This window comes from Anser brachyrhynchus, assembly GCF_964034855.1.
Source record: "Anser brachyrhynchus genome assembly, chromosome: 2".
Taxonomy (NCBI): domain Eukaryota; kingdom Metazoa; phylum Chordata; class Aves; order Anseriformes; family Anatidae; genus Anser; species Anser brachyrhynchus.
The window spans coordinates 15,571,087-15,643,175 of NC_137695.1; the positions used below are offsets into that span (position 1 = coordinate 15,571,087).

The 72,089-nt window shown below is 39.9% G+C and overlaps 1 long non-coding RNA gene across 4 annotated transcripts; it reads left to right on the forward strand.

The window, feature by feature from the left end:
* Positions 1–14,269: 14,269 nt before the first annotated feature.
* On the forward strand, positions 14,270–41,835 carry LOC308190183. Of its 4 annotated transcripts, XR_013946981.1 has the most exons (6): positions 14,270–15,843; positions 18,862–18,989; positions 19,832–19,991; positions 20,802–20,920; positions 36,214–36,342; positions 36,892–41,835. It is a non-coding gene; the product is annotated as an uncharacterized lncRNA (long non-coding RNA). The 4 variants fall into 4 exon arrangements; XR_013946979.1 differs by having other exon boundaries at positions 18,862–18,993; positions 19,832–20,920; XR_013946980.1 differs by having other exon boundaries at positions 19,832–20,920.
* Positions 41,836–72,089: the final 30,254 nt, after the last annotated feature.

Below are 72,089 nucleotides of genomic sequence, written 5' to 3' on the forward strand. Positions count from 1 at the left end.
TTTCTTAAGGGAAACTCCCATTGAGCTCAGGGGGAGTTTCCTCTGAATAAGACTTCAGTATTTGGCCTGTTTTTTTGGCCTTGTTTCTTTACCTTGCCCTTGAAAGGCCCCTTCAGCCTAAGTCTCTATAAAACTCAGTGCTGGAGTCATCAGATACTGAACACGCTTCTGTAACCAGAGGACAAACTCCCAGGCCCTTTGTCTGGTTCTCAGAAATAACATTTCCATTTCTATTCCATTTTCTTGCTTGCATTCCTCTGAGTGTACAAAGTTAATGGAGGAAGTTAAACTTCCTGGACACACTAGTCTGAAATAGCATCTGAGGACTGGAAGCATTGGTTGCATTATGGACTTAGTCCAAAGCCCTGAGAAGTCAAGGGAAAGATTTCTGTGATATCTCCAGCTAGGAGTAGCTTAGGAGTAGAGTCCACTTGCAATAGAGAACTCAAGAAAGACATTTGTCCTGGTCACCGTACACTGGCTGGATAGTCTTTGCCAAGAATGTCCTGCAGATCTTTGGTAGAAGAAAGAGGCTAAAATGAAAGCCATCAGAACACATGGTTAACTGCATTACATCTCATATGAAATATGCTTAGGAATCACCCACAGGAGATTACTATGGAGGCAAAATGCTGTTTGGAATTGAAGCCAAATGCTGATTAAAGGAAGCTGAATGTTTCATTCAGTGATCCCTCCCACAAACACATCCTGCATTTACATTCCCTTTGCGCTCCTGCAGTCCTCTATGTCTGCACCATTATCCCATTCAAAGTGCCCACCCCAAATGCTGAAGAATTAGGACTGGTCAATAGTCTCATTTTCTCCCCAGCATTCCCCAGAGCCCTTGTGAGCTGAGCTGGGATTCCAGCCTTCAGCTGCTGGCCCCCCAGAGCCCTCCCAGCCATGGCTCTGGACTTGTCTTGGAAAGTTAGTTCAGCAGCTGAACTTATAAAAATAATGTGAAGGGCCAAAATCAGTATGGCACCTAACATTTATAGGAAAGAAATTTAAGTATTGTATTACACCCTTTAGGGACAAATAATGTTTTTTTTATAAAACCCTTCAGAGGTGTCATGTTCTGTGAGGAACTTTAGAAAGGGAAGCCCATGGGTTTTGGATGACGTTCTTCAGTTACCAAAGCAACAAATCACAACCCTTACCAGAAGCATCTCAGAGCCCGTACAGAGGCTAAGTGCTAATTCCCTCTCCCCCCTCCCTGTGAGCAGTTGCATCAGACAGGCCACTGGGACAACTGACCTGAGGGGCTGGTAGGGGAGCTGAGGGGGCAAACCGCAGACCTTGTGTTCAGTGGCTGAGGACTTTCTTTGAAGGGCTGCCAGGCTAGGATCTTTCACTAGTAATAACATTTGTTTCCTTAAAATAAATAAATAAATAAATAAATCCAAAGGTAATAAATTACAGGGAGTACAAGGTATTTTATGCTTTGTGGTGTGATGATCAAAAGATGTTATCGTTCCCTTTCACATATTTGCAGACAGTTAGCTGTTACTCTGGGAAAGCGAAAGCTACAGGCAGCTTTTGTCTCCCTTGAAAACTGAAATTTTATCTTCTTGTTAACGGATGGACTGTGGGTGAGTGCACAAGGGAAAGAAGAAGCTCTTCTCCTTTCTAGCTCCCCTTACTTCCCTGTCCAGGATCCAGCCTCAGCTTCTTCTCCAAAAGGAAGACTGACACTGAGAGCAACAGTGAGAAATTGAGAGAACAGAGGCAAAGATGCCTTTCTGGTTAGTATTTCCAGCTCCCCCTTGAGAAATTCTGCTGAAATATCCCAAGGGCTTAGGATGAGACACAGTTCTAGAAAAGAACAAATATTGGTAAAGCATTTGCACAATGGCACTCTGGGCTCCATTACTGGACTATCAGGGCAGACCTCCTCCAAATGCTACATCCTGACAGACACTGTGGTTTAGCCATTACCAAGGGCTTTTTTCCTTAACCCGAAGTCATCAGAAATCTTTAATTTCAGGGTGTTTTGTTCTATTTTTTCTGTTGTTCTGTATTTCCAGGTTCCATCTGGTACCTGAAATTAAAATGTTGTGGGAAGCAGTTCTGGTGGTACAGCTGAGATGGCAAAGAGCAAAATTAAATCCCAATACAAAAGCCAGACACATCTTAGGCTGACATCTAGTCTTGATTAGGTTTTTAACAATTCTTTGAAAGTTTCTACTTTGCATCTCAGAAAATAATTCCTGCATTTAAGCCATTGGATAAACTGAATCTTAGGGGGGGAAAAAAGATACATTTGTAACGCAACATCAAACAATTGTTCTATTGGCACACCTTCATAATGGTTTCTTTATGCAAACTTTATAGCCTTCGCACCGTTTCCTGATTCTGTTGTTTCCAGTACATTTATTTCAATGAAAGCAGCTGTAAACCTTTTAAACAATTCTGAAGATTGGTCCTTATTCTTGTGCTTTAGGATGTGCAGTTATACTTAGAGCTTGTGTAAACTGCTAGTGGATAGCATAAATGGAGCATTCTCCTCTTCAAGCTACACTATTTGCAATCCCTGCGTAAATATGTACTGTTTATGGTACACTTCCATGCCTCTTTTTATTTTCTACAGAAATCTTTCTTTATGGTGTTAGATGAAGAACAAAACAAGAGCACAGGGTAAATTGCTTTGAATAAATAAAAACTGACTAGATCCTTTAGCTGGACCTTGAACAGAATAAAACCTAAACCTTTTTAGATGTTTACATAAAAGTGTTCACTGCCTTCTACTTTCTGGTTTGATCCAGCCCTCTGAAGATTAATCTGTCAGTATACTGATCCACTCACAACCCAACAATACTGCAACCTTTCAGGATACTCTATTATATCTGGTTTTCTAACCTGGTTTCCACTCCATATGTTCTAAATTTGCAGATATTTCTCTGGACCTCCAAACCTCAAGATATGAATAGATGTAACCTGAGCTTTGGGTAAAATCGTCTGCTGAATCTCACGCTATGGCTTGAGTCCCATCTCTAGGTTTAAGGTTTGTTTGTCATCAAACCAGAATAGTGATAATATCATACAAAATATCCTTCAACTTCTATCTCAGCAATTTCAGTACCATAATATTTGTATAATAGCAAAATTTACATTGCTTTCTTGTCTTTGCTACATCTTCAAAGCATGTGGGGGATTTATTATTATCATTATTCTTCTTTGGTATTTTATCTGTCTCCTCATCTTTGTTTGTTTTGCTGAGAATGAAAAAGTGAGGTAGACGCAATAAGTTTTGTTCCTGACTTTGAAAGTTATGAGATCTGCAATCACACTTACCTTTTTCAGAAGAGAACATTGTAATCTTTGGCCATATGTTAAGAGGATTCTGTGACTTGCTGAACTTTAACAGAAATGTCAGCTTCCCTAATCAAAGAATGTGTCAAGGTTGCTCTTTATAATACTGGAGATACCATCTCAAACACTTCATTTATGGTGTCAGACTGTTGAAAAGGATTTGCTTAAATTTGCTAAGGCCATTGAGAATCACATCCTTAATGTTGTGTGGTTGGTATTGTCCTATTTGTCTTAGTAACCTTATCTCTCAGCAAAGTAGCCAGATGACAAAGATCTTTTCTCTAAGGATCTTTAACCTCTTGTGTTGCATGTAGACTGTGTGCAGAGAGCTTGCAAGAAAGTAAATTAAAAGATATGGTTTCTCTTACCCTTTACACAGGCATTAGTCGAATATTGCTGAATTCTACCACTCTGAATGGGCTACTCTATGAATAGCTGCAAGAAAGATTGGAAAGATACCTGGGTGAAGACTTTGCAGCATTTTCCCCTGAAAGGTGACCAACTACTAGAGCTATCCCAGAGTCTCTTTTCATGATCTGGTTTAGCTCAACTAGCCAGCCCCTGGCAGTACAATGGTAGCAGCAGATATAGTCCCAAGTCTGCATCCCATATAAAATGTCCTGAGCTGTGCTCAGAATACAAGATGAAGCTTTAAAACAGTGTATTTCAGGGCATGATGGTGTTTTCCCTGAGTGTTTTCAATTTTTATTGAAATCAGTATGTGTGAAGGCTGCTCAGATCCTTAACAATTTCCTTTTGAATTGATGAGTTTGCATACTGAAAGCAGTTTTACATATGTCTTCCTTTAATTCACATGGGAAAGATATTCCCTAAACTATTTCACTTCTTTTTCTCATGGGAGAGAGAGCTGCTGCACCCACCTGTACTTCTGTTCTCATTAACTGTTTTCAAAAATCCAAGCTTAGATCTTGTGGCTTTCATTCAGGAAGGAATCCAAATGAAATATGGGTGAATTTAACCTGACCAGAAAACATAAGATTGGATTTTAAGATTTTAATGGAAATGCAACCCTGTCCTTTGAGAGAGATTTTTCCCACTCAGGACTAAAACAGGATTACAGTTTGTTGAGAACTTTATAACAGAAGCATTCATATCTTCACCTGTTGTGGAATTATGTCAGCTTCATTAAAACCACATTTTAAGAAATGTCAAATATTTAAATAGCTTATTTTGATGCTGCTTTTCCTTTTAAATGTTTGGATTGCGGATTATAACAGAACATTTATAGAAACAAAACAAAAATACATTTTTCTAATAGTAATTAATGTGAAGAATTTTGGACAAGCCATAAGAATTGTTCTTGTTTTGTAATATGCCAAGCCAAAAAAAAAAAAAAAAAAAAAAAAAAAGCTATTTTTGAGATATCTAAACAATTCTGGAAAGGTTTTTCATTCCTGGCTCCACTTTACCTGCAGCCTTGCCAGGTTCTTGATGGAGTCAATGGCACTACATGGCACCTGGGTGTTTCTACGCAGCAGTCACAGAGGCCCACATAGGCACGGACAAGCCAGCTCCTGGAAGGTTAACAGCCAGAATACTTACTCATCACTCTGCAGCACTAGCCAGCACAGCCAGCTCGAAGCCCCCTCAGATACTCCAGTGCATACTGCTGTGACAGCAGGCTATGTAAGAACCCGACTGAGCAACCTGCTCTTGATCTCCAGAGGCATCTTCATACCTCAACCAATTCCGTGATTCTGGAATATCTCATCTTTCCTCCCCTCTATACACATGTTCAAATGTTTAAGTACTTCACCTTATTTCATGAAGCAGATTAACCCAGTATCACCTTATAAAACTAACATCTTCCATTCTCGGGGCAATTCCTGCCCCTCTCCATCCTTTCCTGCCCATGGCTAGTAGCAAGGAGCCCCAGCAGATCTGTTTTTAGGGTGGCATCCATGTGTGCACCACCTCAGTGATGCAGAGCTCCAGAGCTGGATCCTGTCTGCAGTTCTGAGGGCACGAGAGGCATGGCCAGGCTGCTGCTGCTCCTCCAGTTCATCCTCTTGCAGATGGTGTAATGAGGAATAAATTGGGACCTGCATGAATGCTCAATAAAAGGATGCAAGAAACTGTCCCTCTGTCAGTGGAGCTTTTGCATGGCCCTTATTTTGATTGCTGAATCCATTTAAAGTTTATCTCTGCCCTGCGGTACTAGTAAGCAAGGCTGGCAATTCCCTCAGTCCAGCAGCCTCACTTTGCTGCCCTTTTCTTGGATGTGAGCATTTCCTTTTAAGAGGATTCAATTTAAAACCCTGCAAATTATCTAGGGTGGAGCAGAGCTATTTATTTTGTAAGCCTGATGCTGTGGATTGAAATTGCTTTTCTTTATCATGGCATGTGCCGGGGGGGAGAGCATCCCCCTGCTCCCACAGGCCCCCAGCACCCTGATGCAGCCTGCCTTCCCTAGCAGGTAAACCTATGCCTGGCTTCTTCTGGGGGGCAGGATGAAAAAAAAAAAAAAAAAAAAAGAACTGATGTGACACACACAAGCAGCTGTTTGAAGAGGCTCAAGTCTTGAAAGAAAATGAGGCTTCAGTCTGCTTAACACTACCTGAAGGAAAGTAAAGGTTTGAAAAGGCTCACCCTTCCCACCTGGGGTTTGTACCCAGATATATACCCAAGTCACAGTTCCATGTTCAAGGAAATTAATTAGGGGTCCTGGCATTGCCCCTCCCAAGCCAAATGAATGCAGAGGAAAATCACATAGGGAGATATTGGTGTCATTTGCTTCATCCAGATTGCTTTATAAACTGAAAAACATTAAATCTGGAGGAAGGAATCCCCAAACTTCCTGTTTTTCTGAAAGCAAAGCTGCCTTGGAGTCATCTCAAATTAGAAAGAGGATACAAAAGAGCAGACTCATTTGTTTGATATAGTTTAGCAAAGAACTCCACTGCAAAATGCATAACTCAACATTTTCGTTTGTGAAATACTTGCCAACATACAAAGGAAAGGAAGTTTACAGCTATATGAAGCACACATCTTTCCCCCCTCCTCCACATATTTGTTTCTCTACCACCATTTATCTTTATGGGAATAACTGAAAGCTCCAGCCAAATTATACCCCATAGCATAGATATAATTCAAACAGACATTAAGAATCATTCAACAGAATGCATTTCCACATTATTTAGCAGCATTTAGAAGGGGATTTGGTATGGATATGAATAACGATAACAGCTTGTAATAGCTAAAATAAATTTGTCCAGATAGAAAACTTCATGCTTCATGGTTTAGGTCAATCTCTAATTTCTAGGGATTAGAGTGAGTCTTTCATAAAGGTGGATTATGCTACTGTTCCTTTCCCTGGAGTATCTTGCACAGTCTTCTGAAGATCCTCTCTTAGTCACTGCCAGAGGGAAAGTATTGTGTTTGATGTGTTTGATTTCATAAGGCAGTTCCTACTTCTTCATGATTTATATTCAAAGTAGGCCAGAAAAGTAAAGAAAGGGAGAAATAAAGTAATATCATTCTTTCTTTAGCAATGGAAGATGAAGGCTCACACATACTTGTGGCATTTTTCAAGGGCATTTAAAGAATCTGTGGCAAAGTCAGACCTCTTGATTGTCTTATCCACAAGAACAATGTCATCCTCAAATGTTTTTACTTTGATGGAACAGCATCCTTGTTTTTACTCCTGTTCCAGAATGAAAATCACAAAGAAGATGCCTTGTCTTGAGACTCCTAGAGTTCAACAGAGTTTGATTTTCAAATGGGATGCAGTAAAGTTGGAGTTATTGACTCCAGTTCTAGAATGTGAATAGCCATGTGAACACTCATTTAAAATCATGAAAGTGATGGAATCTGAGATTCATGTCATGGGCACAAGAGATATGGACTGCTGAGGAATGAAAATATGTTTGTGGGTAATTCGTTAGAGAAACTACTCATAGAAGATGTAGTTGACCATGATTTCCCTGTAGTGTTGTGAAAATTAGTATCTGCCTGGCTTCTATCTGCCCTGTAAATGAAAAAACCTCAAGAGAAATGTCAACTTCAGCCATGTTTTAAGAATGTGTAAATCTGGGGGGTCTGAATAACCTAAGTTGCTTTGATCCCAGTTCTTTCTCTCTGTTTCTGTTCTTCAGGCAGAATTTGAACATAATTCAACATTGTCTGTAACACAGGTGTCTGCTGCCACAAGGAGGAAATAAATTCCACACTACCTGTTTTACTAGGATGAGCTCACTATCTCACTAACGGAAAAAAATAATTATATTTTATTTTCAAATAAAATTTACATTATTTTTTTTACTAGTTTTCATGTCATTTTAAATTATCTCTCGTCTCATCTTTCTCAGTCTGTAAAATACAGTTAATACAACTAACATGGGAAGTTCTGTGCCTAGAGCTCTTTCTTAACATGAAATGATAGTACAATACAAGTTGTGCCAGGTATCAAGAATGGGAAAATTTGTTCCAGTTTAAGACCCAAGAATAAAGGTGAGCCAAGAAGAGAGAAAAAAAGAGTATATATTTCTCTGTCTCTCTTAATTTAGAGAGGATTTAAAGCTAAACTCTCTACAATATTTTTGTAACTATGAGCTATCTTTGAGCTATGTAATGTATGTCTCATAGAAGACATACTTCAAGATAATTGATAAATTTATTGAAGTAAATACCTCAAGGTAATTGATGAATTTTAGTTTAGAATACTGATTCTAAATTTGTATTTGAAGTCAAGAAGAATCATGATTTTGCTACCTGGTTTTTCTTCCAAAATCTTTGGTTTCTACATCTTTCTTTACTCATATCTGCCTGGTTTGTGCATGGGAAATTAAAATTATCACATAAAACCAGATGGAGTTCGATGAATGAAAACCTCCATGTAGAGGAAGCCTCCAGCCTCTACACTGTGCGGGAGAGGGCAATCAGCGAGTGTGTGCCTTGCACAATCTGCAGATTTGACAGTGAAGCAAAGACAGGGAAGTACATTTCCTTTCCCTAAATATGCATTGCACCAGCCTTGATGCTTTGGAAGCAAATGAAGTTCCTTTCCTCTGGTCTTACTGTTGTGTGGAGTGGCTGAAGGCTGCTGCACAGCTTCCATTCACAGGGCTTTACATACTCAGAGGTTACTGAAGGGTCTGACTGGTCTGGTTCTTCAGCTAGTGTTTTTCCAGGGTTAAGAAATCCCTGGTATTTTCCCTATGATATACTGGATACCTATTCACAGATAATGAAATGACTGTGAGGTGATAGATGCACAAGTGCAACTGCTGTTACCTGCATATATCCTGAGCTGAGGGTCAAACATGCAGGTCTGTTGCAAGCTTATTCCTTTTCTCTGTTTTATATTTCATGACAGAATGGCTTGAAAAATTTGGAGGTGAAATAAACAAATCAGACTAACTGAACAGGAGAAAAGCAGCTTAAGAAGAGCCTGTCAGCACAGCCTCCTCCCTTTTCTAACCTGGCAGCAATTCCCTCTGGGATCCTGCCGTTCTCCCATGTATTTCCCTTTCAGCCCTTGTTTCCCTATGGAGCTCCCTCAGCCCATCCGATTTGGAACATCTGCTGGCACTGAACTCCTGCAACTCTCAATCTGTTTCCCCTTGGCTTCCGTCTTCCTTCCAGTTCATCCTTCTTATTTTAGTCTTGATGAGACTTCCTTTCTTCTCTCAGTCGTCCTGCTGCTTTCACTATTTCCATCTCTCTGCCGTCCAGGTGACACCAGTCCAAGTCTCACCATGAGGAGAGCTGCATGAACAAGTCCTCCCTACCATCCAAGGGTCAGTCCTGCTATTCTCCTCCAGGCTACCAGGATCCCCTTACTCCCCTTTTGCTCGTTCTAATTCTCATCTCACCTTAAATAAACTGACAAGTCAACCTCTGGGAAACTAACCCAGTATAAAAGAGTGAATAATTTTCTGCCTGCTCAGTGAGTTAAACTGGTCATTGACGGATGAAGGAAGTGTCAGCACTGTGTGTGGAAGGAAAGGTGCCCTGCTGAGAGGGGGGACACTGCTGTTTCAGGAGGTTTAGTTTTCTTGCCCAGTATACTCATAGTCCCTAGTGGCAAGGTCACATTGCAGAGAAACAACTGCAGTTTGACTTGATCTGTCCCACCACATGGGATATATTCCACAGTCTGAGAAATGCTATGATCTTATACACACAGGGCCAATACATTGCTGCCTCAGGCCTCTCAGGTGGTGTAGGGCAGCAGCCTGCACAAGTCTGACCAGGCTGAGTATAAGCCCGGGAGTGCTAGAGTAACCCGGGCCTCGGTCTGGAGGAGCAGAGGGCTTCTATAACTGCTATCTTCGTCTGAGGGTTCTTCAGACACTAAGTTGTGTTTCATCTCATCAAAAGGCCAAATAAACATAAATATCCATGTTGATTTTATTATAATTCAGCCTTAAAGTGTAAGAAACTGAGACTGCAGAGGTTAAGGGATCTGTGTCTACACAGAGAACAGCCTGAGATCGGCCCCTGCCTCCACTGTCAGAAGTCAGGAGGTTAACTCCTTAGCTGGGAGAAATGCTATTAAAGTCAGCAGGTTCTAACAGACTAAGCATAAAGCCTGAGTTTGACTTGAAGTTCTTCCGATAACTTCTTGAGTAGCCTCCAATAAGCAATTTACTTCTCTAATGTAAAACAATAAGGGACAACAGTACTCTGACAGGCATATCATTCTTATTTCAGTACAAATGGGAAACCTAATGTTGGGAAAAATTAAGTAGGGGAATTAGAAATTAATATATAGAAATAAGAAACTGATTTTAGAAAGCATATATAAAGTTATATTAGAAGGGTTTGGGTAAGGCAGATGTACATCTTTCCCAAGGAACACATTTAAGGCCTGTTGTTCACCTATTCATTTCTTGCACAGAAGCACCAGCCAAGCTTGTAAGTTACCCCTAAACATGTAGCATGATGATTTTCTTCCTACTACTTCAGGCTTTGAAATACTGAAATTAGACTAAGCTATTCCTGATTCATGCCAATTTAAATGAGAGGAATTCAGCCCTGTTAGATGTCTGACCTGAAAAATATTATGCATATTTCCAATGCAGCAGTCTGCCTGATATTCCTTATGTCATGTAATACCTTGTTGTACCAACAGGCAGGTAAGCAACTTGTCTAAAACACTGACAAATATACACAAATGTATTGTTAGTGTAAAGTAGCTGTACTTAATTTTTATTTTATTTTATTTTACTTTATTTTTTGTGGAATCTTTTGTAGTCAGCCTTTTCCATTCCTGTATGTCTGCAGTTGATAAATTATTTCTGTTCACTTTAATCCATTTTTTATTATTCCTCCAGATCTTTTTATTTTTCTGGTGTTGCTGAAAATAAATCCTTTCAAGAACTCAGCAGTATATTCAGAGGTATATTTTGAACAGTGTGGGTGCTTCTCCTAGGGATTAATGAATTAGAAAATGAGGAAATAGTGATTTGAAATTAGTTAATTGTCTTAACTTTAAAAAACACATGTATTAATGAATGTTGTTAGCTAAATTGTCATGTATTGTTTTTGACATACTCCCCACTTGAGTTTTCTTGCTGTCTCTTTGTTTCCATGCTGAGTGCATGACCGGTATCCTAATGCACCACAGATCTGCAGCCCCGTTTCCTATGGAAACAAGGCTTCTGCAGTCAGCTCTCAGGCTTGTACTCGTCTAAATTTTGAACCTGTTGACTGATTCTGGCAGAGAGGTAGAAGTCCAAAAGACAACCAAGTTCCTAAAAGCTTCAATAAATCAAGTCGCCACATACAGAAAGACCTTCTAAGTCACTTGACTGAAGGAAAGGTGCATTATACATACATGTGTGGTCAGACTTCAGAGAATCCAAGCAGAAGAGAGACCATATGAAAATGTATCTCAAGCAGAAATAAGCTTTAGTCAAAAGCTCCTTAAATACCAAAGTCAATCAACCGAGAAACATAAATCGTTACAAATCAGACTTCATTAATGCTAAGGCTCACCAACATTAATTATTTTCTTGTGCCAGCTCAACACTCTCAGTTTGTTTCCTTAGGTGACCTTACATCTATTGCCAGTGTATTTTTATTACTGTTTATGCTCAAATCAGATCCTGTTGCATCTGCACTTTTTCCCAGGCTCCCGTTGGTTTCACCTCTACTGCATTTCCAAGTATTTATTTTGCTTACAATGAATCAAGCTCTATCTAGATTTTAATAGACTGGTAAGTCAACTGAATCAGCACTGTGCCCATGAATAGGACCTATGGCTACATCTGCATTAGTAAATTAAGCATGCCCAGGAACATTTGCTGGCACTGAGGCAAGCTGATGCAGAACAGTCTGTGTCCGTACTATTGAGTTAACGTGCCTTCCAGAACATGGTGGCTGAATGCAAACTGCCTATGGAGGAGGGCTCCTTCCCCATGCTGTTCTTGGGAATTACTTGGCAGTGTGTCAGCTGGCAGTGTTCGTGTCTTTGCCAAAAACATGCCAGCCATCATCCTAACAATTTCATAGTATAAATAATCAAGCTCCAGTGCCTGGGAATGTCCCCTGACCCTGCCTAATTAACCGTATAACATGAAACTCCTATATCCTTACCCATGGGCAGTTTGTGCATAGACATCTCTGCTTCCAGTGTGCCAATTGAGTGCTCGGTGTGCTTATGTCAGTTATGCATAACCTATAAGCTGAGCATATGAGCTGAGCATCCCTAATCTGTTCAATTAAAAAAAAATAATAATAATAATAATAAGCTCAGACCTTCCCTTTAAATGAGCTCAGCATGTTTTGTCCAAAGCAAAGAGCTGCATCTTATGCAACTGGGTCATCGGAAGGCTAAAAGGGATAGGATTTCCAACAGGGAGTCTGAATGAGAATGGCAAACCAAAGATATGTGAGTAAAACTGATCCTACAGAGTCCTGAAGCTACAAGTTCTCAGGTGGCATCCTCTTTTTTCTCTAAAAATTATAAATTTCCTCAGTTTTTCAATGCAGTTATTTTGATGTAAGGCCAAAGGTTGTTGAATCATTTCTGCAAGTATTGTATATTTCTCTTTGGTCTCAAGCAGAAGCACTGGATACTCATCTCCTCCTGTGATGCTCAGTTTGGGTTTGTTGTTTTCTAACCTAAGCCAGGCTTCCTTCCTTCCTTCCTTCGTTCCTTCCTTCCTTCGTTCCTTCCTTCCTTCCTCCCTTCCTTCCTTCCTTCCTTCCTTCCTTCCTTGTACTCCTTCCCACAATACAACAAATATAACTAATCCTTACACTCCTTTTAAAAGCCACAGTCCAGAAAAGCACCTGACTACATGCTAATCTCAAGTGAGTAGGCTACTCATATACTTGAAGTTATGCAAGTACATAAGTGTTTTTGTAGATCAAAGTCTGGATTTACTGATGTGTATCTGAACATCAGAGGCTGATCCATTACTCCAGAACACCTTAGAAATAGGTTTTATGTTTGCTCCTTCTTCTCTGTTTGCATTCCTGTGAGGCTCAGGTAACAAAAGAGACTATTTTCTCACTATTTATGTTCTCGACTGGAAAGCAGAAATCCTATTTTTAGTAGTACATTATTCTGTTTCAAAAGGGAGAAGTAGAGGGAAGGATGGAAATTGTTTATGAATATAATATACCCTGGATTCAGATATAAGGCTACTTTATCAGGGCTTGTTTTGTTACAGATGTTACAGGCACCTGCTAAGCATGAAAGGCATTAGCACTGAGGCTCATGGCATCACAGTGCCTATGCCTGAATCAGGGCTCCTGTGCTCCTAAGTACCATTTCTCAGGGCTTTCCTCCTCAGCAGCAAAAGCCACACACTCCTCAAAGCAAAGGAGCAAAGTCTTGGCTCAGGGAAAATATTTTTATTTTTATTAATTTGTTTCTATACCTTATTTTTCTGTAATTTATTCACATTTTAGAAGAAATTTACATGCCTTAAATACTAAAGCTGATTTAATTTTATTCTTCAAGCCTAAGTTAATTAAAAAGAAAACTTAACTAGAAAGCAAACAATTATTTCACAGTCACTCAAATCCATATCTGTCCCCTGTTCTGTGAGCAGCAACTTGAGGAAAGAAGTGGAGCTGGCTGATCTGTGGGAGAGGTGAAAACGAGGCAACCTGCTCCCTTAGAGCCTTGAGTCCTACCTGGACACAGGGGAAAGTCCTCAGTAAACAAACCATGGGATCAAAATTTTCCATTAAGCTTAGAGGCAGAGAAAACCTTTGTCTTTCTTCTTTGTAAACATTCTGATTTTCCTGTTGGAAATGGTAGGGAATTAATGGAGATGTAACCCTCAGATCACTGACTGTAGAAGGACGTTCCCTCCTTTCCCCAATTACTCAGTAGGTATTTGTTTTCTCTTGGCAGGCTACAGTCTTTTCTGTCCTGTAGATCTGCTCTCATGTTTAACTTGTGACTTCTGAGCAGGGCGTCCCCAGTCAAAAAGTCTGGCATGTATCAGGCTGTTGTAATGCCCACTCTTCTCAATGGTCCCTGTGGTTTGCATAGATGCTGTATTTGGAAGCAGGATGATTCTGCCTATGCTGGGATCCAGGCATGGCCAGAAAAGAGACCCAGGGCTTCGCTCTCGGAGCAGCCACCTGGGCTGTAGGTCTCTTCATAAGGGTTCATCAGCACGGAGATGAACAGTAAAACAGCACAGATGTTCTCTTGATCCTTGGAGGGGACCTTGCTTGCTTGTGGCAAACAAACAGCTAAAATCCAGCTTGAAGGGCATGCTGAAATCATCCCTTAAAGCCTGCAAGATCTTTATCAATAAGAGGGAAAAAAGTCTTTGGAAAAACTATCTGATTTTTGAAGATACAACAGACTATGAGGCAAAATGTGTAATAAAATGGAGGCCAAGAAAGCCTCAAGGAAGAAAGCTCAAGGAGAATCAATTAGCACTTTCCAGTCATCAAAAACAAACATGCACAACCATAGATGTTCATCACAGTTGAATCTATTCTCACACAAACAAATACATGGGTGGTGAAAGTAAATAGCTGCATTACCCTAAGTGCCTCATAATCATCCATAATTATGAAGAACAGCCATTATTACGATTATTATTACTATTAGACCTGTTAGACATAATACTGGCTTCAGAAGGCTTTGAATTAGGCCTTAAAGTGTCCCACACTAATATTGCACTGGTCTATGATTTCCATCTGTATTTTCTGATGCTTCCTCTACTTGTGCTTTACCATAATTTAAAATGCAGCTATTCCAGTGGAAGGAATTTCGTCTCTCATTTTCAAACTCTGCTTTTGCTCAATCACTAACAGAATTTTATTGTGTCTTAGTTTGGTTTTTCATTTCCATAGTGTTTGCAACAGTCTGCATATATGACTCTGACAGATATAAACAGTTTCTATAAGAGCAAAGATTTCTCCCTAACATCATTACGCTAATGCTTTGTGAGCATAGCACCTATGGGAATTTCATGTTGTCAAGGTTTTTTCTAAAAGGCATGTGTTATGCCATTGTATAATATACACTGTCTCTGCTGCAACATTAAACCAAGGGAGAGGAGAAAATTTAATCCAACTTGCAGAGCAATTATTCAGAACTAAATAGAGCAGTCACTTGCAGTAGAGATAACAGCAAAACAAAACTCTGGTACAAACCAAATTCCTGACATTTTATTTCACTTCCTACCTCTTTTTTTTTTTTTTTTAATCGCTATGTACTTCTGATTGGAGTAAATTGGGTCAGACTGTCCTTTTCTGTCTACAGAATCTGTTTTTTTGGGTTTTTTTTTTGCTTGTTTTTTGTTGTTTTTTAATTATTATTATATTTATTATTATTGTTATGACAGATTTTCCCAAACAGCATTAAATGACTTTCTGTTATGGACTGGGAAATTCTAAATTACATCCCTAGGTACAATTTTCCTTGCATACAACTGCCCACACTCCCAGTCCTCTTGTGAGTGGACCACACGTTACATGTCAGCTACTCCTCCGAAAAGAATTCCATGATTTAAAACGCAGACTCTCATCTATTATGCAAAATCCATGATTACAATGCAAGTTGCTGGCTTCCTAAGAGCGTAGTCCAGCTCTTTCATAATGGAGACTGGATGTCATTGAGTATTTTATAGTGAATGTAAGCACTTTAATAAGAAAGTGATTGATTTTGCAGCTGGCACGAGATTCTAATGATTTAAAATAATGTATTGATTTTTTTTTATTTATTTTATTTTTTAAATTAAAGCCATCTTTCCATTCATAATGGAAGGTCCTGCCCTTCTTGAGATTTATCACCATAGACCTCGGACGAAGCCTGCAATTTTGCTCTACACAGTGAACATAAAGGAAGAAACAAACAATTAAGATAGATGCCTGTTTTATTTTATTTATTTAAACTTTGTTAGTATTAGATTTTTATGTAGACAGAGAAGTGTGAGCAAGAAAATCTGGGAAATTATATGGGAAGAGAAGAACCAAAAGAAGTGGAAGCCTTGACTCTATATCCTGCTTTACCCAGGGTAGTCCTTCAGGATCGAGACTTCAGGCTTTCAGCTGCCTGCCCTCAGCTGTGAATGCCTGATTGGAAAGGTAAGACTCAAGGCATATACCTAAAAAAAAATGTCACTCTGTGCCAGTGACCTGGCTCTGTACTTGAAAGCACAAGAAAAAAGGAGGCAGTGCACTGAATTACAGGTGACTTGTCTCATCACAAACGTAGACTTGATCCCTTTAAGGTAAGTTTGCCATTGCTGTGGCAAACTTACGCTGCTTTTAGGGTTTTCTCTGGGCTAATGGGATCACACGTGCAAGGTCTGAGGCTTTTGATCCAGAATAATCCACAAGAATATGGTGTCCCTTTGCCTCTCTTCATTGCTTTTGTTGATGTACAGCATTGTTTTTGTATTTTCTTAAGCCAATATTTGTAATTATTGTTGAATTTATTATTGCTTATTTTACTAGTTTATAACACCTTCTGCCTAGCAAAAGTAACTTTAATTTAATATATATTTAAATTTTAAAAATCCCCATGAATTAACATGTCATCCCCAACAAGTGCCGGTACTAAAGCCATCACTAACTTGTCACTAGCTGATGATTAAAGCAAGTGGCAGAACAATAATCTACCTAAAGCCACGCAGCAGCAAAAGCTGCATGTACAATATGCAGAGGAGCCTTGTTCCTCCTTGCAAGCAGTATCGCGTTGAGTCCAGCAGACAGGAGACCAACTGTGGGAAGAGGAGTGTGTCTTTCTGGCTCAGTAACAGTGGTTTTGAATTTGTCCAGCCTATTTATGTTATGATGATGTTTTTCTCAGTCTGAATGCTGGTATAACTAACTACAGTTACTTTGCACCTGTCACCTGATATAATCTGTGCCCAATGCTAAAAGCACCTGGGCTTAAATATTCCAGAGCAGAGTGCATGGGCCAGATTTTCCTGGTGGTGTAAAGTAGCTCCACTGAGGAAGGGAATAAATAAAAGCCAATCACTGGACAAGAGTGGTGGAGTCTCGGGGTACCCTGAAGTTGTTTCTGTTCCAGTTGTATTCACAGTCACAGCTGTACCAGCAACACACAGAGGTCTCCTATTTAGCTTTCTACCTGCCTCTAATTTTAAGGCCTGATCCAGTGATCACTAAAGCCAATGGAAATCTTTCAGTTGAGTGAGATTTTGAACTTGCTATATTGTTGCTAATTAGAAACACTCAACCTGTGCTCTATGGGCCTTGTGCAGTTTGCTAGGATAATTTATATATGCCATGGCGTGCCCCGAGCCTCCCTCTTCCCCTGGGAAAACATTGCCTCCCCATCATGTGATGATGATTTGGAAAGATTGCAGATCAGGCAGGCTGGATTGCTGGAGAAGAAGACATCCCTGCCTGTCTCCCTGCTCTTTCAGGGATGTCTCAGGAACCAACAGGCTCCTACCTGTATGCTGCTACTCTACAACGTGTGCAGAGTCAGTCACATAAACACAAGCATATTAAAACTGTGCATGTAGCAGCAAGCCCACAGGAGCCCCACGAATAGCCTCTGCTCCACAGAACAAGGTATGTTCTCCTCTTGGCTGGAAGCACTGGGTCCCACATGATCACAATCATAATATCATGTACCCAGACCGTGCAGACGGCGTGCTGGGTTAGTCTGCGGTCAGGGAAAGGAGGTGTGTAGTTTTTGCTGCTCCTGCTGTAACCGACTTTCCATTCTTTCATAATGTAAAATTCTCCCTGGGTTGCAGCCCAAGCCTTTCAGTAGGCAAAACCACTTGCTGAATGTCATGAAGAAAGCAAGTTGCTATGCTAAAATGCTGGCAGGAGTTCAAACCCAGCAGAAAGTTTAGAGCAGTATGAAAACACAACACAGAAAAGTCGTGTGAACAGCACCTTTTGTCTGCTGCAAATACCCAGTGTGCGTTTGGGTGACTTTTTCTATTATACAACAGTGGTTTTGCTTTTGTTTTTGTTTTGTCAAAAAAAGAAAGAAAGCGAAAGAGCATTTTCTTAAAGGGAGACCACCTGGAATGAACATAGCCACGGTTGTTAGCTTTGGCAGTAATTAAGAGGGGGCAGTTATTCATCAGCATAGTCTTGTTGGCAGTCTCTGCTCAGTGCCTATTGCTCTGGTGTTCATAATCACTGACCGAGGACACAGAGCAAGAAAATGAAGGGTTTGAATGGGTTTGGAAGGCAGTGACCCATTGTTCAGCTGTCTCTGGAGTGACTCTTTCTTACAAAGATACGCTGAGTCTGCTTAACCCTGCAAAGTGCGGATTACTGATACGTGCAACAAATTAGGGGTATTAGCCCACTTAAATTAATCTGAGCAGTGCTAATGTGCATAGACTGCTTCTGAGGCTTGGCTAAGAAGCTCAGAGCGAGCTCCTCAGTTTTATGCAGCGCAGACATACTTTCACAGGGCTGCGTGGGACTTCATCACTGTCACACACTGAGCACTTCTTCTGTCTCCCAGTGCTAACACTTGCTGTCTTGTGCCAACACTATCTAGTCCCTCTATAAAAACACTTGGTTGCACATTTTGTAGCTTCTGTAAGCCATGTTCTTGGCTTAGTCTCCTGAGGCTGCAGTCTTCCCTGTCTCTCTCCTGACATGTCAACCTCCTGTTGGTTTTTATTTCTTCACTTCCCTGCAATGCCTCCTCCCTGCTCCTTCATGCTAAGGAGTCAATAGAGCATTAGTTTCATTCTTTTTTATTCTGTTTTACAGATCGTGAAACCTAAAGGCTCTCAATTCAAACTCTCTTCCTGACTCCCCCGTTCCATACTCACACTGTTTTGACTCCATTTGCCTCAGTTATATGTCTCATGCACTTTCTTCCCCTGTATTTGAGTTTCAGTTTGACCCCAGCTCCCCCTCTTCTTTTCCTGCTCCCTTGCATATTTTCCTTCATGTTTTCAGGTCAAAAAATACCCGTATCAAACCTTCAAGTTCTGGCCAGCCTAGCAGTTATCACAAAACAGAACATTTATTTGACCTTGAATTGCTGTGATGTTTAAGGGTTGTTGTTCTGTGGTTTTTTTTTTTGGTAGTGGTGTTTTTTTTTTTTATTTGTTTATGGTTTTTTTTTTAAAGAGCTTTCTCTTTTTACAGGGGATGTGTTGCTAACCAGAGAGACAACAGTCAGTCCCTGGGTGTCTGTCAAGGTGGATGGCATTGCAAGTAACTGTTTGCCAGTAGTCACCCCGATACTGAACATGGTTATCCTCGGATGTGCAGCTGTAGGTTTGTGTACCCAGTAAATACACATTTCTTTCTGTGACTCACATTCTTTTGCCATGGTTGGCAAAAGGACCCTTGCTTCTCACTTCCCTTCCTTCCTTCTCCTATGAAGTATCTTGCAGATAGGTGGCAAAGTTTTAGTGGTGTTTTAATGGAAACGAGATAACCAGTCCATGTAATGGGCAGTTAACTGGCAGATTCCCTTTTCTTAAAAGTACTAAGTTTAATGTGTTGAAGCTCACAAGTATAATTAGCTAAAGGCTTAAGATACTACTCTCTGAACTTAATTGAATTTAATTTACAGTCTGAACAATTACATTTACATGTTCAAGCAAATGTTTGCCTTTATTTTAAAGTCTTCATCTCTTCTTATCTTCCAGGCCTTAGTGAGGCAAAAGTTCACTCATTAAGCTTTGTGGTGCTAGGACTTCTGACTTTATTTGGCTTGGAAACCAAATTTGTGCAACGTGATCCCTGAACATATTGTAGAAGGATTTAAGCTCTTCTAATGGGAAAAAAATGTTATCAGCTTTTAAAATGTATGTGCTTAAGCCTTAAAGGAATGCTGTGTAGTATTAGCACAGCAACCTGCAAGTTCACGAGAAAAAAACTTCTTACAGTAATTAAGCTGTGGACTGTTTTTGAAAGAGGTAGAGTGTTTTGTTTTGTTTTGTTTTTAATTTCAGCAGAATTTCTAAGCTTATTGCTACAGGTCACTTTGTTGCTTTAAAGTATGTTCATTTTACTCTCTCACTGTAGGACTTTGTTGAAAGAGTTTGTAAATTATATCTGCATAAGCCACAGGACAGTTTGTTTTTCTATGGCATCTTCTAATACGCAGGTATCACAGTTAGCCAAGAACATCGTGCTTACAGATCTGAGCAACTTGGGCAGAAATCCTCCTTCACCAGCCAAAAGTCATGAAACCAAAGGCAGAAATCAGCATGAGGAGACCAGGCACCTCAGACTGATGGCAGAGTTAATCTTCAGAGCCCATTAAGGTAAATAAGGGCTTCTTCTGTTCTGTTCTGGACTTGGAGAGAAAATTCAGTAACAGTTGGGGCCTTTCTCTGAAATGACAAGAAGCCAACTATTCATCAGAATATGAAGTGTTGGAAAGCCATGGATGGCAATATCCTGTAGCAGCAGGTGCAGGGGCTGGTTAGCCCGAGTGGGGGAAGATGTAAAAGGTGAGAAAAATATCAACCTGTGAGCAGCAGAATGCTCCCAGGGCAGGCTGTGGAGAAGGGCGCTCTGAACAGATTCTCCACTGTCCTCCTGCCACTCCTATATCAATATTTTTGGAGAGAAACTGCTTCTTGAGAAAACCAATTAGAGAGAACTGAGTGCAAAAGCAACACTGTTCTGCAGTTACAGGCTGTGTGATGGCAACCAGAAGACAGGTTTTACTTGCGGATATTCCTATTTGGTCCTGCTTTGGCAAACAGCAGAAAATTGTGGCCTAAGCAGAACAGTAAAGACTATATTCTGACTCTGACTTTTTCTCTCACCAAAGCAGTAAATGGAATCTTACAGCAAACAGGCTCCCAGATGCCCCAGCTCACGTGGCCTTCTTTCTTACTAGCTGAGAAGGGTCTCTGTTCTCTTCCTCAGTGTCACATGCGGAGAAATCAATAAGCAAGTTCCTGATTTCAAATTTGGTAGTGGTCAGAAGCCCCAAGCAGGAATCACTGAAGTGTAAAACCAGTCGGTCTACAATGCACTTAGTGTTTGCCTCCAGTAATCTTAGGGCAAGGTAAAAGTAAGGCATTAGGTTTGAAGGAGTATCTTTGATTGGTTCTGTGCTGCAGCACATCTGGAAGCATGCCCGATGCCTTCGGACTGGCCAGGCTGAGGGCAGCTGGCACAGTGCCTGCAGCAGCAGCATTGCAAGGGCACCTCCAGGAGCAGGCACTGGTGGGTAATGGTGGTAAGTTCGTTTAAAATTTAGTCTGGTTATGTCTGCGAGACCTGCAGGAATGTTTAATGTTGCCTGGGTGTAAGCCTGGAGCAAACCCACTCTGTCTTACTTAGTTAAATTTGCCAAGTCCGGGTCCAAACAGAAGTCTGTTTTGTTTGTGATGGGTGAGGGTGCTCTGAGTCCTCTCAGTGTCCATGGGATTCATTTGGCTGTATCAATGACCCGCCAGGCCTGCAAATGTTTGTACATTAAGTTGTCTCCTTTTAACACTACACCTGTGTGAAAACTGACTGGGGAGCTGCTAACAGACTCTCACTCTGTGGTTCCACAAAGCCCGTGCCATAAAAGCTGTTGTCTTTTATTACACTAACCATCAGCATCAACATATACAAAGGTGCTCATTTTAATTTGACAGCTCTTTCCAAATAGGTGTGCATGGGAAAAGGTCTGATTCACTGTGTGGGGTCGGCTGTGACATTGGCCTTTTGGGAAACCATTTGGCTTCTGGACCCTTGTGCAGCTGTTATCCTGCAGGCGCTGGTCTGGTGGTGTGGGAGCCCCACTGCCCCCTCTTGCAGTCACAGTGCTGCGTGGTGGAATTTGCTCTGGGCTTTGTAAAACCCTCCTGTGGGTTATACGGGTCTTACCTGCTTCCTCTCTCTCCTCTTGTTTCAAAGCCAGGAGAATGCTCACAAGGTTTTCCAGCCCCAAGGTTATCAAGTTTTCCAGCCCCATCAGAATGACAGGGAAACACACTGGCACAGTGTGATCAGTCCCAAACACACGCCGCACTCTGGGATGTCAAGGAGAGCTGCTTGGGTGCAAGGAGTAAGGATAGATCCCTCGCTTCTGCTTTTCTCTCACACCCACACACCCGCTCATGTACATAAGGACGAAACTCTGATCCCATGCCTGTGGCTACCCTGCTTCCTCTCAAATCACACCACCCACAATGTAAGCAGGCTTTAAAACTTGGCATTGAGAAAAACAGAAGTAGATTTCCCTGCTGGTAAATTAATCTGCCAAGGCAGACCCATCCCTTATAACATGAAACTTTAACAAGCTCTTGCATTGAGATGCCCTAATTTGAACAAGGAAAAGTTTGCAGAGAACTGAAACCTGACTTTTCGCTTGGAGATAAGACTATATACATCTCTGCCTACAAGCCCACGGGTATTTAAAAAAACCCACAAAACAAAACAGAATGTCTTTACATATTTAAATGAATTAAAATGATCTGCTCTAGATGAAATATTCAATTCAATTCCTTAACTGAGTTTCGAAGGAGTGAGTTCCACTACAAAAGAAACTTATTAAAGAATAATGAAGACTGTCAAAAACCATATGCTTAAAAGCTAGTAAATAACAAAGTAAGGCTTTTAGTCATCTTGACTGGACAAGGTGAGGTCAGAAAGAAACAACAACACATCCGGCACCATGGCAATGGACTTTTCATGCTTCTTGTCTTTAGCAACTGCTTTTTTAGAGAAGTCTTGCTTTTCCTTGGTCATATATTCTGTTCTGTTAATCATTGTCTTTACTCTGACCTTCTGATGCAGAAATTGTCTTTCATGCAATATTTTACTTGACGTGGTATCTCTCTTTTTTCTTTGTTTTTCTTTTTTTTAACTGAAGCTATAGTTCCCTCATTTGGAAGTACAGACAGCAGAATGAAAGAATAACATATTTTAAGCCACTAGTGAAATATTTTCTCAAACAATGCAATTTTGGATAGGTCCTGGGGCTGTCGTTAATTTCTTGACATCCATTTATACTGAATCAGTTAATAAGTCAGATCCGATGTCATGTAAAACATTTTTCCATGTTTATTTTCTTTGCATTAATGGCTATATTGTAATTGTACACAATGCCCTGAGCAAAATTTAATTCACTGGCACTGATTTACATCTGTAGAACATGTTCTGATGGGGATAGCTGTTGAAAAAAATTATGTTTAAAACATGCACAGCTGTAAAGAACTGATTGGTTGACATTTAGTTTTTTCTGTGTGGGAATGAATCATTTGTTAATTATTTTAGTTTTGTTGTTTTTCATTCCTTAGCATATTCTCTTTTCTTCTTTATAAGTAGGCAAATGATCAATGGTGATCAGGTGCTGTTCCATCTTAAATGCTGTTTGACAGCCTTAGGGTTAACAGAAATCTCATTGCAAAATGTTCATAAACTTATGGTGACAAGAGCAGAGACTTGCAGTACTGTGCTCATTCATGTAACAATGCATCTGAAATTGAACTTAGAAGACAATGGTATCTCAACAATCAGCAGTGCATATGTTACACATTTTTCAAGTAAAGCAAATGGTTTTCCAGTGTGATCTTGATGTGTAAATAAGGTAATTCATGAAGACATTAGTGCAATTTTATAGAACACAAATCTCCCCCTCCAAAATCTTAGCAAGGAAAGTCAAAGTGTATTTTGTTATTTTTAATGGCAATGGCACTAAAAAACAAAAAAGCTTAAGTTACTGAAGAAGGCTTTGATGGCCAGAATACACTGGAGGGATGATAAGGAAATGCTTTTAATAAAATGCAATGCTTATTCCTGTCCCTGGGACTAACATGGTGGTGTAGTTTTGCAGCTTGTAACATCCATTTCTGCCTCTCTCTTCTTCCAACTCTTTTACAGCAGCCAAATAAATAACAAAATATTCTTATCCTCACCTTAATATAAAAACTCTAAACCTGTAAACAATGTATCATTCATAATAAGAAGGCATTCTAAAACTAAAAAGTTTTGTCTGAGTATAACTCTGACACAGCTGAAGAAGATTTTTGACATAAATCTCATGCATAAGAAAAAAAAAAAGAAAAAAAGAAAAAAAATAAAACGTTTAACATAGGCCATCTGCAATTTCTGTGCCAGTAGTGAGTTACATAATTGTTTTGAAAATATACACCATTCATTTTATGTGAAGATTTATATAACCCAAAAAAGACATCACATAAATCATTTGAACAAAAGGGACCAATCCAATTTTGGCCCCGCTGAGTGTGTGAGGCACTCATTTCCAAAATATGAAGTATATTTTAAAATAACCAAGTTAATTTCTTAAATGTTCTATCAAACTGATGTACAGTTGCATACTTAGAGTGACAGAAGCGTTTAACTTTGCTTTCCAGTTGTCTTACCCTGAAAGCCTATGAGGCCTCCTGCTATAAGAAATAAAATAATATTTTTAAAAAGTTTAGAAAAAGGGAAAAAAAGGAAAAAAATAAGGCAGGGAGGAACAGAAGATTGGAGAAGATGGGAACAAGAAAATAAGGAGGAAAGGAAGTAAAGAAAGAATGGAGGGACACATATGGGCAAAACTTGTGACTCCATACCGAGAAAAGTAACTCATACTATCATTTTCAAACAAGGATTCCTAAATTTTATTGTACATAATTATCTCTTCTTGCAAATTTAAGCCTCAAAACTAATTGTTAGGCATCACAGGTAGCATTTACAAAGCATGTGCAATGATCTATAATGTCTACTTAGTCTGTGGCACTGAAAAGTCAAACTGTGAGTGTGAAGTAGGACACTCATTTAATGTCTCATGACTACAGTTTAATCACCCTTTGTTGATAGTCTAGTGGTAGCTACCTTGCCTGCTATAATTTTATTTGTCTCAAATTTTTGCACTGAAAGGCTAACAGAAATTTATTCAAATTTTCTTTGTTTTCCCCAAAGATAATTACTATTTCTAGTAGAATTTGTGCTCTTTAGCACTGGACATAATCAAGATTAAAAAAAAAAAAACACCTTTGGTGCTGTTTTTGAGATTGATTGATTTATTTATTTATTTTGCATTTCAAATCAGAAGAATAAAAAAATGTTCTGCAAATCAGAATTCCAAAACAATTGTTTGTACTCTGAAAAATATACAATTTTAACTTCTTTAATATTCTTTGAATATATTTAGTTAGTTTATGGTGTCATAGTATGGCATATCATCCTTTCTGTTATTTTAAAGATAAATGAGAGCTGTACTCGCATTGATTATGTTTATACAACTTTTCTAGATTAGAACCTCCTGTTTATCCTATAGTGAAATGGCTTACAAAAAAAGAGTTGCATTTAGAGACTAAGGCAAATATTACACAAATCGGGGTTCTCATTATATTTTCAATATAATTTTGTTACGTATTTTAACATTGATAAAAATATTGTTCATCTAATTCATGCCTTGAATAACTTCTCTGCTAAAGTAGTGTGTTGCAATGAAACATTAAGTATCAAATAATTCCATTACAACACGTGTTCTTGAAAACATTAGGCATTTCAATTAAAACCAATTAATGGCTGTTTATATTTATTTTAAAAATTATGTGAAATGAAGACTTTTGATATGTTTACACATGATGTACCATAGTTCTAAACTGCTGCTGCTAACATTTCATGCAGAATTGTAAATAAATAAAAATGAAGCCAAGGGAAAACTATGTGGAACCCATGCTGACCTGACACTGAAGTTTGCACATTGATAAAAGTGATGGTAGCTATCAAATTAGTGCTTGGTCATTCACTCTGTTTGCATGTATGCATAAGTTGCTTCAAGATCTTGGCCTTTTCAATGTATAATACAAGTTAAGACACCCGTGTATACAAAACTGTGATCAGTATTAAAAAGAAGCAATAAAATGGAAATCACATTTGGTAGAACTCTGGAGCAAGCTTAGCTTAGAGGTAAGCAGCAGCCATTAAGTGACGAAGAGTCCTCATGAAACCTCAGTCCAAACTGAAATGAAATCTTGAGTAAGTTCTGAAGTTTCTAGTTTTTTTAACATTCAGACTTGCTGGCGAAGTGCAGATGGTAAGCACACCATCAGGTTGTGAAGAGGGCTGTTCCTGCAGTATTGATGACTGCAGCTAGAGAGGGAAACGTTTTCATGCAATATTCTTATCAGTTTTGCAAACTCAGAAACAAACACACTGACAAAATTTGAGCCTGATATGCCTGCACAGATAATAGAAGCCTCAGTAGCTGAAAGACACATTATCTACAGCTTGGCAAAAATAAGACACTTTCCAGGCCACAGGATCTCTAAATATTCATTTGTTATTTGTTTCTTCTTTTACTGCACTGCTGTAGATCATTTCTCTTGTTCTGTCTCACATTGTTCTTGGTTAGTGGCACTTGCCTGAAATTAGTTTCTAATTGGGATAAATGAACTGCATGTATTCATGGGGCCTGGGCAGTTGTTTTTGGCTTCCAGCAAAAAGCAGTGAACAAGCAGAATCTGGTGGCTGCTGACAGCTGTTTCTCATAGGCTCATGTTATCAGGGCAAACACATGTAAACGATATGAATAAATAACATGCAAATGTTTATAAATTGAGTGAATTTAACTTTATCAGATTATCCCCAAGCTAGTTTTAGACTGAATTTAGTGACACAAAATCCTTTAGCAAGTACCACAGAACAATGCTTCCTATTAGCACAGTGAAAGGTATAATGCTTTATTTTTTTAGTCAACTTTCCACTTGATGCCTACAGTGCAATAACTTATAGCTCATGACAAAGCAAGGGCAGCATGCATTGTGCACCAGCCATCCCCAGGTGCGTACCAGGGGAAGCAGTTCACCATCCTCCTGCCAACAAGCTCATCAAACCCACAACATTCAGAGGCATGTCCTTATTTTCTAGCCAAAAACATTTCTGTGTTTTGGCTTTCAGATGCCAACATCTACAAAATATAGTACATAGAAATGTCTAATGTGAACTGTAAAGCAAAGTGGGTGTTGGACAATGGTTCAGTTTGCTTGGATGCCAAGAATGGATTCAGAAATTGGACACAGAATTCTTCACTCATTTTCTTTGTATTTATTACTACGTATTTATTACTTATATAGTTTATTTATATATTTATTTATTAGAAATTCATTGAAGGGAAAAAAAAAAAGAGAGAGAGAGATTCATGCAGAGTAAGTGATCTTAGTCCCCTGTGTCCTGAACAGAAATCCCTGCAAGAAGTAACCAAACATACTCAGGATCTAAGCTAATATTCCCATGGCAACTACCTCCACTGAAGTATGGTGAATGCTTACCCCTGTTATGAATAGTATCCACTCTCACCACTCTCCATCACTTTTCTGTAACATCGGTAAACACCAATCCAGTCGTTTTCCAAATTATACAATGTTCTTTTTAGACCAGGTGTTTACACTGTGACACCTTCTACTGAGCTCTAAGCTGGCAATGTATAGTGTCATTGCATAAGGATAGTCTTTTTTAACTAGAGAGTTTATTTAACAATTTCCACTTTCTGCTTCTGCTGGGGTCTGCTTTTGTCTCTATTTTATTTATGTCAAATTGCTAGTTGCCCTTCAATATGCTAAATTGCCATTTTATTGCTTCTGCTAAATATGCTTTATCCATAATCCTATAGTGGTTAAATTCATCTGTATGGTTAAAACCTTTGATTCAATTACACTCTGAATGAATATTGCATATTGAATTCTAGTCTTCTTTTTGTTTAATATGCATGAGAACTAACCATATAAGATTTTGATGTAAATCAAGAACTAAAATATTAGAGATGTATAAATATTTTTACCTCCAGAAGTCCTTGGAGATACACTAAAGAAGTAATGCTTATAGCAGAATTGAGTTAGAGTGACATTCAAAGCTGAATCCAGAACAAGTCTGAGTTTAGATGCAAAGCGACAAAACTTTCTCTAATTCCTTAGCATAAAAACATTGCATGGTCACTTTATTTTTTATTTTTTACTAAAGATTTGAATTTTGATAGTTAGCAGATATTACAGTAGCTCTTTCCACTGCATGTTAAAAATTCATTTCATTTCTAGCTAACTTTTCCTGGCCTTTCATCTTTTCTTGCTGGATCTTCATATGATGAATTTAAGAATTTGCTATAAAATAGCTTCTCCCTTTTAGACCAAGCCACCTCTTATTTTTTTTTCTTTTCTTGATCAACAGAATAGATGGAGATCCTTGTTTGTCTTGAGTGCTCTCTCTAGTTTTGAAACCAGTACAACGCATTATCTGTTCACATAATGTCTTGCCTGTAGACTAGAGCTGGGTTTGTTCTTTGTCTCCTATGAAATTAGAAGAAATGCAGATATTAACATGCTGGGCTTTTTCCTATTTTCTTTCTTCCTTCTTTCTTCTCTGGCTTGCTGTCTTTTTGACTTTACAAAATTCTGATTACACCTGCTTTGAGAATAATGGTGTCATTGGTTGTTCCGTCTGAGACGGCTTTTCCTTACCAGAAATACAGTTTGATGCTTAAATGACCTTGGGAGCGAATCACTTCTTCCCCACTGGGCCATAGATTTGGAACAAAGTAATTCTGGGGAAAAGATCTGGCAGATGACATTATTTTCCTTCTTTCTCTGGCATTCTGTCAAGGTACATTTACCTGTGATAAAAGCACCAAACGAAATTCTTTAAAAATAAATACTGGTAAAGTTTCTTTCTTTCTGTTAGGTCTCATAAGAATTATGTGCAGTGACTACTTCATGTGCTTAGACATTAAGAAATATTTTTGGTCTTCATTTCTGAGTAAAAAATTTGATTGAAAATAAATGATCCCTCTCAGAATAATCTGTATTTGAAAGCACTTGCTCAGAATGTTGTGTTTGATACTAAGAAAACCAGATCTTGGGAGAAGACCTGAGCACCTTCCACCATGTTATTTGTTATTTATTAGATAATCACTGTTTTCTTGAAAGGAACTCGTTTGTTGGCCAAATCGAGGCACAGATATGATTTCTGCACAGTACCACAGTGTATCAATGAGGAGGAGGCAATCATTGTGTTCCTGTAGAGCACCTATGAGGGCGTTCAGTTACCAAATCATGCAGGCACATCCCTCATGCCTGAAGCCCTCAGTCTGCAGTGCAAGTATCAGTGGATCCTGTCTTCTGTTTCTACATCAACTGGTAACAGCAATCCTTATAAACAATCTTGAAAAACAGATGCTCCTGAAAAGTATATGTGCTATATTAGCCACACTGAGGTCAAAATGCCATTACAGAGACTGCAGCACTTGCATATGCCCCAAAGCAGAGGTTTCACTCTGGCTAAAAAGCACCACGTAACAGAGGTAGCAGATGTTTAATAGCTGCACCATTGACAATGTGTTTAACTGTTATTAATATTTATAATTCAGTAATGATAACCATGGCTCCAAAGTGCACTAAATGCACTATCATTATTGCTTTAAGTTAAACCTTTGTCTCAGTTAATTGGCTATGTGTCCCACTTCTATGTAGCCCATATGGCAAGTCCAGGAAATAATAATATTGTTATGCTGGAAAAAATGAGTGACTGCTCTCAAGTGACGCTTTGGTCCCCAGACAATTATTGAACTGGTTTAAGCAATGGTCATGCTAAACAGCCACTCTTCAGCCTTAAGGAAAGGAGTAATTAAACATCTTCATTTAGTGAGAACCCCAGAAACAGCAGAAGCCATTGTCTGAGGCAGTGGGTAACATGGCAAAACTTGATAAAAACTGCTACCTGTGGTTTGAGAAGTTGACTGGTTAAAACTGCAGGGATAAAAGGCTGATGTGGCAATCTATGGATAGGTGTTTCAGAAGAGGAAGTGAATATAAAAAGCCATCAGAGTGAGAGTTAGTCATAGGCACAGGAAAGGAAAATGGAGAAAACATTTCTTTGTCTTGGAGCTAAGTAGAAAGATAGGTTAGGGATTTCTCTGTGGAAGAGTGGCTATTTATAGCTAGTGAGTTCCAGCAAAGAGCCTGTGTTGTGTAGCTTTTCAAAACAAGGAGGATGCACCAAAGAATATACCCAGGAAGTTTTCCTTCCTTCTATTACAAGGAGTACCTTGTAATGGAAAGCAAGGCTACTGGCATTAGGATAAGTGCTTGTGTCAAAAGGGTTAACAACCTTACAGCTTTGGTCTTATACAATGCATTTGTCTGATAGTCTATTTGTCTGATAGTCTAACTAATCAATAGCTAATGACAACAGTATTGTACTTCATGTATGTATGAAGTACTTCATAAGTACTTATGTATAAGAAAATTTTCAACATTTGTATCTTTGGTTAGGCTTCATTCCTCCCTTTCATGTAATTAGAGAAAATATTTTTATTCCTGCACAAGGTTGGATCTGACCAAAGGCAAATGAGGATCCAAATATTGGATTAGGGCTGGAAATAGCAGACTGCAATTTTGGTGATACCTACATGACATATCTAACATCCAGGTATATTCAGCTTAGAGGTGCTTCCACTCACCTCCTGGGGAGCTCAGGAGAGGAGAATGAGTCTGCTCGATTCGTCCGTGGCAGTTTTCCTTGCCAATGTCTTGTCCTGCAAAGCTTCCCAGATGTGCACTGGTCCAAGCCATCACTGAATGTCCCATAGTCTATTCCCATATCTGTTACATTTGTAAGCTAAATTAGGATGTCTTGTTTCACTGGAATCTTTTTTTTTTTTTTGGGGGGGGGGGGGGCAGGGGGCATGCTGTTGCCTTTATTCTGCATTAAAATGAATGTTAATTCTACCTCTCCCATAAAAACTGTTTCTTGGCCTTCTCAAATACTAATGACAAGATAACCTGACTGCTTTCTGATGACTGTTCCCATTATTAAATAGGTTACATGGTACCTGCTTCCTGCAGGTCTGGCTGGATGATCCCCAGATGAACTCAAAGGGTTTACAAAGCCAATTTCCCTCCTCTCTTTGCCCAGTCTGCACTCTTGTTCAAAAGATCCCCACCTTGACAAAGTGTATGTGCATGGGGAAGTTAGAGGCAATGACAGAGAGGGATGCAGAAGAGGTGGATGCAGAAGAGGTGGAGGGGCAACCCCTAGCTGTGCAGCATCTGGATCAGCCAAAAAATCCTTCTGGCCACTGGGCCAAAATATTAAGCACATTGACAATCTGGATTGAAATCACGAAGAATTGTTAAATAAATACTGTCACTTCTTTGTAATTTTCCTCCTTCATAACAAGTACTTGTAGCATTAAAAGTCAGTTAGTTATTAAATCACACTGTGCAAGGCTGTATTTCTAAATATGTGACAGCTTCACATCTAAAACCATAAAGAAGAAATGAACATCAATTGAGATATTTTTAATATTTAGATTAAAAACAAAATTCAAGGAATCAAAAAGAAAACAATAAATTAGAAAAAAAAAAAAGTTGCTAGATGAAAATCTTCCATGAAGCTGCTGCAGTCTGGAACTGTTTTTGCCTACCTCACCAGATGTCAATTTAAAATACATTCCTTGCCTCTGATCATTTCCTCTTTCTCATTTCAGTATACACAAAGAAGTCTTGCCCTGTCATTGATTGAAAAGCATCGTAGCATCATGTGCTAGGTTCATACATATATACTTTACCAATATGTTTCGAATATCAGTAGAAAATAATAACGAATCACATTTATACATGCAGATAAATGCACTGTTGCCAGGATGATCAACATTTCTTGACAAACAGAAATCCTGATTCTTGAATGTTACGTTAATAAAATGAAGAGTATAGTTGCTGATTGTTCTGACATACATTCCTCATAGTTCCAGGATCTTCTAGAAGCTGCCAGGTATTCAGGGAAATGTTTGAGTCCTAAAAGTTACATGAATTATGTATCTCTTGTATGAAATTTCAGATGATCCAATATTTGTTATACCCTATTGGCTATTCATCATTTGCTATTCATTATACTTGTATTTATAAGTTTTAGTTACCCAATCAGGGAGTGCAGACAATGCGATATGATTTGGTTGACCAGTCAAACACTTCAAATAGTGAATAGATGACACTAACAATTTGAGAACAAAAAATAGGCTGAAATCTGTTCGCATAAAACTGTTCAGTGAATACTTACAAAGAACAAATGTGTTTGTAGAAATCAGGATTGTTTCCAGAATGATTCATGAACAGCAAAACGGCCAAATTAGCAACAAACACTATTTGCAATGGATAATTCAATCAGTCAGAGATAAAATAGAATTCAGCAGATTCTCCTCTCAGGAAATGTTGAGTAGCGTTTTCCTTCTCTGCTCTACCATCAAAGCTGACTGGAAAACATGCTCTTTTCTTGCAAACTTCGGTTTATATGAGACATTAGCAATACTTTTAATCTTAACAGCATTCTGAAAAATGTTGTCCTCTCTTTCTTGAGTCCCCAGGTATTTTTAGCCACATTGATTGGCAATAAACCGAGGCATGACTGTATTTGATTAAACCTGAAAATTCATGCCTGCTTGACGTACCTAAATAATCAATCAATTTTGATACTTAACTTTAGAAAGCTGGTTTTAACTATTTTGGGAAAACCCCAGAAAGATGGTGTCAGGACTGGATCTTCTCCCCTTTCAGTGTCCTTAGGTTATCTGTTAGATCCACAGAGACCACTGAAGTTTGTGACTGCTCCTTTTCTGTTCAGGCAGTGACACTAGTGGTATCATCATGATCCAGTGGGATGACCGATGGTTGAGCTGTATCATACAGATACAAAATATTGTATGGATTTGGCAACTCTTTTTGAATAATATTCTAGTATAGGGATTGACATTCCCTACCTTTAGCTATGTAAAATATCAGGGCCCACTCCATTTAGTCATCTAGACTCTTTCAATAAAAAGAGAAAAAATCTACACCAAGTTGCCTGGGACAGATGATTGGCAGTGGAACGAGATTGGATGAACAGCCTTTTCCAGATGAAAAAGGTGAGATTCGTAGGGTGGTGTTAGAAACACCAGGTGTCCCATAAGGCCTCCCAAGGCCTCTCCAGAAATCTGTGGATCTCTCTGAGGTCCTGTGACATACGTGCCAGCTCTGCACTGGTGTTCTGCATACACCAAGCTGCATAAAATTGCAGTGGCTGTCTGTACACATTGCTCTAACTTTTAGATTACACAGAAAGAGTTTACCACTGGTATTAAATAACTACTCTCAAATCTCTGCGCTTACCTGTGATTTGAGCAGATGCTCAATACCACTTAGATGATTTTTATTTAAAACCCAAAAAGTGTCTTAGGAAATGTTAGCTCTTATATACTATACTAAGTAAGTGAGGATAATATGGAAAGATCACACATTTTCAGTTATGAGATGGTGAATTATCTTCTTTTGTTTTAATTGTATTCACACTGTTGCCTCCTTCCATGTGTGCACCACTTTGTTCACAGAGCCCAGGAATGAAGGCTAGCAGGAAAGACAGGAGAGAATGCATTTGCAACCTGTACAAGAGCTTAGGAGAGGAGCTGTGAATCACATGTATGGCCCCATCCTGACTCCCTGCCTGCTTCGTCCTCCTTGGAGAGCAAGAAAAAGAGGATGTGATACTATTTGTCTCCCACTTGACCAATACTGATAGGGATCCTCTCACACCTGATTTGTTACATATATCAAATGTTTTCCTTACCAGGTCCCCGCACCAAGCAGATATGCAAAGGCGGGAAAAGTGTCATAAAAAGCTGATGGATCAAATATTCTCTGAATTTATTCATATGCCATGTACGTTATATACTTCCATTTCCTCATAAACAACTCTATCATCACTTTTATATATGGCATCAGGCTGAAAAACCTGTATTAATTGCCCCACTTCTTAAATTGTGAGAACTGTTTCTTCTGCTACCCACAGTTTAGATACATATGATTATATGAAAAATCTGCTGTGTATTTGCAAGCGTTCTCTTTGATGTGTATAACTATGTTTGTTAAGTAACAAACCCATGAAAATAGAAGGCAACAGAATGAAGTACATCAGGACAGTACTGAAAAAAATTGTTCATTTTAGCTTACAGCACTTGTCACAATGAAATCTCAACTTGAAATTCACATTTACATTTGTTTATGTATTATTTTAATACTGGGAGGCTTTAATCTTCAGTCCTGGAAATGTGGATAAATTTAACATCAATGATTTGCTCACCTACTTTATTGTGTTTCTTCCCCTTTTTAATATATCTGCAGTCTATATCCTAACCATGCAGCTATCTTTCCTCTCTCTCTCTCTCTCTCTTTTTAAACAGGAACATGTTGCTATTTTACAAGCCATAAAGGATTTTTTTTTCCAGATTAATTAAAAAAGGCTTACCAGGCTTGTACTAGAAAAAAACAGATGGGGTGGCTCTTTAAGTAGAGAGTCATTCGTTTACTTCAGAGCTTGAAATGAGTGGGGCTACTCAAGTGAGTCAAGTTACGTAAGTAAAGAATGGTTTGGACAATAAAATAGACTATTACAGCTAATCAAATGTTAATACTTGGAGTCCAAGGATGACCTTAGGTTACTGAATCTGGCAAGATGCTTTTACCCACCTTGAGTTGAAAAGTGTCACAGAGGAAAGCCTGAATGTTCACTGGAGAAACTTTAAAATAGAAGCATCATAACGTCTCTGAGTCACAGAGCTTTACAGAAAGCAAAGAGGTCATAGTGTGGTCATCCCCTTGAGGAAATCTGAGTAATATAAAAATTTTCTGCCCTCTGACTTGACTTCATGGGTGGCTGAGCTATTTTACCACTCAGGAAGTCTTGAACAGAAAAAATGCTGATCAGAGAACAAAAGTTGCAGCACTGTTTTCCTTCCTCATTCAGTTTCTTTCGCATTTATTTTGATATTGGGGGTTTTAAACTGCATGGAATGACTTGGATGATAATGTTTACTGAAATATCCTGGAAAGAAACTCCTATCAGCCTTGTAAAACAGAAAAGGGTTTTGCTTTAAGAAATGTATATGAGGGAAGCAGAAGGTAAATTAAATTTTAGAGAAAGGAAAGAAAATGGGATAGCTCAGCCATATGTAGAAAGACATGAGTGCTCACAAATGTACATTCTTTGTGAGTATAAAAATAATATCTAAATATATGCAAACAGATCAACTCACGCAAACATTTGTATAGTCATATAGGGATACTAGCATAAGCATACATTTTTGCATTCCTTATACATCTTACAAAATTATATATAAACTGGCACATACCACATCATATTCATATTCATTGATCTAATTAGAAATCTTTTAGTCTAGCATCATTGTTTTTTAATCATTTCCACAGTTTATTTGTGCCAGAATATAGTGTTTCTGAGATTAATCTAGGAACAGTCTTACTGCCTGATTGGAGGCAGTATATTTCCTGAAAGAAATCACATTTGCTTTTATTTGTAGTGCTTTTTTATCTCAGTGTATTCCTAAACTTATCGACAAATTTCTTGAACTATGAAAAGCATTATAGGGATGTTTAAGAACAAAGTAAAGAACTTAGAAGTGCTAAACTCATGAAGAACTTCCTAACAAAATGCACCTACAGATACACCCAAACACCTGATTGTTTTCTGGCTCCTATTCACACATTCATATGTGCTAAAGGCAAAGTGTTGAAAAACTTGCTGAACTAGTTGCTTGGTTAGGTTTCTTCCCATCTACCCCTATACAGGTTATATCTTGCCATAAAGATAAGATTTTGTGGATTAGGACTATCTCTTCACTCTGTATTTGTATAACTATCACAGTGACTACAGCAAAACACCACAAAAAGGAAAATTCCTACTCACAAGGCCATGGTTAGAAGAATGCAAAAACTGCTGTTCTGGTTTAGGCCAATGGTCCACCTAGCTGAATATCTTGTTTCTATCAGTATTCACAAGTAAAAATCCAAGGAAGAACAAGCATACATACATAATGCTTTGCATATTCAGACTCAAACTATTTTCATTTCAAAGATTCTTCGTTTTGATTAGATTTGTCTATTTAGCAATATCCAGAGGGTGACTCTTTCAAGTATTTGTCCAGGCTCCAATTGATATCATGCTAATTTTATGCACAAGACCCTCTGGCAAGCTGTCCCATAGGTCCAGCACCTGCCACATGGAGAACCACCCTTTGAAATTTATTCTGAACACGGCCCCTATGCATGCACATGATGGTTACATTTCTTGTTTTTGGCAAAGAAAGTGAGCTGTCAGTCATCACATCACTCATAATTATACGGAGCTCTATGAAATCCTCCCTAAGTTTCTCTTCTGACTTAGAAGCTCCAGACTATGCAGTTGCTGTTTGTGCAGAAACCATTAAAAAAAAAAAAAAAGGATCAAAATAGGATCATCATCCTTGATGCCCCTCTCTGGACCTTCTCAAATTCTAATACACCTCAGAGACCATTTTATAAGTGGAGATGGGACTGTTTTCCCTCATATGCATCACTTTACATATATCTACATTGCATTTCATCTATCATTTTATTGCCCAGTCATTCAGTCTTTGTAATACTTCACAGTCTGCCCTTGTCCTGCAAGTCTGAATAACATTGTATCATCAGCATATTTTCTTACCTTACTGACTACTCTCTTTTTCAGGTCATTTTTGACATTTCTGTCTGAGGCAGTGCTGGCTTAACCAGCTTGTACCTGCTGCACACCCTCAGCATGGCTGGGATAGTTCTCCATGACCTGGACTGGGGTAGCACAGTGAACTGGATCAGGCAAGTGACCTGCAGGTTTTCTTTCTGGGCTATTTTTAAACAGAGAGGCAGAAATAGAATAAACTGATACTGCCAGACATAGAAGCATTTTCTTCCACTGCCCTAGTGGTAAGGTGAATGAGCAAGCTTAACCTTGAAATCATCAGCTTACAATGACTGCAAAACTCACATGTTTAAAACGTCACGGCCACTGTATGTAATGCCCTTAGCTGATGAATAAAGCAAAGGATAGGGAAAAGAGGCACAGGTATGTAAGTTCCACTTCTGTGTGGTGATTCTGTGTGGGTTTGCAAAGCCTTTTTCTGTGTTAATTGTGAGAGATAAAATAGAATAGCTTACAAAAGAGGACATGGAGGAGGTAAAAAGGAAAGAGGTAAAAACAAGAGGAAGACTAAGTGAGGAAGAAAGTGCAGTGAACATACTAGGGGGATGTCAATCTACTAAACCTTACCACCTTGCTATACCTTTATTTCTGTCTTCACCATCATGTGCCTGAGAATATATCCCATTGGACAGAGATACTCTAGAAGGTTGTGTTTTTTTTTTCAGTTAGTTGTGGCAGTTGCCAAAGAACCCTTTCATCCATCAGGGGAAGTGTGGGAGTGCCTTGGAAGTTGCTTCATCAGCATCCTAACTGAAGAGTAGAGAGCACCTCATCTAAGTGAAAATGGAAATGAAGACTGAATTATTTTTGCAGCTGTATTGACTATCCCAAACTTAAGGTACTCCATACTTGGATTAAAAATTTTCATGTGTGTGTCATAAGAGATTGCAGCTAAAACATAGGCAGGACGTCTTATGGACTCTGTATGGATATTATACTTGTGATCTTAAGAGGAAGAAGATGGAAGAAATGTGGATCCGAATGAGTATGTTTTGGAGTAGGTCTCTAAGCTTCAATCAGTAGACAACTATACCTAGGCTCATCACTCCAAACTCCATTTAGCCAGCAAAGGCAGATATTTTTAGGAAGTAATTCACACAAAAGTAATTCACAAAACCTCTTTTGCATGTCCCTATTAGAATAGATTGTGCCTTTGATTCCAATGGCAGTATTGATTACATCACCATTGACTGTAAAAAAAGCTTAGGACAGTTAGTTCAGGAGTAGACATCTTGTTTGTAGAGCCCCAGTTTATGTCCTTTATGTCTTGCTTGTGTCTAGAAATAGTTAAGTAATTTGTGAGTTGGCATCTCATGCATTGGTTCTGAAGGGCTTAGTCCCTTTGGTTGAACTTTTCAGCACTTTCTGTCCCCATAAGACTCCTTAAATAATTTCATTCATCCTAGGACATCTAAGATAGACATCACGGATAGTATCTTCAATTTTTCTTATCACATTTGTCACAATAAATTTGCTGAAAAATCTGTTCAGCATTTCCAGTATGAGCTATTTACATGCTCGTAGCTTAAAAAAAAAATAATCTACTTCAAATTGTCTACAGCAATCTCATCTGCAGCTGTTTACCCATGGTTATTTAGTTATTTGAGTGGCAGAGTCGTTTAAAAACAGTGACCAGAACTGTTTAATAATAAAGAAAAAGATAGTTGGTTGTTTTTTTTTTTACATTTCTTTCCCTTATTCAAAAACAATTAAGTGAATGCTTCAGAAAGTTATGAAATATTGAAAATAAAGTGCGAGAATGGAAAATATTATACACAATCAATTATAGTTATCGCCGTTGCCATGATTGGGATTTACAACACGCATCTCTCCTTGCAGTAAAAAAGACATAAAACAGGACATGAAATTAGTTGAACAGCAATACCTTTTTCTCTATGTTTTCCTGAGTACCAGACTTCTAAAAATTCCCTAACTATGACCAGTTTCCCCCTGCATCACAATCACATTAGGAGTAGCTTTTATGTTCCAATATGAGAGGCATTAGACAGCAAAACTATGTGAAAATACAAGGTTAGCTAGCCTTCCTTAAGGCAAGTAAATGAAGTCAAATAGGATGCTGAAAAGTGGGACAACCTTAAAACAGTGGGACATCTGGCTAGCCTATCTGAGATGGAATTGAGCAGCTGCTGAACTGTCACAGGAATGCTCCACAAAGGCGCACAGGAATTGCTGTTCCAGTTCAAACTAATGGTACCAGTACCAGATGCTTCAGAGGAAGACGTAAAACTCCCATAATAGGCAATTATACAACAACATGTTGGTGAGGGAAGTTTCTCCTTTAAGACCCAGACATTTAGTACATGATTTATAGCCTGAAGAATGTGGGTTGATTTATGTCCTGGAGAAACCACAGTTATCCTTATAATTCATATAACGTCTAACCCTTTCTTTTGAAACATCTACATTCTTTGTCTCAGTTACATGTTATGGTAGTTGTGTATTATTAGGAACCAAATATGAAGAAATACTGCAACCAACTGAAATGCAGGGAAGAATGCAGAGGGAAAAGGCAGTTGGTGATGTAAATTAGAATATGGCCAAGAGGCCAGGCATAATCTTAAAAAATAAATAAATAAAAATAAAAATTTTCACTTCTAACCACATGACAGCACTAGGAATGGCAAAAACATAGCCAACAAAGCACAGGTTGGAGGCATCCAGGTGTGAGGCTGCGTGGATGGAGGGAGATAGGGAAGAGCACTGCCAGTTGCCTGAATGTGGCCCCCTGTGCTTCCTTGTGTCAGAGCTGCTAACAGCCACTCTGCCAGAGAGGAGAAGCACCAACAGCGAGGCTCTCTAATCCGGTTTCCTTAGGCACTGAAATGTGGCCTCAAGAGGAGCATGTCTTAAGTCCCGTCCTTCTCAGATACCTAGATTGCTTACTCTCATCACACAGTACATAGTCCGGTATTATCTTTGGGCAGCTTGAAGTTCAAATTTTGACCAGGCTGTTGAACTGGTTCTGAGAGCTGTTAAATGATAGACTAAGCCAGTAGATTTGTGTCATTGAGATGGCTTCTCTAAAGAGGGCATTAAATCCCCATTGGTCAGGGTTGCTACAGTAGACTGAGCAATTTTTTTCTCTCTCAGAGCATGAGCATGTACTCTAAACTATTTATGTTAAGAAAATGCATGCCAGGATCTGAATGCTTGCTAGGGGTATGACATGACAGGCACACATGCTACAGCTGTGTACATCCTGCTGCTGCCAGAGACTGTATTTCATTTTGCACTGCTTAAAGGAGTAGTTTAAATTTTATGGCAACCCACAAAGTGCATCAGCATATAAACACATTCTCATCTGAGAAAGGGGTTTTGGTCCATGCTACCATTTTCGAGCCAGCAAAAAATGGTAATAAACAAATGGAAGAAGTTCATTTAAACATGAGCAGACTAAATAGTTAAGTCACCCAAACATTTCTCAGATTATAAAACTGTGAGGAACTACTGTGTTAATCTAATCCAATCTTTCTGAAAGACAACCTATTGTGAGTTACAGATTGCCAGAGACAGAGATTCCACCATTATCCTTGTTAAATATTTCCCGAGGTTAATCATTTTCCTTATAAAACTACTGCCTGTATATTTGATTTTTTTTTCAGCTTCAGTGTCCATCTACATCATCTTGTTATGTCTTTGTCTGTTGGACTGAAGAACCCATAATTATCAAATATATTCTCTCCATGGAGATACCTATAAACTGTGACTATGTCATCTCTTAACCTTTCTTTTGATAAACTAAACAGATTGAACCCATTAAGTTTACAAGCAGTATTTTCTTGTCTTTTTACCATCCCTGTACTTCTTCCCCAGATTACCCCTTTCTCCTCACCAGTTAACAAATGTCTTTGTAAAATGGCAAACCCCAAAACTGGATCCATTAATCCAGTCACAGCCATACAGATACAAAATATAAAGATATAACAGCCCAACTCCTCTACACTCTTCCAAGACTCACAAAAGCCATATTTGTTCAGTTATGAGACCGTTTACATTTTGAGACCTACCAGTTAGCGAGTTCTAATAAACTCAATGTGTGCTGTGTTGACTTTTAGTCATTACAGTTCCTTAAAGAAAATGTTTGCTGGGCAATCAGATGAATGCCTGACATAAATCTATGTATATTGTATCAATGCTATTTACCTTTATTAATCCAGTTTGTAATCCCATCAGAGAAAGACATCTGCTTGGTTTGACAAGAACTATTTTCATAAACTCATGTTGATTGACATTTAATATATTATGCTCTTTTGGAAATTGCAGTATCCCAGTTGATAACATTTCATGAGGAATTATTCCATCAACTGCTGAAAGACTATATTCTGCCCCTGTGGAAATTCTGTGGGTCATTTTGTATTAAGTAGATTCTAACTTATATTAAACCTATTTCAAACTTTTGTCATATACTATAAAGCAGCCATCACTGCAAAGAGGCTGCCTTATACAAGTGAAACGGCTGTGGTAAGAGTGTAAACACTTCACTACAAATTAAACTAAGCAGGTAGTCATATTTAAGCCTTAGGCTTCCAGAAAATCAATCTTCCCATGTGAGAAAAACTCACTGATCTATAGCCTACATGAGTGTGTTTATTTAAAAAATACATTACATTTATTATGATAACATAGGTCAGTATATAAAAAGATGCATTAAACCCAAACCACTTAGATTTCTGCAAAGCCCATGTACCAATGATAATACCATACTAGTAGACAAAGAAAATTCTCGTCATTTATTACAAAACAGTTTACCCTCTTAAAGGCAACAGAAATAAAAATCTGTATTCCAGAAGTGAACTGCAATGGACAGAAGAATAATAACATGAAATGTAATCAAAATGCCCAAAGTTCACATAGAATAGGTCTGAAAACCAGTAGTGGGCTCTAGGGTCCTACAACATAGACCATATAATCAAATTAAAAATAAACTGAGGGAAAGTTACTACCTAGGCTTTCCTGGTAGTCTGTAATCCTACGATTAGGTCAATGAGAGTATTGCAGTTTAGAGCACTGTGGCATCTTGTCTTTAATTTATCCATCCAGGCTTGTTATATACACAAAGCATTGGGATAGATAAGCCTGTAAGAAGTTTTACCTAAGACAGCAAACTGAATTTTCTTGAACAGGATAGTAAGAAATTACAATAAAATCATTCATTCCTCATCCTTCTTCCTTGATCTCTGGGGCCTGGACACCCGTTTCTCCCATTGCTACCTTTCTTCCATGGAGACAGATCTTTTTTTTTGAAACCCAACTAGAGAAGAAAAAGGTGTTATCCCTCACCCCTATTTCCAGAGCTTCCAAGGGCTGGAACAGAATTAGGGGATCTGGGTTTGATTCCAGTCTGTGTCTAAAGAATCTGAACTTCCATCCAACTCCCTAATACACCATAGTCAATAGGAAGAGATGTAAGGATGTTATGAAGTATTGTTCTCATTTCCATGTGCTGAAGTTCTTCCACTATATGTGACCCATTTAAACAATGAAATAGAAAAGAGAGCAATGGCTCTAAATCCCAGGGCTTAAATCACTCACAAGGATGTCTAATAATAAAACGTTTTATTAAATGAGACACTCTCCTACCCCAACCTCTGTTATTTGTACTTATTTTCTCTTTCTCAGTGAATGTTAGTTCAGCCATACAAAGTAGAAGAGCCTCAGCATGGGAGAACAAGGGTGTCCACACCTTCCCACTCAGGCTAGTGGTAAAGACACACTCCAGGACACAGGAGATGAAGGCTTAAACCCACCTAGACCTAAGAAGAAGCTGAGCATTTGTCCTGGACTGGTGTCCTACCCACTGATGAAGAACACCACTTGCTGCATTCCTGTTTCCTGGCTTTGTTAGAGATACATCAGCTGTTAGGTTTGCTCTAGAATGCACCGATCCTTTTAGGAGAATCTTTGTGATTTATGACAAGATTTAGGCCAGAGATATGTCTAGAGCTGTTTTGGGAGTCTACCTAGGCTGGAAATTTAAGACATCCAAGGAGTATTAATCTCACCAAATTTGAGTTGCCTAACACTTATGTGCTTAGCCTAATTTGTCTAAGTTCAGTCTATATAGGCTGCGATTAAATACATGCTGCAGAGAGCACGTCACTCCAGCTATCATAAAAAGGACACCTTGCACACATACCTGTTTCTCCAGTGACTACAGAGGGAAGCTAAACAACTCACTCAGATTAGACACCTTTTTTTTTTTTTAATGGCTAAATTAAGGTAAAATGAAACCTAATCTTGAAGTCACAGATATACAAAACATTCAGGTTTAAGGGACAGTCAGTAAAGGAGTTGTGATGCTAATTTGTGCATCTGAGGTGACCAATCCCACCTAATAGTCCTTCTGGTTATGGCCCAGTCTTTTATAGTGAGATTGAAGAAAAAAGACTATCTTGCTTATTTCTTTTCCAGAAATTCAAAATCATCCCTTTGGAATTCACCTTGCAAGTCTAGCACTACATATAAAGTGCAATTCCTGCTTTCTGTAACACAGGACTCCCCTGTCCTTTTCCCTTTGACTGCACCTGTATAATCCCAAGAAAACATTATTTTCAGAGCTTAACTCCACAGATTGGTTGTGTTCAGTTGTGCCAGACCAAATGTACTTTTCTAAGCTCCAATTCAGATATCAACACAGTTGACACAAAGCTGACCTGAAGGCATAAGATAAAGTCCAAGACTACCTGGCCAGAAGCAATCAAAATTTCTTTATATTAAAGTAAAGATAACCACTTATTAATTGAATTTTCTATATCCTTGTCTTATCTGGCTGATCATCAGAAATGTATCTGCTCTGACTGCTGGCCACTGACTGGTAAATTGATTCCTTTCCTGAGTATAGGCTTGTGACGAGTGACCACAGAGAGTGATTCTGCACAGATGATAGATATCTGAAATTTCCACACTCCAGATCTCCTGAGTTCCTGGAGAACATGTGAATTATTGTTTACTGTGGGGGAGAAGGATAAAACTAAAAAGAACATTACTGATCTCATAGAAATTGAGTTTTCTATTTGATAAATTATTCTGATAAAACATTCCCAAGTAATGTTTGTGGGTTTTTGTTTGTTTGTTTGTTTGTTTTTTCATTCAATCAACTATATTTTTGTTCTCTAAGAATGGCACAATGTGGACAAGGCTGTCAAAAGGGTAAAACTCAGAGCAGAAAAGACTTGCACGCATCTTCCACCATGTTACTGAGATTTTTTCTGAGATTGTCTGAGTTGTCTAGATTAGCACTTTTATCGTTGCTTGCAATGGTTGTAAGACCATGTATGTAAATACCATGCATGCATAGCCAGAACTAATGATAAAGAGAAGGAAATAGGGTGGGATTAACTTCTGGAAAACCTGGAAGATTCTTCCAGCACTTTTGTGTTTCTAAGCATCGTTGCCAAGGCCTATAATTATACACATTAGATTCTTGCACCTGGGTTAATGGCGTAAGCAAGTCTGAGAGCCAAGCCAAAATTGTCATGTGACATAGAGTCGGCTGCAAATCACAGACACGCTGAATCAAATAATTTCTAAAACTTTCTTTGCAAACTCTCCAGGAGCTTAGTTGACCCCTGTCAACCTTCCAGTATGTTATAGCTAAAAAATGAAAAATGCAGAGCTTGAAATGAAATGTACAGAAAACTGATTCAGCTGTCATTTTCTGATACTGAGAAAAACAGATACACTAAATAGGAAGTGCTTTATCTTCTTTCTTCTACCCCCACTTCAATTTTTAAGGACAGAAAGTCACGTTTTCCTATACACAGAAAAAGGCAAATCATTTTCCAACTAAAACAAATATTTTTCTTAAACCAAATTTTATTTTCCCAAATATTTCACAGGAGCAGACTGTATGGTTCTGAAGAAGTTTAGTCAGCTGTGCAGACTGACTTTTGAAGTGTAAAATAAACCTTTACTTAACAGATGTCAAGAATATGACTTTGTGAGATAATGACAGGTTTTGTAATAGGTTGGTGGTGGTTCTTTCTAAGTGGAATGAATGAAGTTTTGGTGCCAACTCTTTAAACTCTTTAAAAAATGACAACATGATTATTAACAATTGACTGGAATCAAGAAAGAAAAAGCAACAACAAAATTAGCTATATTTCTTTTTTGTGTGCTTGGAAGGCACACATTGCTCACTATTTTTGTGAGCCAAATTGTGCCAAAACACAACTGTCTTTAACGGGTACACTCGTCCTTCATTTGGGAGCTGCAATGGAACTGAAAGAAGATAACCGAGGACAACGGTCTTAGACCCAGTCTTGAGATATCAGGAAAAACTGACCTCTCCCTTAGGCCCATCTTCTTCCACAGGACCTGGATATCTTGATCCCACACCGATTTGATGACAATTTCAGGAACTGACTCATCCCTTATCCAGTCAAAACCAGTCCACTGCTCCACCAGCTCTTACAGTTTCTACTTTTAGGGAAGACAAGTGGGAACCACTGCAAGAATAATGGTTTCTACCATCTTCCCAGGCAACAGGGCTGGTCAGTAGTCAGCATGGTCAACTGCACAAGGAAGGCATTAACATTCCCTCTGGAAGTTTCACACAGAGCCAACCCTTTGCTGTGCAAAACACCAGCCGTGAAGGCTTGGAAAAGTTGATGCACCTGAGGTGAGTGGCACTAACTTTCACTTCTGGCTGAACCCCTTGGTATTTGGTAGTGATTCCAGCAAACTTTCTCATCTTCCAAAAATAGCCCTGTGGACTGTCACGGTGCTGTCTGGCTGGCTGCGATTGTTCTATACTGTCAGCCAGAGTATATCATCCTGAGCTGTAAACTGAAATGTGGGCTTATTGCAGGATTTGGAGAAAAGATGAGGGACAATTTTATCTCTGGTGGCCCCACTCTGAACTTGCTTGATGGCAATCAGGAGCTGCTCTGTGCAGACCTGAGAGCATGAGCTTTCACAGAGGCTGGGTCCCATTAGAGGGGAGTACTAACATGGACATGTGTACTGACTCTTTTCTTACTTGCTGGCCTTGTGCCTGAGAGCCAGACCTGCTTCTATATATATCAAAACCGTTGAAGTCCCATGGGAACAGCTATCCTCTGCCAGTGAAACCACGTGCTGCTCATCTCCCTGTTAATGCTATACTGCCAGCTCCCAGCCCTGCCAGCTGACACACCACTGCAGTGACAGCCGGTTGTCCCCACCTGCCTTTTGGGTCACCCATGGGCCAGTGCTCATCACCTCTCTGGCTTTCTTATTACTGTCCTTCAGACTGACCTTTCCAGTTCTTCTCCTGTAACCCCAACTTGTCACTATTTCTGTCCTTTGCTCATTCTGCCCACTTTTACTGGGATTTTCTTCTTCTTGTTGGCTCCTCACTGCTTTGTTGAAATGACGTATTTTCTTTCCTCTCTTCTTCCCTTTTATTTGCAGTTTACACTGTTGTTTCTCAGATTTCCTACCCAACCTTCAGGATCATATGAATCTTCTGCAGCCAGTTTTTTTTGGCGCTCCTCCACACGTTACTTCACCTTTCCTTCCATGCTATCAATACACACTTGACAGCCCTCTCCACTCTGTTGCTCCCGATTCCCTTGTCTGCTATAACCCTGAATATTCAGGACAGGGCTGTAAGGAGTAGAGGGATGAGGTAAAATCACCCAAAATTGCACTCACCATTGTACATAGGTACAAATGCCATTGCAAGTATGAGGTTTGTGAGGCCAGGCTATTAAAAGGTGACCATTAGTAACCAGGCCAAATGTTATTTCAAAGCATCCCCTCCTTTCCCTCTCTGAGTTGCTATATATTTACTTTCCAACAGAAGCTAATGAAGAAAAGGAAAAATCTTTGCTCTGCATAGGGAATTAATGCAGCAGGCCTGCAGTGGCTCTTCTGGAGCCTTCCTCATCCACAAAGAAAATCCCGTAAGTCCCCTGTAAATACACACCCTCAGCATTTCTGTTAAATGCATGCTATTTACACAATAGCCCATTACAACAGCCCATCTGTCAACCCTCTTTCATGACCACAGGTGTAGGATGAAAAATTCTTTTCAATGGAGCACTGAGGGTCTTTGGAGGAAAGCTTGTTTGCCACTGTGTAGCTGGGCCTCCCACAGAGCCAAGAGCTGCAACCTTCTGGGGCTTCCATCCATGGCTGGCCTTTAGTCAAAGAGTGCCCAGGGCAAGCCAGAATTTCATGCCTTTCCAAAACGCTAATTGATTGGGGATAAACATTAACCTAGAATTTCAGTCATGCACTCTAATCTTAAGCATGCCGGGCAGATGCCCAGCTAACCCACCCCTCAGGCTTACCCTACTTCAAGGGTCTTTGTATAAGACCCAGGAGGTCATGGAGGTTCAGTTCATTTTATTGTACAGAGGACTACAAAGCATCTAAATGTTTTTATTTTTAAGAGCTTCCCTGCGATTCAGAAACTAATTGTGAAAGCATGGACAGAGACATGGCATGTCCCAAGCTCTTAAGATGGACTTACTGGTTCAGAGATCAGAGCAATGAACCAGCACCTCAGCTCAGACTGCAAACTGAAGCCAGTGATTATTTAGATTACATAAACACTTACAGTGACAGATAATCCACCCATTCCCTGAACTCTAAGAGACATCTTGCCCTTCCAAAAATGTCATCACAGGTTCTCAGCAGATCTGGCAAAGAGTATGGGCCATTCCAATACCACTGGCCAGAGTCCAACACAGAGCATGTAAATCATGGCCTCCCACCCCACCACCAGTGTGGGAATAAAGTTTCTAAGAGGCAATTAGAAATCAAAGAAAGAATGACAGAGATTTTTGTGACACTCTAAAACTATTTGCTGAGAGTTGTAAGATTGCTAGCCTCCTTTTTTTTTTTTTTTTTTTTTTTCCCCAGAATGATTCAATTACTCAAGTAGAAAACAAACAAGCCACATTGGCACACAATTCAAGCTAAAAAAAAAAAAATGCCAGCATGCAGTAACCTGTCCTTAAAGCCAGTTTGCCCCTTGCATTGACTACATGCTACATGGAATATATTTACTGTATTAATTTTTCCATTAACTTTTTCTCTTATTCTGCTCATCTCGACATCTGTTTATAACTCTGCAAAATTCTTTCTCTTTCCTTTTTTATATATTTTTCTTCTTTTATTGGAAATGATTCTTTCTAGGCCAGCTACCCCAACTTTATCCTAACAGAACATGAAACCAGTAGTATTGAAATTAAACTTTCGAACCCAAAGTGTTTGAGTTGGTTCAAACTCAAGTAAAACCACCCAGAGACCAAAGTTCCTCCTTATGTTGAAAGAAGAAATTGGAAGATAAGACATGGAAGAAGTGATGCAGATAAACCTCTAATTCTCTGAAGCATCACCAGCTAAGGATGTGTCCACACTTTCCAGTGCAATGCTACAACTTGGTCTGTTGCCCAAATCCACTTCAAGCAAAAGCACCCTGACACCACCATCTTAGCTCAGGTCCTGGAGGCAGAAGATTTACATTTTCTTAGCACAGGACCCCAACTAAATTAACTCTGCCCCTCAGCATGGCTAATTACAAAAGGAACTACTCTGTCCTGGAGCCAGATGAGAAACTGGCTTGGGAATATCTATACTATGTTTTATGGTACAATATAGACATGCCAAATCAAAGCTACTTTTCAGTACAATCTTTCCTGTGAATGCTACTCCCACAAATGTCAGTCAGAATCATATTTCTGACACAAAATGCCCAATGACAGCAACTGCGAAGTGTTTGGGAGTGTGCTGCCTTCCAAATTTTAAGTTTTGTATGCATTTAAGATGTATAGCTGTCAAAAATAGAAGTTCTTCCATTATTCTTTGTCCTTTCAATCTTTTATTTTACAACTAGGCATCTTCTCTCCCATCTGCCTTCTTTCCCACAGATAGTCAAGTCTTCTGCCTGTGGTGCATAAATGCAAAGTAATGGGTTATGTAGGCAGGGATGGAGGGATCATAAGACAACAAAATATAGTAAATTCTATGAAAAATGCGCATATCTAGAATACTCAATTCTGACAACCTAACTGTCCCATTGAAGTCGTAATTGCCCCATCAATGGCCTATGTCAAACTCCAGAAGTGTTGAGGTCTGAGCTGAGGGAGAGAAAAATGTATATGTATATATATATATGTATATATATGTGTATATACACACTTTATATATATATATTGTGTGTGTGTATATATCTATATATATGTATATGTATATATGTGTATATATATGTCCTGGGTATTTCCTATACTCTTGACTATAGGTCAGTTCTAAACATCTATACAATTTTCTCTGGATGCTGCCCAGATTAAGCTTGTGAAAAGTGGTACAGAACACTATAATTCTTTTATTCTAGGTCTGCAGTGTCTGCCTGTCTTATTTGTAGCTGATGGCTAAATTTCTATCTGATACAATTGCTGAAATAGCCTTGAAATGGGAACTGCCTGTAACTGATGTAGTGATGTCTATGAGCATTTGCAGAATCTAAATGATGAGCTCCAAACACTGGCCTCTGCTGGAGTTACACATCCAGTTCTGTTTCTCCCTGTTCCAAAAAGACATATTCAAACTGGTGCAGGCCAGGAAAATCACTCCCAGTTTGATATGGGGAATAGCTTTTATATTAGGAAAGGAGACGGGGAACAAGATTACGTAAGAGGATAGAGATTTAAGCTGTCCTTAGAGAATACTAGCCAGATCACAGCACTCTACTCCCATGACACAGCTGGGTCACATTTGACCCATTCAGAGCATGGCAAGAGTGATTTTGGTTTGTCTGAATCTACACACTTGTGGTAGGTTTAGCCTACGAAGACAGAAGGTGTGTTTACACCAGTGTTTTGATTCAGATCAAGAGTATGCTTTTGAAGTAGATCTCCTGATCTGTTTGCTTCACTTTGCAGAATGTTTCTAGGGGGCACCCTCTGGATTCCTTTCAGATTAAATGTATCTAGCATGTGATAAAAATTCACCTTGTGATCTCCAGCCACTGTTAGGGGTTCAATCCATGGGATCAGGCTCAGCCAAGCAGAGTAGGTAAAATCTCCAAAACGTTTGTAATGTGGATGTGGATTCTTCAGCAACAAGTATCGTTCTACAGATTTGGTCATACTATGCCATGCCTCTGTGTAGACATAGCCAAATAATATGTCTACTTACTCAGAAGCAAACCAAGAGAGTCCATGCTTAGCACCACGCAGATAGATTGTTTCAAAGGCTGCTTGTTTAAAATTAGCCCAAGCATTTTCACGCTGCTCTAAGTTAACAACAGTGACTGCAGAGAAGAAATTAAAAAGAGCCATTAGAGTGATGAAGTCCTGGATCATTCTTTCAGCAAGACCATAAAAAAGTAAAAAAATGTTTTTAAGTTTTAACTTTTTTGAAAGAATTACACAATCTGACTGCCTATGTTAAACAGGGGATGGGGAAGACTTTGTCATCCCAAGAGTTTCACCCACCTCTGCCTACTTATAAGGTATCATGTGTTACATTTATTTCAATATGGGTTGGCTAAGAACTAGAAAACAGTACTTTGAATAACAATGAAGCAAGAAAGTAATGATTTGAAAGAGAACTTTACTTCTTCCCCCTCCCTGTAGTAAACATCAAGGAGCCAAGGCAAGGTCTGTAGCACCGAGCAGGGAACGCTTGAGTCAAAAAAGCGTCCCCCTCCCCCCAACACAGCATCACATCTGACTAAAGCAAGCCAACTTTGGGAAACACAAGAAATGCATCTTTGTTCTTAAACCTGAACTAGATTCAGGGAATCATGTCAATTTAATTTAAAGAGGGTAGATTTAGATTGGATATTAGGAAGAAATTCTTTATTATGTGGCTGATGAGGTAATGGGACAGGTTGCCCATAGAAGCTGTGGATGCCCCATCCCTGGAAGTGTTCAGGGCCAGGTTAGATGGGACATTGGGCAACCTGTGCTAGTGGGAGGTGTCTCTGCCCATGGCAGAGGGGCTAGAATTAGATGATCACCGAGGTCCCTTCCAACACAAACAAGTCTATGATTCTATGGTTCTAACCCAGAAGAAGTATAGGATTATATGTGGAATATCTTTGCAATATAGATAGATATTTGCAATATAGATTATCTCTGCAATATAAATAGGTTGCCCAGGGCGGTGGTGGAGTCACCGTCCCTGGGGGTGTTTAAGGAAAGGTTGGATGTGGTGCTTAGGGACATGGTTTAGTGGGTGACATTGGTGGTAGGGGGATGATTGGACCAGATGATCTTGGAGGTCTTTTCCAGCCTTAATGATTCTATGATAGATAAACATTTGCACGCATAGATGGACCCTCTTTCACAGACAGTGGGTTTACTTCCTTTTTCAGTCAGTAGAGAAGCATTGGGGAGTTTCTTATGACTCCTTAATTCTTTGTCAGGCTTACAAACAAAATTAGAGTAACTTGAAGGTGGTTGTAAATTTTACAGACTTTTTCCCAGGGGATTGTGTCTTTTGTGGCCTGTCAGAATGTACTCAGCTCCAGCACTTCTGCAATCATTGGAGCACACACAGCCTAGCTGGCACACACACAGTCTAACCCAGCAAGACCATCAATATTTGGGCTCAGTCCTTTGACCATAACAGATCTTTACATTTCTCAGGCATATGCCCCATGCTATGGCCTAAGCAAAGAATATCTGGAGCTGTAATTAGTGTCTGTCAGGGACTGATGTAGCAGAAACACATCTCTTGCATTTCCTAAGGCTAATATGGCAAGAATTAGATTCTGGCCCTTTCACTGTTTACTTTAAAAGTTTTGTTAGATAATACTTGCTATACGGTGAATTTTGCAGAAAAGTCTGAGTATGCAGAAATCTCTGAATGGTCAGGAATGGAAAAATCTCTGAGGTACACAGAAGATGAGTGGTTTTGTGATTTGTAAGCAGGACAAAGAGTTTGGGAATTCTGGGCTTCTCATCTGTTCAGGGTTTCCTCTGAGTCCCTGGGAATGTCACTTGAACTTCTGTGCCTCAGAACCCGCATCTCTGAAATGGAGATCATGAAACTACTGACATGATCTGATAATGTCTGTAAAGTCACTTCACATCCTCCAGTGTCAGGATTCTACAGGTCCTAACAATCACTAGTGTGGGCTGAGAGATATACAAAGTGAATAGATAGAGTTCCACTCTAAAAGTTATTTAAGGAAAGTGTGGGTGTAAGACCAATATAAGTCATATTGAAGAAACACACTTTCTTTGTTTTATTATTAATTTCTTACTTGGCATTCAAAACATTGAGAGACTAATGAATGTTAACACTTGTGTATGTTTTTTTCTGTTACTGAGGATGCAGTAGTTCGTAAAAGTTGGACAAGTTTTTAAGGAACAAAGTAGAAAGACATAAACTTAAGAAATTTGAGCAAAAAATAATACCCTCTTAAGGGAGAAACTTTGTTTTTGTCTTTCTGGCTCTACTTGTGACAAATTTAAAATAGCATGACAACTAATTTTTCAACAATGAGGAACTCCAAAAATTTCAGTGTGATTGTTACTTAATTCTGCACTTTTTTTTTTTTAATAGTGTTGTTTTGAATGACTTTCTTAAAGTGAATGACATTAAATCATGTATCAGTAACAGCCTTATGGAATTACATCAAGCACCATGTGTTGGCTCTGCCTGCTGTGTCTGCCCGTCTCTTTTAGTGCCACAGCTGTTTAGTGCTTGTTCATAATCAGAATGTCTATACGATTCCAACAAGAAGTAGTAAATCAAGTATCATAATCAGAGTTATCTTGAAAGCCCCGCAGCAGTCACCAAACCCTCTGAATGCTCTGCTACCTGACATTTATCCTACATATGTGAAGGTCAAAGGCTGACATTAGGTCAAATGAGGGATGTTCAGATTGTGTCAAAACTAGAGTGGGTCTGGAGAGATCTGGGACTGAAACCATGATTCAGTTGGTTCCAGGATCAGTATTTTGGGACAACCCCATAAAACATTCTAGGTAAATTTTAGTTCTGTATAGATATAATCTGTACAAGCAACAGAATGAGGAGAATTTAAGCTAACAAATAGATATGCAAATATAACTGTCATTACATATGCACTTTAAGGCAGAATCAGTCAGAACTCATGCCAAGGAAAGTGATCTTGCACCTACCACTGCAGGCTGCTTGTTCATGCCTTTATGTCACCATTTCTTTGATTAAGTTCATAAGAGAGTTCATATGAATGGTTTTGCCAGCATAACAGAAAGAGCAGTGGGAGGATAGTGATGAACAGCAGAAGTAGAAGGGTGCTGGAACTTCTTAAGTGACACCAGTAACTCATGTTGCTGTAAAAGTGCAGCTTATGCCTGCAACAGAAAAAACAATAAATCTGTTTTCAAGAGGGGGTAATTTGTGTGACTTGTATGACTACAAGACTCGTCTCCTTATCTGTTCAAGTTTGTGACCATGGGAAAATCAGCAATGGGCTTCCAACAGCCTGATGACTTGACACTGACTTATAGTTTTTGAAGTGATTTTCATATGGGCTTTTCTTCTTGAAAAGAAATGGAGGAAAGATAGATTTGCTTTCACATTTTTGAGATCAGAGGAGGTTTCAGCTGTACTGCCCCTGTAGAAACCTCACGTGAGATTTCTGAGACAATGTCAGTTTTGCATTTCAGATGTTCTTGTAAGAATTTCAGCTATTCTTTATAGCATTTAATTTTGATCTGAGAAATTGGATCTTTCTGGCTTGAATTCAGTCCAAAGCCACAGGGAAAGCTGAGGTCTAGAACTTGGGCAAAAATCCCACTAAAAAGACACAAGAACCACTGCTGAGGAAATTCTTATACAAATCACATTCAGTTACACCTCAGTAAAATGCCAGATCAAGTGCCTGCCAGTCACCATGCAAGTTAGATTCAAAACAATACTGTGGTCACTGGCACACTTTGAGTCGCTATTGTTCCTCATAAGAACAAACTAGGGAAGAATGTGCAAACCAATCAAGGCTCACACACTGGGAGCAAAGCCTGCACATTCAGTTCCCAAAACACACACTGGCAAACAGACCTCTTCAATTTCCACAGCAGTGCTTAAGCTGTTCTGCTTTGACTCAGGTGCCAGACCCATCTGGACAGCCATCTACCATCATTTCTGCTCAGCACCTGCATGGCATACAGGGGCAGAGGGGGTTTAGCTCCCATCTGATCCTGACACTACAGAATGTGGCTGACCAGTCACAAGACCTGAAGCCCTACAGCTCACTCACAGAAAGTCCCACAGATCTCTGTCTTAAATGCCTTGTCATTAACATGTCTGCAATGGGCACTGAGTGTTGCCCAAAATAAAGCAATGCGGGCAAGACTGAGCCAAGGAGATATTCATGGAGAACCAGCAAAATTTCTGAAAAAGTACAGACTCTTACTTCCCTGCTTGCCATGAGGCTGTGAAAGGGACGGTGGCCACCCCAGGCACAGTCACTGCTTAGGATGTCCCTTGAGCACCTTTGTGCAGCTCCCATAGCTGTCTTACCTCTTCTTTCATTTTACAAAGACATTCGATATAACTGTTGTCCATGCCAATGCATTTTCCTCCTTTTGTTAGTGACACATGTGAAATCGCCTCAAAGGTTTTGAGAGTATTCATTCAGGATTTATGAATGGGCTTTAAAGCAGAAAACCTGCTGTTGAATATCCATGCTCTGTCACACTTTGAAAACCAGTTGCTTAGATGGTTAAAATATAACTTCTGTGAGATGGGTTTCCTCCCACTTGGGCAATTACTAAAAAAAGACTTCGCAGACTGGGACGTCTCACAACAGAGCCCTTCTTCCTGCTTCTCTGCCTATGGCTTCATAAATCTCTGCCTGTGACATCATAATCTGTTGCTGTGGGAATCCTGCTGGTATCACAAACAGGGGATTACGACCTCAAAGTGGGAGCAAACAGAAAGAAGAGATTGGTTCCGTGAGAAACAAAACATCATCAGGGAAGATAAATAGATCGTCCTCCCAGACCTTTCAAGATCAGGTCCTGGAAACCTGAGATCAGATTCCAGATTGCCGTGTCATAGTAACCTTATGGACAGTGTAAAGGACTTGCTAAAGACTCCCTTCACATTCCCCTACAAAAAGCTGGATAAGGATGCAAGGCAGATAGGCATATAGAACAAGCTCTTAGGCAAAGAATAGAAAAAGATCTGTTTTTTAATGATAGGGTAAATACATTCCTAATACATAGGATAAAGTAGCTATATTCAAATATCTGTGTAAACTGAGTTTATACAAAGAAAGTTCCATTCAACCTCAATCTCCTGCTCATTTAATGACTTTTTTTCTTGCACACTCATCTTTAAAGAAGAGCATGCATGAGGTTTTGGTGGTACCACTGTGGAGATCTGTGGGTAGGGTCCCTAATGGGAACAACTGCAAAAGGCACCCTGTGCAGGGTGCTTACATCTGAGCAACTCGGGGACACAGCGGGTCACAGGCAGGCAGTAGCAGTATCGTGCTCCTTATGCTTGCTTCAGTAAGAGGGAGGAGAGTGCCTGAGGACATTCAGCGCGCCCACGCTAGGGCTGACAGAGATCCCCAAGAGTCTCTGCAGCCTTGGAGCCAAGGTCAGGGCTCACAGGAGCACTGCAGCTGGGAAAGAACACGGGGTTTGGTGCTGTCCTTCAGCCTTTCCACACCGGGCTCCTCCGGTGTTTATCCTTTATTACTAATCTATTCAAAAAGAATACGAAGGAAATGCAAGATCAGTAAAGGCATATGCAAATATAACTTTTTTCTTGTAGGTCATTGCCATAGAAACTATTGCTACAGGATCTAGAGAGACATGGCTGGATCATCAGGGCACAGAAATGAGGGTCTCAGGCTCTTGGGTCCAGTACCATTAACACTTATGATGGTTTGCCCCATTTTCAGACAAATTATTTATATTCCTTTTCTTAGTATTTATATCTGCTAAGTGAGAATAAAAATCCCAGTCCATCTCACTGGAGTATTAATAGAAAAACTCATTTTGTGTGGGTAGGCAGCTAGACACGGCAACCCAAGTGCCTTCTTGAGCGACTTTTAAGTGAGGATCAACCTCTGTTACTGACTCAGGCCTAGGGAGTCCTCGCATCCCACCATCCCAAAGACCCTGTTTGTGTCTCGGGATAATAACTGAGTGTCACCCAGCAGGCACTTACTCTTCACCAAGCAATGAATGTGCCTACAGTCACTGCAATATTCTGTGTTGTATCTTATGTGCAATGCTCCTGCACCATGGGAGGCACATGGAGGTCCCTGGAATGGCTCTTGCATGATGCCCAAGTCAGCATCATTCTCGTTCCTCTGGGTAGGTACTGAAGGACTCCACTTTAACTTTGTTTCATTACAGTTGCTTCCCAAATTTTCCTGGGCAGACAAAGATACAGGTAATGTGGCAGACTGTATTACATCTTGAGAGAGTACTGGAGTGGAGGGTACTTTGGAAGACTGCAATAGTTGTTGAAAGCTATTTGCTGTCTGGTTTCTAGGAGACAGCATGACTCATTGCATCTTTCCTTGTAGTCTGCACCTCTCAACCATTTATCAACTAACACACTTGATCAAGACTGATAAAAAATCTTTTAGAAAAATTATAGAGAGCTTCACTATAGAATGGGGACATTAAAGTGTGGAAATAAAATGATTGCTGAAGATAAGGTCTGCTCCACCAGCATTGAAGAATGTAGGCTCACATTCATCCCGAGGGATTTATTAGTGGAACTCCCACTAGTGCAAGTAATAAATGCGTGCATAAATCCCTTTGTATCTTGACAATTTTCCCTTAAACATGCTTTCACTGAACTTCCTAGTCAGCAGTCTTTCTGTGTGTGGGGTGTGTTTATGTCTTTGAATTACTATTGCCATTATTTAATTCAGCGCTGTCTAAATATATTGAAATTAGAAAAGAGCCTTAATTTTAGTTGAAAAGTATCATTTACATATGCACACCTTTATAATGACAATAAATAACAGTAATAGCAACAAAAACAGTAATGGTCCAGAACATGATTTCAGAACTGCAAAAAAAGCAGATGTGGATTTGGTGCAGTAATCATAAATAAGTAATAGGTTGCAATTAACACATTGCATTTCAAGCTTTGAAAGGAAAATGACACTAGTGTGATAAGGCTGTTTACTGCAGATCGTTTAGAATAGAGGTGTAAATGGCATATATGACATTTCACAACTGTATATGCCCAGAGATTAGAATGCAGGAAGGAAGGCAGAGACATCACATATAGATTTCAAAGGAAAGTTCAGCTATTGCTGTAGAATGTAAAGATTAGGTCTTATAAAAACAGCATTCTGAATGCCTTTTCTGACAAGCAAGAAAATGTCAAAAATTTGATTCATCAGATGTTATCTTCACTATACATGAAAAATATTCTAAGACCTGACAAAGCTCAGAAAGCAGAAAGTAAAATAAAATAAAATAAAATAAAATAACATAAAATAACATAACATAACATAAAATAAAAAGACAACTTTGCTGCCAAGACAGAAAAAACAAATAAAAATGACCACTGAAAATGAGAAAAGTCCTTTTTATGCAAATATAGGCTTCCATTTGGAGGTTCATGTGGTGAAATACTCCATTCATGGAATATTTTAAAAGGCAGAGCTGAAAAGTATGGGTGACATTTTCCTAAGTGTGTACCTGCTTTAAAACTGTAAACCCCATTTTTACTTGGTTTAGACATCTGTAAGTGACATGTTCAGGATGGAGACCCTAAATGTCATGGACGTGCACCAGAGGATGCAGTTTCAGATCATCCAGACCTACTCCTGAACCTAGGAGGAAACCAGGTGAGGGGAGGTGTATGAATGAAAAAAATGAAGACCCAAACTCTGGCTGAGGTCCCTCTCTTGTGCCGCCCACCTCACCATGAGTGCCGGGGCAGCTGCTCCCCGTGTAAACCAGGGCTTGATGCTGACGCGTTGCTAAGCCTACTGGAACCAGAGACGGCTTCCTCCTGGCCACAGGCTCCATGGTGCCACGGGTGGGCAGTCGGCAGAGAAAGGGGGCAGCCGTCCGTGCAGGGCAGCCTGGTGGAACAGCCGGGGGCAGCGGCAGCCTGGTGCCGCCCTGCCCTCCGTGCTTGGACCTGCCGCTCTGTGACTCATGGTGAAGCTTGGCCTTCTTTCCCAAGCATGTTTTCCTTTCACTACAAAGGCTGGATAATGAAATACTTCATCCAGCTGAAAACTTTACAGTGTTGTTTCAGTAAAATTTCCACCCGCATGCCCACAGAGTGTACACCACACTAATTTTAAAATGTGTTAATTTAACCAGCAAAATGACTATTTCAACTAAATGTGCAGCCTGCCTCCTAGATGCATGTGCCACTCTACTGATACGTGTTAGGATTACCTTGGATATTTCCAATTTAAATCATTAAAAATTAATACATGACCCATTTTGCTGGACAGAGCTTCAATTCCTGTGCATATCTATTTAAACTATATTTATTTATTTATTTATTTTTGCTACAGCATGAAGCATGCAGCATACAGACACATTTACTTGGGGGGTGTGGGGAAGGCTGGTGGCTGGGTGATCTGTTCTCCACTAGCATGTGGGAGAAGCAGGTTCTCTTCCAATCCTCTTGTTCCCCAGGCTGTCATGGGCACCGAGTGCTGCAGAGATAGCAGCAGCAGCTTCTCCAGCTGATTAACCAGAGACAGTGACAGACTTTAGCAGGAGTGCTACCCAGCACTCCAGAGCCAGAAGAATAGTTGCCTCAAAATAGAAGCAGATGGGGCTGTGCAAAATGATGGGACTTTGGAATTCAAAAAAAAAAAAAAAAAGTGTGTTAGTGGGGAGGGAAAGAGGGAATTGTATATCTCATTTTAAAAGGAATATGTACACGCTGTCTCTCGCTATCTTTTCCAGTAGGAAGATAAGGAGGTCAGGCTGTGCTAAAACATAATGAGCTGTGGTAAACTGTGATTTAAAAATATGTTGAAATCTTTAGTAATAACAGTAGAAGATATTTGTAAAAGTACTATATTATAGATCATTTATATAGGCATAGTTATCCTGATAAAAAATCTAAATGGGAACAAATATTTTTTCTGTCATATTTTGGACAAGCTAAATGGACTGTATGAAAAATAAGGAAATGCCTTATTTCACAAATCATTCTTGAGTATGGAGCTGGATTTGAAATTACTCACTGAGATTTCCTGAGTTTTCTGGTGTAAAGACTGAGCTCTGAAGTCAGTAGTCCTGAGTCTCCAGCAGCTTTTACACCAGGGTAACACCTTACATCTCAGTGAAATTGCCCATGATCTGTGCTCTGGCAACTGAAAAGAGAATTTTCCTCAAAGGAGGGTTTCCCATTCACTGTAGACAAAAATAAGGATTGGACTTTAATTTATTGATATGATCCCAATATGACAAATATATATCTTAAGGGCACGTTGCAGGGTTTTAGGACTGTTTTATACTGTGCTGACATGGAACTTATTTCTTCCCACACTACATCACAGGTGTACTGTAGTACTCTCCAAAATACTGAAAATTATGTTTACTGTAGGATTCAGCTCATCTTTGGTTAAAAACCTCGAGAAGTTCACACTAGAAAATGAGACTGGACCCGCTCTCTGACTCTGAGCTAACTTTCTCAGATCCATACAATTCTCTCAGTCCCCAAAGCAGACTAACTACATTAATTCACTTACTGAGAATGTGTCAGGCCCACGCTGAGCCCTGAGCTGTGTGTGGGCACTGTCTGGGAGAGCATTGGGATGTCACTGACGGTGCTCACAATCTGACCATATGGATGGTCATGTGCCGGTGTGCAGGGCTTTGTGATCGCCTGGCTCCGCTGAGTAGTATAAAAATAGTCTGAGTGTCTAAGTCCCTCTTCTCTCTCTTCAACACCCTTCTCAGATAAATCAACATCTAGAGATGCCCATTTCTCCCAATTGAGTCTAGAAGTCGTCTATGGAGACTAACTCACACCTAGACTTTACCTTTCTCATGCCTAATGTGAAGTGTCTGCTAGCCAGAGTGTTTCAGGGACACCAGATACATCAATGAAGAAAGAAAAAGGAGGGCAGATTTCTTGCTGTGTGTGTCTGGATTTAGTATCTGGTAAAGTTGATTCTTTGTGTAAAGAAATAAAGAGTGAAAATAAGGCAGTCTGTGCCACATGTAGATCAATGCAGAAGCAAGCACTCACTGAGCCAGGCAAGATGCTGACACCATGCCTTTTGCCTCTCTGCTCTGTAAGCAATATAAACAGTAATAGACATTGTATCATTTTAAATTGCTTCGGCATTGTAATGCTGATTTTAGACTTGGTTTGAGCCTCCTAGCTACTGTGGAGCAGAGAATATTTACTCTCATCTTAGAAGATCTTACCTGGCGAGACAGAATGAGCAGCAGTCAATACCATTAGGGTGAACGAGGCCCTTCTGCACTCCCGGCAATTCTTCAGGGCATCATCCCTGCAGAGCTCTGGAGAATCTCAGAATCAACTGGAAAAACAGAGTAATGGGCATGTCAGCGCAGACTGATTAATCATCAGTCAAGTCAGAGTTTGGGGGACACACGTACACTTATCCTAATGTAAGGAGAGTAAGCCCCCACTTACTGCTCCTGTTACCTAATGCCCGACATAGCCTCAGTACTCACTTAAGCCTGGCAGAGACCCAGGGAGAGATGCTGATACTCAAAGCTGCAGTTGCTGATTCTTAGAGTGTCCCTTGATGCATCTGATTAAAGCAAATGATCGATACTAAACTTTGAGAAAAACTAGTGTGGGGATGTTACAGATGACAGCCCATGAATAAATAACTCTGATAATGGCATTTGTCTTACTATAAAGCTCATTCATAATTTAGCAAGAATAATGCCCATTAAAGAACACCTAGAATGATCACTGCCAAAATAAAGACCTATTTGGTTTCTACCTTCTGGGAACTCTCTCATAATCAGCTCAGTATGGAAAAGTGGCTACAAACTCTATATAGTGATTATAAAAGTAACTACTTTCCATTTTACCTCCTCATTTAGTCTTTCTTCAGCACTTTTTGGATGTCTGCTTTTGCTATATGTCCTTTAACTTCGGGGAAAAAAAAAAAAAAAAAAAAAAAGTCCCATCTCTATCTCTGTTTCTTAAAAAAAATAAAAAATAAAAGAAATAAAAAATAAAAAAAATAAAAAATAAAAGGAACGATTTGACCCAGTCTCCACTGAAGCCATCAGAAACTGATTTAGGTTCCAAAGTTAATACCATGGGAATCTTAAAGTAAATATTGCTCTTTATTAAGCAAATCAGTGTTGCTGTATGCTAAATTTAGAGGAAGAAATAACCCAGTTATGTCAGAGAAGTTATATACTTTAATAAAATGGAGCTTGAATATTCATACTGTACAGTTATGTAACGCCTATAAAACGTTTCCTGCCCCTCCACCAGAAAAACAGTTTGCAGATGTGTTTTAATCTCGAAATACTGTCTGTCTAAGGCAAGGGGAGAACGGCAATACCAGAACCTTGCTCTAACAAAATACAAGTGGTTTGTATTTTCACATAAGGGTTGTGCATATGCACTGGCACATCTGTTCACTATGCAGTCCCACAGCCTGGAATGGATAACACTGACTTCAGGGATTAATGCCAGCCTCACTCGAATAACAAACACTTGTACTCTAACAGCCTTTGCAGCGCTAAAGCAGGATATGTTTCTGTGGACATCATGTCAAAATGCAGAGTACCAGCTGATCCTGCCCTCACCAGGTGATCACCTGTTTCTATTTAACATCTTCTATTTAACAAGTATAGTATAATGGTGATGGAGCCAAAGAGTTTCAAAAGCATCCTGGAACAATACTCCATGTGGAAAATTACGGTGTCCCATAGTGTTTCGCATCTACCTCAACTATATTAAACACTACATAAAACAATCCAAATTCCAGACGTTCTCTCTAGATATTGTAAGTATTTATGAGATCAAAAACATGCCAGAGCTTTAAATCCGTGATTCTGTATAGAAACTTTGGTTTTCGTGCAATACTAAGCTTTCAGCACACTTCTCTCCTTCCCTGAACATGGCACAGCTACAACCCGGAATATGACCACAAATGTCACCACTGTCTCTTCTTTTGAGTCAAAATACAGAAAAGGAGGAGGGTGTATAACTGTGTGCTCCATAGCTCTGCTTTCTGAGATCAAATAGTTCAGAGGACCACTACTGAAATCCGGTCACTCCTACAGATCATCTCATCTGATGCCTCTGCACACAGTCCCTGGCAGTGCCTCTTCTGCCTCTTGTGCATAAGGATCAACACCAGGAAACAGTCATTGCTAATTGGCATTGTTTTAGCAGTCACATAAGTAAGAGAAACAGTTTCACAGGCCTGAAGGAAAAGGCCAGGGAGACTTGTATGAGGGCAGGGATGGTGGATCAGCTCCCCGCAGTCCCACCAACCACAGTGTTTACTGAGATCTCAAACAATGCCCAGGGTTTGCACTGCTATCCCCTTGTACCACCATCCCCTGCATTACTGAGGTTTCACTCTCTCTTTCCAGGCTGTTTCAGCCCCTTTTACAAGCTTAGGTCTGTAGGAATACAGAGTAGGGTGCTGAGGTATCAGGGCAGATGGATGCAGCAAAGCAGGAGACAGGGCAGGGGAAAAAATCCGGAAGGAAAAGTGCTCTTGTGGTTCTGCCCCCTGGGCAGAGGTATTGCAGGACAGAAAAACACCCTGCACAATATGAGGGGAACCATTGCAGGACAACTGCACAGCGTGCGTGCACACAAACACACACAAACACATACAGACACACAGACACACACACAGACAGACACACAAGTAGGTATTCTGCAGAAAATGAGATTGGAGCACCTTGAGCTCAGTTCCACCGCAGACCAAAGGGCTATGCCATGTGGTCAGTTTTCTGGTGGTTTTTCTTTTTCCCAGGGGCAGATGGGGTTTTCCTGGAATAATACACATACACCTCCATGCCCTGAATTACACTTTCCTCTTGTGGTTGTCCAGAGTGAATTGTGGAGAAGCAAAGCACACTAATGCAGAAAGCTCACTCTGTGTACACTATAGGAGGTGCACTGGGGAGATTCTACTCTCCAAGGACAGCAGCCCTACACATTTAATGAACATTGTTACTTCCTATTATTTACTGCAAGAGAAAGTTGAGACAGATGATTCACTAAGGACATCTGCATAATTGGGGTCCATCATTTCCTACAGAGAGGAACATCACAGACAAAGCAGACAATCCCGCCCCCCACACCCCCACACCCCTTCATCAATTCTCCTCAAGTAATTGTTACCTCCTCCACCTCTCAGAGGACTGAAGGCACAGTTATACCAAAGAAACCTTCACCAGGATAACTGCTTCCTGCAACTACCACGTTTACCGCAGCTTTCTAATGCTGAATATCTTCTGTTTAGGAAATGTTCTGATCCATTCACTTTATAAACCATGCACTAACCTAAAACCGAATTTTGGCCTGGCAGCTCAGGAACAGAACAGCAATCCACTGAAGCCTGGTCTGCGTCAGGATCTGCCAGGTGCCACAGGCATAGTGCAGACTGTCATAGGATCAGTCCTGGAGAGCAGCATCATGAGTTACTGCTTCAGCCAACTTCATATTTTGCTCTACTTCTTTCCCAGCAGACCGGGTGACTGCTGTGCATGACTCACGTAGAAGGGTTTCTCCAACCTGTGGTCACCCAGAGGGAAAGAGGGCATGAAAGAGGATGTTGAACAGTTCAAAATGGGGAGGGGAACATCGGGAAATTACAGAATAACAGCATGCTTGAGGTTAGAAGGGACCTTTGGAGGCCATCTGGTCCAAACCCCTGTTCAAGAAAAGCCACCTAGAGCAGGTTGCCCATGGCTGTGTCCAGATGGCTCCACAACCTCTCTGGGCAACGTGCTCCATCATCTGCACTGTAAAGAAATGTTTCTTGATATTTAGATGGAATGGAATGGAATGGAATGGAATGGAATGGAATGGAATGGAATGGAATGGAATGGAATAGAATAGAATGGTTCAGTTGGAAGGGGCCTTCAAAGATCATCTAGTCCAACTTCCTGACCACTCTAAACAAAAGTTATGCATATTACTGAAGGCATCATCCAACAGCCTCTTGAACTCTGACAGACATGAGACATCGACCACCTCACTAGGAAGCCTGTTCCAGTGTTTGCCCACCCTCCCAGTAAAGACTTTTTTATTTTCCTAATGTCCAGTCTGAACCTCTCCTGCACAGCCTTATGCCATTCACTTTTGTTCTATTTGTGGTTACCAGTGGAACCTCCTGTTTTCCAGTTAGTGTCTATTGCCTTTTTCCTGGCACTGGGCACCACAGAAAAGAGCCTGGCTCCATCTTCATCAGACTCTCTCTTCAAGTATTTTTAGACATTGATAAGATCCCCCACGAGCTTTTTCTTCTCCAGGCTGAATTTTCCCAGCTTTCTCAACCTTTCCTCATAGAAGAAGTGCTCCAGTCCTTTAGATTCTTGTATTTCATACAAGTGTTAGTAGATGTTGGAAATGTATAGTCATGATTTATATATTTCATATTAGTTCACCAGAAGTTAGTGGCATAAAATTCTGATGTCATAAAAAAATCTAAGTAGTTCTGGAGCATGAGCTGGAGTCCACTGCTACCAACAAATGGGAGGTCCCACCCTGCTCCACCATTCCCACCTGTGAAACATTACCTCCTATTTCAGACTATCTGTGGCATCTATTTGCACAGCCCTACTCCCTTCCTTGTGCTGGTTTGACTTGCTACTCAGGCAGAAAACCGATTTAAGATATGGGAGGAGGAAGAGGGGTGGAGAAGAGTAGATTTCTGCTGGCTCAGTGAGTTAAAACAGCCCAGGGAGGCACATGGAAATGATAGAGCAAGTGCAAAGGAGAAAGTAGGGCCTTAGGGGTAGAGACAGAAGAGGGGAAGAGGGCAGTGGTGAGAAGAGAGAGAGGAGATCAGCATTTCAATAGCAGCTAACTCTTTTACAGTCTCAGTTGATCTTAGGACAGGTCTCTCCTTTGTATCAACATTAAGGTAGGTAACACCAGCTTAGGACATATATAAATTAGGACACAATCACAATGCTTCTACTTTTAAAGCTACTTCAACATAAACATCACCTGCAAGCAAAAGCGGAGAGGAAGATTTAAAATGTGCAAATCAGACCTGAGTTTATCTTTGTTCAGAAGCTCTGAGCAGCTTAGTAACATCGCGTTGGAATGTCTCACTTGGGGATATCTACAGGACTGCTCTACCTTCAAAACTTTTTCCAACTTTTTCTCAGCTGAGTGTGCACATTTTACATCTTCTCTTATTTGGCTATTGTTTTTCTTATTCTGCAGCTGATAGGAGAATCCTGGAACTTGGATTGCTTTATATGTTTAATATAATTTTTATTTTTTTAAGGTCTTTTAAAATAAATTATATGACGAACAGAAAAAAAAATCTTAAAAAGAAAATAGAATAATATATTTTATGCAGAGTCAATCAAATTAGGAAATCAAACAGATTTTCTAAAAAGTGTCCTTGTGAAAACAGACGATCATAATCTTGTTTTTCTGTAAAGCACATGGACTGTATACTTTCCAATTTGCTTCCCCCCCCCCCCCTTTTGATTGCTAACATATTGAATTATTTTATCTCCAGTGTTCACACACCTTTCTCTGATTAGTCACTCAATATATTATCTAAGGAATCATTTTACACACCTTCCCTCTCAGGTCCAGCAAAAGCAGGAAGTTTCATAAATCATGTGAGAAAGTCTTTCCTTGTAAGGGTCTAAGAGTTAATCAGTCTGGATAAGTTTTGTATACAGTCCTAAGCACCTCATTTTTTCAGCTAAGCCTTCAAAAGTCAGAAATCAGCCCCTCTGCATTCCACCTTTTAAGATGAGAATAATTACCCTCAACTCCACGGTAGCTGGAAGCTTCAAAGCTACATCTAAAACCTGTGCTGTATCTAAAGACAATTTCAAATGTTTTTGTTCCCTTGTTTGTTTGTTTTCTCCCAGTCCTGTTAATACTTTTATTGCTTTGTAGATCAATAGTAACTTTTCCCAAGCAATCACATGCTTGGTAAATCAGAGTCCGGTTTGGGGCATTAATAGACGGTCAGCTTATGTTAGCTATTTTTTGTGACGTGATTGGTTTATTACAAAGCATTCACCAGCCCACATCTGTGGGGAAGTGTGGGCTGGGAACAGGGATAACAAATGGCAATCTGCCTCTCACGGAGACCACAGACATCACTCCTTTGCCCAAAACGCAACTGCCTGAGATTTCTTATCTCTTCTAGAGTTTCACACTAAATCAAAGATCTTGACAAGAACTTCCTGTCCCCCTTGTAAACGCCCCTCACTTAAAAGCTGCTGGAAACCTGTGGCCTTCAAAGGTGAGATTTGAATATCGTGTCTCCCCTTGTGTCGCTTTGCAATACAAAGGAGCCTCTGAGCTTTAATTGTCAGACAAAAGAGAGTGCCTTAACCTACAGTCCCTTTAATTAGGGTCTGCATGTGTATACATCAGTGACCTTTAATGGCAGGCCATTAGCACCTTTAAACATTACACCCACATTGGCTTAGAATCTGTGTGCAGAGGTTTTTGGTCTTAAAGGTCTCTTTTAATCTAAGGGAAAGGATAATACGATCCATTACCTGGAAACAAAAGTGCAGAATTTTGCATCTGCTCATTTCACAATTAGGATATTTGGCCACTGAAACACCTTCCCCAGAGCTGGTCTCTCTTGGAAGCTACAGCCCCTAAGTGTTGACAAAATTAAACCAGTCAACTGTGGTAAATACCAGGAAAGGAGTGTAAACTATAGAGGGATGTAAGTCTGGCAGCGGGACTGCCATTGACTCATTTACCACACATCAGCTGAATCACCAGAACTGGTCCTCCCCTAGGGCTCCATTCTGGGTTGGCTCCATTCTCCTGTCCATGGCTGCTTGTTGCCCATGCCTGGCCTCCCTCACCCAATAGGTACCACCATAAGTGTTTGTGGGGCTGCAGAATGAACAGAGCAAGGGAAATAATTCAGGGGGGGAAAGCAAAAAATAAAACCAGCCTAGACTTCTTTTCACTACATTCATTGATCTGGTTTAAGGCAAGACCCCATCAACAACTGCACCCACAGACCCACAGAGGTGGTGAGGTCCTATAGGTACAGACAGGGCAAGAATAAGTGCTGTGAGGTGAAGTGTCACAGTGTTACTGCCAAGCATTTAACCTGTTCCTTAATATGCCTTTTTTTTTGTTCTGTTTTTCAATGTGAAGTACTTTAGCTAAATATTGAAATTATTAGTTTAGCTATATGGTAAGACTAAAGCAAACAAACAAACAGAAAAAACAGTAAAAGGATAAAAGGTTAGCTTTGGTTCTCAGGCCTCCTCCTGGCAGAGGATTTCCACTGCCCAGAGCTTTCCAGCGAGAACCTCCTAACTCTGGTCATTTACAAATTCTAAGTGTTAGCCTCCATGCTCCCGATGACCATGACTGTTACAATAAGTTACAAAAGATGTTTTTTGAGGCCTTTGACTAGGGAGTTTTTTTATGATCCATTTAAAAGAAGTGATCTCAAACCAAAAGTGGTGTGAAAAAAAATCTACAATGCCATAGTAACAAATTTACTCCCAGCTAGAACAGGAATAAATTTGCCACTTTCAAGTGCAATATTTGATATTAAGCTTCTACATGGCCCCCTTCTGTTTCACCTAAAGGTTTCCCTAATAATTTCTCCACTGCCTTGCACCCTTTCAAGACAGCCCTATCTGATCAACTTCTCATCTCTTCCACTCCAACATCCCAGAGACTATCTGTCATTTCCCACTTTAGAGACTGGCCCAGAAGCACATTTTCCAATTCCACAGAGATTTCAGAGATGGAGACTCTGGGATCCCACCTATGCCTTTACCTCTCTGATCACTGTAAGTCTCCCATCCATCCCTTCAGGGTGCCTTATAAAGATTTTCAAATCCAGAGCCTAGGGCAAAAGGAAAAGCCTACCTGGTCTGAGAATATGGAGGCTGACAAGTCTATTGCACTGCAGATAGATGCCAGAAGCCCTTGAGCAAGGACTTTGAGGAGTGTAGAGGTGGGCAAGAGATATTAATCATCATTCCATCGCTAAGGGTGTCACAACCACTATTAAACAGGAAGCTGCTACAGTCTGCAAAGTCATCACACCAAGGCATATTTTGTTGCATTCTGCACTTGACTTGGATAAGGCTGGGAAAAATGGTGTGGGTAGATCCTCAGCAACCAGGACTCTCTACCAGTCAGGAGACTTTTTAGCATCATGATCCTGCACATACATTAGAGGCTCCTTCCAGACAATGCAAAAGCAGCTGGTGACGCTCATATTACTGTGGCTGTGGACTGCACCATGCCCAGATGTGAGAAAATGTTCCTTTCCCTTCCTTTTCCTTCTTACTTTATTTTCCCCTGGTATCCTCCTCACATAGAGGCTGTTGGCCAAACCAACACACAAAGATCTCCTCCCTTATCCCAGACTTGTTATCTGGCTTAGGCAGACACCCAGGTCCCTTCAGACTCCAGAGTTTTCAGCATGCATGCCAGGAACCAGCCATGCTTCGTGCACTCCTTTCTCCTCCTGACCTACCCCTGACATCCCCAGGCTGCTGAACTCCAAAACATATTTTTCAGTTATTCAGAGTCCAATTGTTTATCATAGCAATACCCACCAGGGTTCACAGAGGAGCCAATAGGATGAGAACAAGCCTTCTAATTTACCACTGAAAGCATTGGATAGAGCAAACATAGGCCAGTGCCTGAGCACAAATGTTCTGCTGACCCTTACCCTGCCAAAGCCCAAATTAACTTTTTTTAGGAGAGCAAAAACACTGTTAGTCACCAGTCACTGCAGATAAGCATTTGTAATCTGACAGCCTTGGGTCATGTTTGCTTGGGAGATAAGTTGGAGGCTGAGGCACAGGAAGTACTGTGGCCAAGCTGTAACGTTTGTGATGGTGCCTGGCCTGTTCTCAGTTCCTGAACTAGCAGCATCCCTTTTCCAGACCTGCAAGAGCCCTGGCGGTACCAGTTTAACACTACAGGGCAAATCTTTGTGAAGATGCCCTTCTGCCACATCAACTGGGAACACAGCAGTTATAACAGAAATTTTCTCTGCTCTTGTACAACCGATCACCTGTACGATGCTGTTCAGACAGCCTGCCTACACCACCACTCTTATAGAACCATCACCAACTACAAACCCTCCCTTCTTCTTTCCCTCCCACCATGAGTACAGGAGGATTGTTCAAAAAGCAGTGTATACCACACTAAGAAAAGTCTGGGGTTTCAAGAAGCCTACCTAGAGCACCAGCAGTTATGCCAGAAAAGAACTCCCAGGCTTCACGTCTCTCAGGAAAAAATATTTGTGAACGTGACACCCTAGAAATGATTGGGAGATAAGAACTTCACTCACAGGCTACTGAAAGAGGAAAGTTTGTTACACTCTCTTGTGTAACAAACACAAGACAACAACAAACGCATCTGCTTGTTACACCCACCTTTCAGAGTAGGCACCTCAAAACTTGTTGGTGAATGAAGCCACTGAGCACCTTGCTTAGCTGAGAGCCAAGAAGGAACCGAGTCCAGCAAGAGCTGGTAGACTCAGCCCTCTTTGCAGAATAGCATATAAATCCTTCTTTTTGTACTTGCGTTAAGTGTTTGTTTTAAAGCCTTGTCCAAGTATTCAGTGTCTGGTTCTGTCCCAGAAAAATGTGTTTTTCTTGTGATTCAGGAGGTTTATTGTTCATTTTACCTGGCACCTACAGAAATCAGTTGATGAATGGGACTTCCAAGGAATGGCCTGTCCATGTGTGGCTGACAGACCAAACGTGCTTGGATTGCTGGCAGTCAAAGGAGTTTGCCTACAGCAGACACAAGTTTCATGATGGGAAAAATCAATAATTAAACAGGATTAAGGAGTGAGGTAGAATAACAAAAGATGTCCTCAACCAGTACAGATGTGGGCCAAGCTCCAGATAATTAGTTGACCAGCCTTTTGAGACACAAAGACTTTTTTTTTTCTTTTTTTTTTTAAGAATTGCCCACATATAATTGCCATCTTGCTTTTTTAATAGGAAGCATTATGGCTTTCAGAAAGCTTGTGCTGCTTAGCAGATGTCACCAACCTCTGGGACTTTGGCCTTAACTGCTCCTCTTTTCCATGATGCTCGCTGACACTGTCAGTCACTCGAAGGAGGTTTCCTCTGCTAAATGCAGACATTTACAGTGACTTACCCAGGCTGCACTTATAATAGTGGATATCTGTTCATTATGTCTAGTTCTCATGGAAGCCTGTGGTGGGCAGCTTGCCTGCAGATGTCTGCTCTGTGGGCAGCTAGAGTTAACTGAGATGAATCTTAACTTGTTTGTTTGCAGTACAGTCACTTCCAACAAATCCACCTTTATTTTCTGTATTCTTAACAGACCAGAGAGAGTTTCAATGCAAACCATCTTCATTAAATGTCTGTTTACATTCCCATCTTTGGGTAGATTGCTATCATCCTCCCAGAAAATGATGCAAATGTCTGGTCAACTGAGTGTTTCAGAAATCCCGTTCTTGGTCCCTTAATCTTGGAGATTTCTGATTAGCTGCCTCGAATATCCCATCAACTCCAAGGAAAATATCCCATGTTGCAGTGAGAAAGATCAGGCATAATTGGTGGGAATCTTTCTTTCGACTCAAACAGCTCATAGTCGATATTTTCAAATGGAATCACAACCGGACAGCTGTCCATTTCAAAGACATTTCCTAATCTGGGACATAACTGGAAAGGATCTTAGATATTTGATTTAGGGGGTAAGTACTGCTTTGACTAATTTGGCTATTTGAACTTGCCAGATGCAAATGCGGACATTTCGTAAAGCACCTGCTGTCTCCAGGGATATTTGTGAAAATGAGGTGCTGTCTCTCTTGTGGCTTATCTTGGCAAACAGAACTCAGTAAACCAAAGCCCAGCATTGCAAAATGTCTTTTCCTTTTTTTACATGTCTGCTTTTTAAAAATAAAAAGTAAAAAATCCGTGAGACCAAACAGATCCCAATTAAGTTAAATCAACTGAAGGATGCAGAGAGAGAAAAAGAGGAGAAGAATATTTCAAACAAGCTATTTTTGGTTTTGCCTTCACAAAACTCTTTTTCTTTCTCTCTTTGTTTATATGGCTGAGCTCAGCCTCAGCTAGAACAGCTGATTCCAATAAAGAAGTACTGGCAGCTTTCAGACCTGCTTTCCCCCTTGAATCTAAGAGGAAAACAGAGAAAAGTTTGCAAACTTTTCCAAGTGGACCTGGAGGGGCTTGCTTACTAGAATTTGAATGTCTGGCAAAAGAACTCATGCTAATTATAACATCTCAGTGCTCTCAGCTTCCCAACCCCTTTCCTGGCCTTTCCCCAGAGCAAGAGAAGGAATGTGCAAGACTCCTATTGCCAGTTAATGGTAAACTCAGGAGCCCCCATTTCTTCCCTTTCTCCAGCTGAACCCACACCTGCCTTGGACAGGTCCATCCATAACAGCTGTGAAATGCATGTTACATCCTTGCAGCTTGGAAATGCTAAGATGTGAGACCACAGCAAATTGAAAGCCTGTATCCTGCTAAGACAATTTGTCAGTCTTCATTTGCGGCAAGCTGTGTGGCAGTGCCACTACTAGTTAAAGGGTCAGAATGACTTTCATTTCAGATTACCTGTTCTTTTTGAGGGCCCCTCTGCATTTCCACTTGTGGGATATATTATTCCTTCTGCAATGAGCCACAGATCTACTTTGAAAAGCTAAGCCCGTAACAGACTGCTTGAGAATGAGTGTAAGGATGACTTGATTACCTGCTTCTTATTAGGGACTCTATCTTCCCAGTGGCTGCCTTGATACAGCAAAGAGCAGCTGGAAATGTGCTGTATATCTTCAGACAAAACCTTTCTTTTGCCTAGGCAGACCGAGTATGAGAAAATAGCTAAATGTTTTTGGCTTCTTAAATATTCTCCATAACAATGCATTATAAAGGACATGATTTTTGAATCTGGCCAAACAGCACATGGGTCCATTGTGAGAGGAGCGTGAAGGATCCTGCTATATATATATATCTGGAAAGCTGGGTACAGCAGGGATACAATAGGATTCCGGGAACAGATGAGCATCCCCCCAGGGACTCCGATTTGGGCTGGGACTGAGATGTCCTGAGGAACAATTACACAGCTGGCCTCACTTCCTTTTCCTAATGTATCTGTAGCACATCATCCAGTGCAATCCCTTGGATGTCATGGTGTACCCATATGCCAAGAGAATCTGCAACTACACAATTAGGGCTGCTTTTTACAGTTCTTTATGTACAGCAGAATAGCAGAAAGCAGAACCTGACCCAGAAAGCTTACCTTGTAAAAGAATCTATTGTTCAAGCTGGAACTTTGCAATGCTTTTAATAATTATTATTTTCTTACTATTATTTTCACTTAAATATTAAGCCTTTTATCAAGACCTAGTAGTTTATTTCTCATTTTCTATTTTTCCTCTGAACATTATTTTCTACCCATTTATTTCTCAGGTCTCTCTCTTTTTTTTTTTTTTTCTCTTTTTTTTTCTTATGTCTAATGGTTTGCTTACACTTTTAAAGTAAATGGCAAAAAAGTATGGGAAATATATAATAAATCATGCTCCAGCTACCATCTCTGGGGGAAAATGGAGAAATCAAATAAAATGGTATTGCCTTGTGGGCCCTGATAATGGGTCTATGTCTCTGCATGTATTCTTCACCTTTTTTGCTGTTTCCACCTTCCAATATTTGTTTGTAATTTGTGTCCCAGGCTCCTAATACATTATTCAAACAATGAGTATCTCCTAATTTTCAGTATCTCCTCTG